Below are 72,089 nucleotides of genomic sequence, written 5' to 3'. Positions count from 1 at the left end.
CCCCATTGATGACTCTGAGTTTAAATTATTTTCTAGTAGGATCAGTAATGTTCAATCTGACTGAAATTTATCAAATAGCCCATACCTCATTTTGTCTATTACATTTTTATCTCTTGCCTGCAGAGAGAGAGAGATAGATGTGAGAATGGCAAAATGAAGTGGGGCATGACAGCCTTGGCCCATATTGCACATATTAAGGCTAAGTGTGGAGTGGGGAAATGGGTGATAAAAATGCCAATGTGTAAATAAGAAAAAGATGCCCCACAGAATCATCTGCCCACCGATATACCCAGCAAGGAGTACAGTACAGCCCATATGAAATGCAGTTGCACGGTCATTTATGGCATGCATTACTGTAGAGCAGTAATTGGTTAAATGGGCAAGAAAACAAAACCAATTAAAGGTAACTGCAATGAAGAAGAATTAGAGAGATTAATCTCTTTAAAGCTGTTGTCAGCTTAAAATAAGTGTTGAACTTCCACTTCAGCAAAATTGGTGTGTTTTAGTAAAGAATCACAGAGAAAGTGGGTTGTGTGAGAGAGAAAACATTTATTGTAATCCCAAACCTACCGTACATGCATAGAAATGAGCGCACAGACTCAATGGGACTTAATTCTGAATAGATGTGTCCAGTGCTTTTTTTCTGGGGGTACGCAGGGGTAAGCATACCCCTAAACATTTTGTGAATCTAAGTTTGGCATCATTGAGGGGTAGTATTTCAATATGAGTAGGAAAATGAGAGTACTCCTAAACATTCTTTTTAATAGAAAATATTTACTGGATGTGTCTAAGGTTGCAGTGTTTATCATTTTTATCTCAAAACCAAATATAACAAAAAGAAACTGAGCTAAGGAAATCTCTCTCTCTCTCCCTCTCCCACCTCTGTGTTGTGTTGTGTTGCAACACAGTGTTCTCTATGATAATTAAATAAATATGACTATAATTTCTTTAAAGGTAATTCTGTCATGCTGTGTTACAGTTTTAGCCAAGCACATTTCTTCAGCAATGACCTAGCATATTGTGGAAAATATAGCAGTTCTGCAAGAATAAACCATTTAAAGATGAGCACTTCTGAAATGGAAAACAACTGATTTCAAAGACAATGAAGTCATCCTAACCTACTGGCTTTGACTCCCTATATAGACCCTTAAAGAAGGAGAACAAAGCAGTACACGTCAAGCCTCCATTATAGACAGAGGTTCTTAATAATCTAACAATATTAAAGTTACCCAGTCTAGTATCTGAGACAGCTGACATACAAGATTTGACATTTGATGCTTGGCAGCCTTTGTTATCCAATGTTTCATAGCTGATCATTGACACCTGACATTTGTCAGCTGAACTTATTTGACAATACCTGACCTTTGATGTCGAGATTTATTTCATATTTTTGACTTTCAGTATTTAATTGTTTCCATGATCAGGAGTATTTGTGAAGTTCTATACAAAATGTGTTAAATAAAAAGCTCAAGACTATTGTGCTCGAATGAAGTAAGGGCCATAGTTCGTCACGCAACCTGAGCTCCTTGTCCCACCTGCTGTCTTTATGTCATCTTACCCTACACCAGGCCCCAATAAAGAAAAATAATCTTTAAATAAAAAAAATGATCTAGGACTGCTTACACCACATTCAGTTAAAATAACATCCTAAGAATACACCCCACCTTACAATAAAAAATAAAATAGCAGACAATCCAAACTATACCCCACATTTCTTCTGAGAAACTCCAGCTGGCTTTCCCCATTCTGTGGAACAGCATTCCTGCTGAAATATGACAAGTACCCATGAACGCTACTTTCCAGTAAAAGTCTCAGACTGAGATATTTATTCTTTATATTTATTTTTAAAACTATTTTCAGCTTGTACTGTTTTGGAAACTATTTTAGCTGTTTTAATGGTATGCCTGTATATCTTGAGACATATATTTCTTTGTCCCAACCAGTTTTTACTGATGGTTTTATAATTTTGTTTGCTGTATGCCACATTGCTGCACTTTTTGAAAGTGCAATCTAAAAATATTTAAAGAAACAATTTTTTAAAAAACTTGTTGGCACCTGTCTATCTTGAGAGACAACGGAGGGTGCTTCTGGGGGTGAAGCTGAACAGCTGCTTTAGCAGCACCAAAGTGACCTCCTCAGGTGCAAGTCTAGGCAGTGTGTATGGAGGTCTTGGGCTGCCCAGACAACAAGACCTCCATCTCAGCCTCACTGATGTGGCCCAAAGGAAAACAGAGCAATACATTTAGCACCAGCTTGGCTACAGGAGTTTCCAGAAGGAGGCATACAAGGTGCCCTCCGATCATCTTAGGAACTGCATTCTGGATTCGTGTAGGCTTTGTAGCCCACAAGGCAGTGGAGGTTTAGGATCAGAGTTTTCCTTCTCCTAGGTAGGCTACTATAATGATTTCTGGCAGTCTGCTCCCATTAACCTTAGTTGCTCAGTCTGACTCATCATCCTTCCTCCAACAGGAAGGACACCAAAATCCTGCCTTTCTTCTCCTTCTCTTCCGTTGCTCTCTGAGCTTCTCTAACCTCCTCGTCCGGAGACTGCACTGCTGGCCTGTCTCTTCCCCAGAAGACACAGCCTCCAATTCTGGCTTATCTGCTGGTTGTCTGGCAACACTTTGGCCAACTTCCAGTTCTTCCTCTCCTTGGGAGCTAACAGTGTCTTGCCTGGGAAGGAGGGGGGTTCTAAACTCAGACAGACAGCTCCCAGCTACAGAATCGGCTTCTTGCTTGCTTAGCTCAATTTCTGAGGCAAGTTCTTCTGCTGTGATGGGGGGGGGGGCACGTTCCTGATAGCTACCTTCCCCGGTAGATGAGCCCCATCTTCCTGTCACTTCTCTCTGCCAGCATGTGCTGAAACCACATTCTTGACCGCTGGACTCACTATGGGCCTTGTCTGCTCAATCTGCCAGAGCCTGTATTTGCATGCAGGGGAAGTCCCTAATTCACTGAGGGTTTCTTACCCATTGGGTACCCTCACTTAGTTCAGCTGGCCAGTTTAAGCCATTTCTGGGGTGTGGGCGCTATCGCATGCTGGCAGCTTCTATGAGCCACAAGTGAGAGCTGAGTGCATAGTGGGGACCAAGGGTAGACAAACTATCCCAGAAGGAGCACAATGTGTCCCCCACCAGAGGTACTACCCCTCCTCTAATACCCCATATGTAAAAGGTGATTCATAAATATAACTACAGTAACTACAATAATAATAGGTTGCTCCTATTTTTATCTTCACAATGACCCTAGCCCAAGGTCACCTAATAAGCTTCATAGCTGAACTGGGATTTCAGTTGTGTTTTCCCAAGTCCTAGCCCATCATTTTAGCCAGCCCACTGCACTAGCTCTCCCCCAAGGCTCCTTTCCCTTCTTTGACATTTTCTGCCTCCAATTATACTTGCATATTTCTTCCTGAAATTTGCTTTCAGTTTTCCCTTTTCTCTCAGGACACCATGAGTAACACTCGTAAGCTGTGTTTGCAAAAAGCTTGTACAAGCAAGAGGGATGATTAATGCCCTTAAATTTGCATTGAAATCAGGGCCTTCTCTCTTTTCCTGTTGTCGCCTTCCACCCCCAGATTTGTCAGGATCTCAGATGTGAACAGCTGCAACGAAACATTGATTCCTTACTATATTACATTTACATTAAAACAATGCTGTAAAAAAAAAATGAAATGAAAGTATATAATTCTGCTGTTTACAGTACACTCACCCTTAGTGGCTTACAGGCCTAAGATAAATCCTTTTAGGAATCAAAATCATGTGCTGATGGACTGGGTTGGGCATTGGGGCAATCCTTTGTCTTGGATGGAGGGGAGGTTGTAGTCTCTGCCTGTCCCTCCAAACACTGGGGTATCCTCTTAAATGGATCTAGGGGGAGTGGTCATGTCCGGGGCCCCAGGCTGGGCCAAGACCGAGGACTCTCCCCCAGATGGCGGTCCCTGGGGGGGGGTTACCCTATTTGCTGTAAGTCTTAGGAACACCCCTGTCTGGTGGGCCAGCCAGAAGTATTTTGATTGCTCCGTGCCCAAGCCAAACATCTTTCATATCTATTCAATAAAGTTGTGACCTATTTCGATCTAAATCAGTCTATGTGGTCCTTTATTTGTCTGTAGGTTGGGGTCTGGGGAGCACGATGCCTGGACCCGCAAGTAGGATTTATGCATTGGTAAAACAAGCAATAATCAGACTAGATTAAGACTGGTGCTGCGCTACGTTTCAGGGTTGGCATACCAAGAAAAACATAGACATACAGAGATGCATCAATCTGGTGAAGCTATTTTTGTTTGCTGGTTTAATGAGGTAGCTTGTTTTAATTTTGCCAAGAGTTATTAAACTGCACATGCTCACCGTATTCTTTGTAGTCAATGAAAGTTTATGTATCCATACATGTGCCAGTCTTGAAGATACCTCCAGGCATATTTTCTGATAGCTTATTTTACGCATTCCTTTTTGGCAAAAAAGGGGGGGGCTATTTTGAGGAATGTACCAGGGCCCCCAGCCACTTTGATCTGCCTTTGCTGATGTCATACCTACAGAAGGAAACCTAGTTATGTCTTCTATTAGAACAGTTAGGACCCCTCCCATCATTCCCAGTTTTAAGTTCACTGGCATCTTAAATTAAGGAGTCTTTCATTCTGTATTTTAAGAGGGTTTTATCAATGTGGTGAAAGTAAAGATTGCTTGGTGAGACACCTGAGATACCTTTATTTAGCATTCTTAAATTTTAAAGTGGGCATCTCATTGTCCACCTTGGCCTCTGAAGATGGTTCATCTCCCTCACTGATCCCCTGCCAGCCACAAGTTTAACTAGCACCTGTAACCTCCAGGCAAGTGAAGGCACAAACCAGCTGGCAGGCTTATTTGCACAGTAATGAGTCCTGTCTACTTGCCTGCAGTGGACTGATAGAGGGAAAGAGATTTCCTTCCAGTACTGCTGGTTAAATGTGATTGACAAAGCAGTGTGATACATGCTTCAGTTTCCAAGCCTCTCCACCACTCCCATATCTCCAGAAGATATATATTCTAAAAAAAGAAGGGGGGAAGATATTTTTCTGAGAATAGGTGAAATTTATAGAACAAGTGGGAAATCAGCTGTTGTGCATGGTTTTTGCATGACTTCTACTGCAAAATATAAAAGATTGATGTCAGGCAATTGCCTTCACTGTAGGGTTTTCAATACCTGCCAAAAACTGTTTTTGTTTAAGCAAGTCTATCCAAACATGCACATTTGACATACATTTTAATATGCTATTTTATTTTGTAATGTATATCTGTAGAAAGGCTGTTTTATTTTGAAAAAAGAATTAAGCTAACTTGTTCTTAATATTGAATCTTATTAATGATTTTCCTGCATACATTTTATGTAAATCACATTGAAGTTTTGATGATTAAGCCAGTCTATCACTTGGTATCCAGAGGTAGAAAGAGTCTTTTTTTCAGCACGAGAGACAGTGGTGAAAAGGATACCACATCTGACTTTAGACTGGCTGGCTTGAGCCTTTAGCTGCTCTATTTTTCTCTGATTCAAGGCTTCACAGCCACCTATGAGTCTACATCTCAACTTGGAAAGGGGACAGAAAAAGTCAGAATGCTGACCCTGGTGTGATTTGAACACACAACCTTCTGATCTGGAGTCAGACGCGCTGCCATTGCGCCACAAGGTCATTGACAGTTTTAGACTGGTGGAAGGTTTGTGTTATATTTTTTTTCAAAAGGATCTGCATGAAGACCCATATAATTTTTGAGAATCATTTTTCTATGCCATTTTACCTAAAAGATGTATCTTTGCAAGCATGTTTCCATAATACTATGCATTCTTACAAACTTAAAAAACAAATAAACTTGGAGAGTTGCATCACAACATTCAGAGAAGTGCAAGTTTCAAATGATAGCTTTGTTATGGTTTTCATTCTCAATTGGAAATTGCTAATTTTAAAAATGTGAATGGAATTATTATTTTTATCCCACCCCTATTTGCAAGTTTTGGTCCTACCTGGCCTGTAAGATGTGTTGCTGTCCTTTGCAATATGCTAAAGTGCCCTTACCTGCATCTCACCTGAGACCTCACAGTGGGTGGGCAGAAAAAATAAAAGTTCTGACCCTGGTGTGATTCAAACACACAACCTTCTGATCTGGAGTCAGACACGCTACCACTGTGCCACAAGGTCAGTTGCCCCAGTTTTAGACTTTTCCTTCAAGGCACCGGGTGCCTCCAGTCAGAGGAAGGAAAAGCTATCACACCCGGCTTTAGATCAGAAGTTTGTGGGTAAGGATAAACATATTTTTCAATCTCAGTGCCCTTGTTTTCTCATTTTAAGTTCAGCCGACCCCCTTTCTGCAACAGATTGTGTATTCTCTCCATCATCTGCATTTCAACTGGCCCTGGATGGGTGGAGGAAGAAAAAGTAAGAATGCTGACCCTGGTGTGATTCAAACACGCAGCCTTCTGATCTGGAGTCAGACACACTATTGTTGTGCCACAAGGTCACTGCTAATGCAACTAATGACAGTTGTAGACTGAATGCATGACCAAAGATAGTTGGGGGGCTGTCTTCTTGCAGGCGAGAAAAGACAGTGTTGTGGCAAGTTTGAGGCAGGGATCTGTAACACAATCAAAAGCACTTTAGATCAATAGCTGGCAGCAGACAGAGTGGTAGAGTGGCTAAAAACAGCAAAAATAATATTAATTAAAAAGGCAGAAGCACAATTATACTCCATCCACTCATGAACAAACAAGCCCTAGCTCAGCAAATGGAGTCAAACACACATAGCCACAAAAGGGTCCCTTTTTTCTGAAACAGGCAACAAATATCTGCTGAATTCTGCACCAATTGACTAGTCTTTGCTGTGCTTGAGCATACAGTGCAAGGCTCATTTCCACTGTGCTGACGTCACGGCAGAGGGATGACTCCTCTTGCAAGAGAGGCCATAGTACAAAGGATCCTGCATCAGGAGGCTGTGGGTTTGAGTCCTGCTCTGCCTTGAGTTGTGGGCTGTTGTCTTTATGCACTGAGCCAAGAAATGGTGTGAGATAAATTTATTAAGTTTTCATTTTAATGAGAACCTGTTTAATTTGGGCACCTCAGACTAGTACATGAAGTGAAACACAGCTATCATTGAAAATGCAGACTTTGAATTTTGTGACGCAGTTCTTTAACCTAAACACGTATACAAAAAAAGCTTGTATTAGGGGAAAGTGTACACAAAAATATTGATGAAACTAATGAACATAAGAGCATTAAATAAGGGAAGATTGCTAGCAAAAATGCAAATCTGAGGGGAAATGCACAAACAAAAATTGATACAGATTTTCACATTATTATTTTTTAAGTTCCCAAACCAATGGGGAAATGGAGTGACTTGAACTTAAGGTTGAGGCACTAAAGCCCAAAGAGAAACCAAAATGGACAGATTCATCCTTTCCTAGAGCTGAGGCCACATGACTATTCCCTTAACTGGCAATAGGGGAAGACAAGAACAAAAGTCAGAATCCTGACCCTGGTGTGATTTGAACACACAGCCTTCTGATCTGGAGTCAGACGCGCTACCATTGCGCCACAAGGTCGGAGACAGTTTTAGGCTGTACCCTTAGTGGAAGGCACTTATGGGGATGTCCACAACCATTAATCGTTGTTAATGAGGCACTGGTTTGAGGGAATTAACAGCAGGGAAGGGTAGTGAACTATTTAAATAATACAGGTTTGCATTGTGCTGCAGCTATTCCCCCCACCCCCATATTCCTTTTTGGTCTCTTGCAGGGCTGCCAACTTCAATAAAATATGGGGGGGCAGGTAAGCCCCACCCTGCAAAATTGATCTCATGACATAGTGCATGCACACCATTTGAATGGCAATGGCCATTAACTTGGGGGGAGCCCAGCCTCCTCAAATATTTTATTGGGTTGGCTCCTATGGTCTCTTGAGACTGAAAAAATGCCAAACCAGCAAAAATTCCCAAAGGGTATATCTCTGCATCATAAGAAGAACCCTACTTGGCCTACTAGGTCAAGACCACATTCAGACCAGCATCTTGTTTTTACAGATGCTTATGGCAGGAGTTTTCTGATATCAAGGGTGGCGCTGTGGGTTAAAACACAGAGCCTAGGACTTGCTGATCAGAAGGTCGGCGGTTCGAATCCACGCGACGGGGTGAGCTCCCATTGCTTGGTCCCTGCTCCTGCCAACCTAGCAGTTCAAAAGCACGTCAAAGTGCAAGTAGATAAATAGGTACTGTTCTGGCAGGAAGGTAAACGGCATTTCCGTGCGCTGCTCTGGTTCGCCAGAAGCGGCTTAGTCATGCTGGCCACATGACCCGGAAGCTGTACGCCGGCTCCCTCGGCCAATAAAGTAAGATGAGTGCCGCAACCCCAGAGTTAGCCACGACTGGACCTAATGGTCAGGGGTCCCTTTACCTTTACCTATGGCAGGAGTAAGAACTGTTTCAACCCAGGTACTCCAAAAAAGGATTACTTGTTACTTGCTAGGCAACTGTCTTCTTCCTGGCCAGCTATATTTGCTCATCAGTTTAAATGCCTTGTGAACACTATAAATACTTTAGGAAAATTTCCCAATTCCTATTGGAGATGTCACAATATCTTTCCTAAGTCCAATTAATCACTTCACGCTTAACAGTGCCTCATTATTTAGATGACTGTATCTGACTGGCTGCTGCATGCCTAGTGGAGCACAACTTGTCAGATAGGGATTGGTTCAGTTCTGGCAGGGAACATTGTCCAAATCTTCTTCCTACCAGACTGCCTGGCTTGATTAAAGGGCAGAACCTGGGGAATCTGAAGGAGATTCCTGAGGGAGATTTTTGCAATAAAAAATAAGCCCTGTCATAGTGGCAGACATTCAGGCAAATTATGGGCAGCGCTCACTGATGTTCCCTCTTGATATCAGAAAATGAACCAGAGATGGTGTCCTGCGCCAAAGAGCATCTGTAAGCAGTGTGACAAAAAACAGAAACAACCAAGCAATCCTGGTCAGTGATACTCGGCTTTAGGAAAAACTGTCCTCCTCAGGCTCCTTGAAGGTGGTCAGTTTCTACAGAGCTTATTAACGCTGTCCTTCTGTGACCGTCAGATCATATGCCAGTTTTAACTGGGGTGGTGACAATGTCAGGTTTAAGGAGTTCATGTGTGAGAAATTCGATTTGCAAGATAAAATCTACAGTTCTAATTGAAATTCTATTTTCAGTGAAGTGTGACACACTTTTTTATATATATAAAAAAGCTGGATGATTCAGTGACATTCCTGTTTTTAATGACTGGAGATACCAGCATGGCAAAGACAGATAACCTCTGAATTTTCATCCAATGTTTAAGGACAATTCGTGGATTGCATAAGTAATAGGATTACCAAAAGAATAGCAATTAAAAAATGACTTACTGTGGAACTATTGCCACCCAGGGATACCTAAAGTTGTGCCCTCCAGATTTTTTGAACTACAACTCCCACCAGGCCAAGACTGCATAGTCTGTGGTAGAAATTACTATAGATACTCCTAACTAGTTTTTTAGAACATTTTTTCCTGCCATGAATAGAGTCTCTCAGTGTCCTTTGTAGCTCAACTTCCTCCAAGGAGCTAAAGGCAGCATATATTATCTCTGCTCCCAGTTTTATCCTGAGAACAGATAAACAGTACAGGAACATAGGAAATTACCTTATACTGAACCAGACCATTAGTTCTACTCAGTATTGTCTGCACTGATGGGCAGTGGATGTCCAGGGTTTCAGGCAGGACTCTCAGTCCTACAAGGAGGCCCTGCACTGAACCTGGGACCTTTGGCATAGAAGGCTGATGGTCTGAGCCACAGCCCTTCCGTAAATCTGCGAGATAGTTTCAGCTCAGATATTAGTAGCCAAAAATTGTAAACACCAACAAGGAAGAATGAACATTTTATAGAAAATGGGAAGGTATGAGTCGGCATAGAATGCTAAAACATAAGCCATCATATTTATTTCCAACCAAGTGTTTTATAAGTTTTGTTAAATAAAACTAAATATTACACACACAAATGGGGGGCTTGAATGATAAAAAGAAAGAAAAAGAAAGACTCATTAGAAGAGTGAAATAAGTTTATTCAGTACTGGAATCAAATTATATAAATAGGTACAAGGATGAATTAAAAGAGACGTAAGAAGTTGTACAACAAAAATGGATAGAAAAACTATGTTCTTCACAAAATGCAGCAGTTATTATTTGTTGTTGATTCATTTGTGACTGAGAATTCCAGATTAACCATTATTCGTTGTTTAGTCCTGTGGAACTAGATATCATTCTTTTTTATTTTAATGGGAATATATTGTAGCAATAAAACATTAAAAATAAAACATTAAAAATCTGTGATAGGTTGTGAGACAATGACCAGCCCAAATTTGCTCAGGACCAAAGAACACATGATGATAATCATGCAAGTGGCAGTTGATTTTCAGATTAAAGCTGCAGACACGTACAGTGGTACCTCGGGTTACAGACGCTTCAGGTTACAGACTCTGCTAACCCACAAATATTACCTCAGGTTAAGAACTTTGCTTCAGGATGAGAACAGAAATTGCACAGTGGCAGCAGCGGGAGGCACCATTAGCTAAAGTGGTACCTCAGGTTAAGAACGGACCTCCAGAACGAATTAAGTTCTTAACCCGAGGTACCACTGTATATAAAAAGCAATAATGTAGCAAAGGAAATAGTGTAATAAAAGAAGTTCTCCTACAGTTAAACATCTGCTAAGAAGGAATATACAATTACCGTAGTTTTGCTCTATAAGACTTACCTTTTCCCTCCTAAAAGTTAAGGGGAAATGTGTGTGCGTCTTATGGAGCGAATGCAGGCCGCACAGCTATCCCAGAAGCCAGAACAGCAAGAGGGATTGCTGCTTTCACTGCGCAGCGATCCCTCTTGCTGTTCTGGCTTCTGAGATTCAGAATATTTTTTTTCTTGTTTTCCTCCTCCAAAAACTAGGTGCGTCTTGTGGTCTGGTGCGTCTTATAGACCCAAAAATATGGTAAATAAGTAGTCAGCGTTCAAGACTTCCATTGTGTTCTAATGAAAATATGTTGGCCTTTGTAATAATCTGGTACATGTAACTCTATGAATGTCACACACACACACACACACACACACATTACAATATCTTTATTGTCATTGTCCCATACAGAACAATGAAATTGAAAGCGAACATATGAAATTCAAGTGATTATCTCGCATTAAAAATCCTGGTTTTACTCTTTATTAAGATCCGTTATTATTTAAACCAAGATTTCCCTACTTTTCGGTCTCCTTAAATATCTGCTCACAAAAGTGAATATTTCCCATGAAATTAAAAAGATAAAGGACCCCTAACAGTTAAGTCCAGCCACGAACAACTCTGGGGTTGCGACTCTCATCTTGCTTTACTGGCCGAGGCAGCCGATGTTTGTCCACAGACAGTTTTTCCAGGTCATGTGGCCAGCATGACTAAGCCGCTTCTGGAGAACCAGAGCAGCGCAAGGAAACGCCATTTACCTTCCCGCCAGAGCGGTACCTATTTATCTACTTGCACTTTGACGTGCTTTTGAACTGCTAGGTTGGCAGGATCTGGGACCCAGCAACAGGAGCTCACCCCATCGCGGGGATTCGAACCGCCGACCTTCCGATCAAACCCCTTCCCCCAAGATTAGAGAAATAGGCTTGTACTGGAAAAAGGCCAGCCTTGCCATCAGGCACACTCAGCCTCTTGCCCATAGGTGCCGAGTCCCCATGGCAATGGGTGCCCTGGCTCCCACAGCATTTTAAATGAGGGGGCGAGACACCCGCGAAGTGTGGTGTGGCCATGAGTACAAACTGTGGGGTGCACATGTGGTATGCCATCATGCCCCTGGCAAACACATGTTTTTTCTGTCCGTCACACTACATGTGAGAGTGATATCAGCATGCCAGGGGGCCTGATAATGTAGCACATGCACACGGGGGTCTGTGTGGTTACATAGTGCACATGCCACATGGCATACACATGTGCCCCAGTGATGGCATGTGACCCTGGGCACCAACGGTCACAGAGGTAAGCTGGTTCCACTGCTCTTGCCTCAGGTGGTGGATTGGGAGGGCAGTGAATTCATCAATCATTGCCAGCTTGGACCTCCACTATCACAATGCTGAAATCTCCACTACATTGACAACCACTCATATCTCTGCCACCAACAGCTATATCTGGCTAGGCACTCCATGGCCAGAACGGCTCCCTGTTGGGCCATGGGGTACCACTGGTGTGTCCTTTTCATTTTTATTGGAAGTGTAGCAGGCACCACACTTGAAGCAAAAGAGAAAGATGAATGACAGCAGTTGTCCAAACACGCTCTCCATGCCCACATTTCCTGAAAAACCCATGATGTCCTCAACTGGGCATTGCCATAAGCATGTGACTGCTTACTGTGTGACTGATAGCTATTTAAAGGTAAAGGTAAAGGTACCCCTGCCTGTACGGGCCAGTCGTGACTGACTCGGCTTGCGTGCTCATCTCGCTTAAGAGGCCAGGAGCCAGCGCTGTCCGAAGACACTTCCGGGTCACATGGCCAGCGTGATGAAGCTGCTCTGGTGAGCCAGCACCAGCACAGTGCACAGAAACTCCGTTTACCTTTCCACTATAAAGCAGTACCTATTTATCTACTTGCACTTAGGGGTGCTTTTGAACTGCTAGGTGGGCAGGAGCTGGAACCGAATGATGGGAGCTCACCCCGCCGTGGGGATTTGAACCGCCGACCATATGATTGGAAGTCCTAGGCACTGAGGTTTTACCCACAGCGCCACCTGCGTCCCCCGATAGCTATTTACTGTTATTTATTTATTCTAAATACTGATTTCTTTAAAAAGTAAAATAATTGGCACATATCTCCTTCAAAGATAAATGAGAAAAGGAAGAACTTTTCTTAAAACTAAATCAGAAAGCACATCCATCTCAGGCACTTGGCACCTGTCACCTTAACCTCCAATGCCCCAGTTCAAGCACAAGGAAAGAGATCATGCGATAACTCCACCCTTGGAGCTTTTTCAGATCTGGAAGTGCAGGGAGGCTGCAGAGCACTGCAGAAATATGTAGAGGGAAGAAGAACAATGATAAGGATAATCCAACCCCGTACCCACTGAAATTCTTAGGAAATTCTAAACTGTCTTGCAAATGAGGCAGAAAAATGGGATCATCTTTTGTAGAGGAAGAAAATGTTTAAGAAACTGGAGGACAGGTTTTAGCACATTGCTAGCATAAGGTGCATGAAGAGCAAGCATAGACATATATGCTACCCTTACATGTTTTATGCTTTTTATGCTGTCATCATAACCCAGGGTTCTGACTCCCCCATCCTCAGTGGAAGAGACTGTGGATTCAGAGGATATCTTGAAATAGGAGAAGAATTTATCTTCAGAACCAGCCTTTTGATATCTCTAATTCCTTGGGAGTTTCAGCATCAGAGGGGCCCATGATGTCAGCACCTCTGCAGTTTGAGAAATTTGCATTTCCTTCTTCCACATCTGAGGACTCCAGCTTTGAAGTAGACCCCAGCCTTGTTGGTACTGCTAAAGTCAATGTCTCCTAAAATTGGTTGGATCCCTTCAAGAGTAAAGTCTTCACTCATCGAGGACAAGATTAGCTGCAGAGGAAGCTGCAATCTGATGCTCACTCCAGGTATTCTAATTATACTGAAGTCTGCCTTATCTGATTCTTGCCTAGAGACTGCAGGAGCTGTCCAGGGTGCCACACATGTTGCTTGTTGGCCCTTTGGACCTTGAACTCTGCTTTGCCTGACTTTGTTTATCTGGACTTCCTTCTGCTTTGTCTTACTTTCCCTACTGATATCCTTGAACTGACTTTGGCTATTGGATGCTGAAGAGAAGCTAGTGGTTTGTGACCTTGTGTTCCGGGAATCTATGAAGAGAGCATGACTGTCCTAGAGCTAGAACCATATTCTCCTGTTGGGACCACTCCTTGGGACCAAAATGGTTGTTTTATGCTCTTTGTATGCTGTTCCAGCTGTTAATGCTCTTATGCTGCCATTCTTTAGTGAGAGCTAGGATGAAAGCATTTCATTGTGATTTAAGCAGAACTTTCCTACCTGTACTAGGAATTCAAGTCATTTAATTATGAAGTGGGGGTGTTCAATTTCCCATTATCAAAGTACTTATTGAAAACTGACATCAGATGTCCTCTGTAAGAATATATATACATGCACATCTCATAGACTAAATATGTTTGTTTCCAAATGCTCTGTCTGGTGTTTGGCTAATAATAAGATTCACATCTAATTGGTGAGTCGTAATATCTTTGAAGATTTTTATACCTGAATAAGTAATTGCCATTTGAACTTCTTTTGAAACAGCGCTCATAACAATCCTAATACAGTTGCATGAACTTCTACACACTGTGTTTAGATTAAGGCTTCCAGATCGCTGATTCTCTGTGTCCATCTTTTGTGTTTAGCAATACAGCTGACTTTGACCGAAAACGTTTCAGATGTTTGTTGATGAATGTTGCCAATCACAAAGTTATATTAATAGCTCTTATTAACGAATTGGGAACTTTGCAAGGTTGACTGCTTTGCTGATTAAATCAGAGGAGCTTTTCCTCTTTTGAAATCTAGCATTCCTAGCAAAGAGCCAAAAAGGTAATGAGAGTTCTGAAGTCCAACATCTGTTTTGTTGAAAGAGATGTGTCACGTGTTTCTCCAGTTTAGTTGCCAAGGTGTTGATATTATTACTGACATCATACACTGCAGCGGTGTTCATGCTTCCCATCTCTCTGTCTCTCATCATTATCTGATAGTGCCGTTGGAAGGACAGCCAATTAATCCCAGACATAGTGAAAACAGGAAACAGAAAGATGTCAGATTTGCCTTTTTGATGTATTTGATGCAAAGGTGAATGGCGGGAATGTACACTAGCCAGAGCTTGAATTGTTGTGTGTGTATGTGTGTGTTGGGAAAGTAGGGTGACCTTTTAATGAAACTCACCAGTTGCACCCCTGGCTATTCATGATTTTAAACAAATCACGCTGCTGTAGTCTTTACAAGATCCTTTTATGGGGACTCCCACCAAGGGTAAGTGGACCAGCCTCCTCCTTTCCTCCCTTGAATTCACAGATTAGACATGAGTGGATCTGGATCAACATCCATAATAAACAAAGCAGTGTAAAACTTGAGACCAGAGTGCCTTCTGTAGCCAGGCACACAGCTACAGAGCGACCTTGGTTAGAGATCCAGGCAGGAGGGCCATGTAGAGACTCTTGAATAGAAAGGTGAACAAATCATTCTGAAAAGGAGCTCAGGAGGTCATCCAAAAAGATGGGGAGCATAACCTGCCCCTTCTGCAAACAGAGCACTGGGCACTATGGTGAGATCAGTAACATCTTCCTTTAATTAATAAAATGATCATTGCTTCTTTTTTGTTTGAAGTCAAGCAGCATATAAAGACCCATTCATGTGTATGGAACTCATGAATTCAAGCCAGAGTGGATTCACGCTCCTCTCCTCATGATTATTAAATTTTATATCCTTCCCTTCCTCCCAAAGGAGCTATGGGCAGCAAACATACACCTGATGAAACAATGTAAACATCTAAAAACATGCAAAAACAACCCCAATACAGGGAAATACCACTACTTAAAAGGGTTATTGGAAGAGGAAGGTCTATTTGGCATATCTCTGCATTGCAACAATAGATATGCCCACTGACAGCTACACAGTGAGTGTGGTTGTGGTTGCCTGCAAGGAAACTTCTAGGAGGCAACTGCTGCTCATGAGCAAGATTTGTTTTGCATACAACCACACTCAGTCATCAAAGGGTGGAGCTAGCACAGTGACATAGCATAGCTGGACTTGAGTTTCAAGCCATGAATAATGCTGCACGCTTGAGTGAGACATGAACAGGGCTTAAGTGTGTGCTGCATTTGATGCTTTTGTCTCCTAGTATGAACCACACTTGTTTTTGAATTATGGTGCTGGAGGAGACTCTTGAGAGTCCCATGGACTGCAAGAAGATCAAACCTCTCCATTCTTAAGGAAATCAGCCCTGAGTGCTCACTGGAAGGACAGATTCTGAAGCTGAGGCTCCAATACTTTGGCCATCTCATGAGAAGAGAAGACTCCCTGGAAGACCTCCCAATCTTTCTTGGGAAAGATTGAGGGCACAAGGAGAAGGGGACGACAGAGGACGAGATGGTTGGATAGTGGTCAGCATGAGTCTGACCAAACTGCGGGAGGCAGTGGAAGACAGAAGTGCCTGGCGTGCTCTGGTCCATGGGGTCACGAAGAGTCAGACAAGACTAAACGACTAAACAACAACAACATGAACCACACTTTAATCGGTATGTCATTTAGCTGTATGTAACATAGCCTAAAATTCAAAGGTAACTTTTGGGTAGGGTACATAATGGATGGAACACATATTCAGCAGGCTCATGCCATTCGTCTGCTGCTGGATTGTATCACCAAATGTGCTACGGCAGGTGGGATGCTGGATGTTTGTGCTTCCCTACATAAAAAGCTGCATGTGCATACCAAACTAGGGTGTTGGGGAGCAGCCTCTAGCCTTGGTTTACCGTTCACTTGCTAACTAGGAAAGACAACTTTACAGATTACTCAGTCCCTCCACACATAGTCTGAAGTGGCACAGTCCAACAACACCTGCACTGCCTGAGACTATTTATCATGTGAGCACTGGGAAGAGATAGAATGTGACACTCAGCCAAAATTTGATGGATGGCGCGAGTCACTCTACTCAGTACTGCCTTGTTTCCAGTCACAATGTATAAATGGAGAGTGAAAGGAGAGAGAATGATTGAGAGAATGATCAGCTGAGTGAATAAGAGAGGCTAGTTTGCTTCATGACTTCCAAGCCACCAAGCCCTGGGTTAGAATCCACCCCCCAGTACTGTTGGCATCTGTCTGTCTCAAGAGGTAATGGAGTGCACCTCCAGGGGTGAAGTCAAAATGCTGGAGAATCACAGAGCCTGCTGGTGTTGTAAAAACCTGTAACTCGTAACTGCTGCCTACCGCATTGTTTTTGCTGCGTTAGCAGCACCAATTTGATCTCCCCAGGGGGCAAGCCTGGGCAGTGTGTATGGAGGTCCTGAGCTGCCCAGATGGCATGACCCCTCTCTTGTCCTTGCTGATGTGGTCTAAAGGAAAGCAGAGAAATACATTTTGGACCAGATGGGCTGCAGGAGTTGCTGGAAGGAGGCATATAAGATGCCATCCAACTATTTTAGGGACTCCACTCTGGATTTGTGTAAGCTTTACTCCATAGCCTTTTCTTTTCTCAAAGATGTCCTGGGTATGGATATTTTTTCTCAGGGTTTATTCTTGAAGCCTTTCTTATGCAGTGGAGGTTTAGGATCTGAGTTTTCCTTCTCCTAGATTGGCTACCTTCCCAGTATTAGCTCATTTAATATAATGTTATATGCTTAGCAACATTGTGTGTGTGTATGTGTGTGGAGAGAGAGAGAGACAGAGAGAGACAGACACAGACAGAGAGATCTGAAGCTGCCTTAAACGGAGGCCATCAGTAGCTCTCCAGGGTTTCAGATAGGCATGTTTCTCATCTAGACTAGAAATGTTGCCAATATAATTCATAGGTCCTTCCTGAGACTTCTAAGGCTGTGATTTTATGCACACTGGCAACAAGGTTCATTGAACCTGGTGAGACCTATTTCAGAGTGGAAATGGTCAAAATGGTCTTCTTTCTTTCTTTCTTTCTTTCTTTCTTTCTTTCTGCCTTAAGTTCAGTTTCCTCCACTTCTGCATCAGTTCACTTAAAACACAACAAAGATTTTGCACGAAAAATTGTATGCCTTTTCAAGTGCTTTTCTTCTAATATATACATTTTGATGCATTTGTTTGCCTAATATACAAGCAATTTCCCCTAATATAATGCATTTTATGCATTATTTTCATATATATATTTGTGTGCACCTTTCCCTAGTGGAACATTTTGGTATGCATCTTTGGATTGAATTCTGCATTACAAAATGTAAGTAAATGCAGGTTTTGAAGGACAACTACCTTCATAGGAAGTGTGAATTGGGGGTCTTCGCTTTAAAATGAAAATCACCAATTCCCCCTCCTCAATTGCTACTTCTGAGTAAAGTGCATTAGATTACTGTAAAGATCTTTTTAATACACACAAAACTAGTTTGGCTCTGGTTACTGAGTTGCATTATAATGAATTCAGCTCAATATCTGAAAAATACATTTGTTATTATTGTTATTTATTGTTGCTTTGGATGATCCTATATCCACAAAGCTGACAGCTTCCAGGTTCCTTTCAAATTTCAGTAGAAGAGTGTTTGTTTAGCAGTTGATAATAGTAATAATTTTTTTTTTTAGCAAGCAGATGCTATGGGAAAATTACAGAGAAACAATAAACATGGCACCCCTTGATGCCTTTTAAACATATAAAGTTACTATGCAGAAAAGATCCATGCTTTGAAGGCTTTTTATCATCATATTTGAACTTACCCTACTGACCCCACACAAGCAAATAAAACCCCCATAAAATAGACTTTGGACTTCCAAGGAAAATAAAAGTCCTTTCAAGTACACATCAAATAATACTTCAAAACTGGAAGTTGACTCTTTCTTTACCCCTTTCACAGTGTATTTTTGGAGCTAAGCTCGTGATTTTTAAAGTTGTAGGCAGGGCTAAAAAAATAAAAATAGAAAAAGGTGTTGCTACTCACCAATATTTTATTACAGTAAGTTCCACATTTTTAATATGGGGAGGGGGGGCAGAAAAGGTGCCGGTACTGTGTACCCTTGAGTAACCCCAGGGAAAAAAGCACTGGTCGTAGGTTTCTCTAAAGTGGGATCAGTTACATGTGGAATTCCAGTTCTACAGAGAGTGGGTTGTGCAGTACGATGAGGCAGAGAATTGCTGAGTGCCAGTGACACCCTGGGATGTGATGAAAGGATAAGTTTGCTATCCTCTGTAAACTTTAGATCATGACTGCACACTGCAGTGTAGCTAATGTTCAGCCAGCCATAATGTACCCATCTTACCACCCATCACTATTATTGTACACAGCCACATTCATATGTTTAATTAGTCCTAATTAACCAGACCTTTTAAATATAACAGTTGAGCTGGTTCCTCTCTGATAATAATTTAAAAGTCTGAGGTTGTGGGAGCATTCCTTCATATGTGGTGGACTTGTAAAAGGGTAAAAGAGTATTGGGAAATGATCCATAATGAATTGAAAAAAAATGTTTAAAAATACTTTCCAAACAAACCTAGAGTCCTTTCCATTGGGCATAATTCAGACTGAAATTCCCAGGTGTCAAAAAAGGTTATTTATGCATGCCAATACTGTGGCCCGTGTTTTGTTAGCCCCAAAATGGAAAACAAGCAAGGTCCCAGCCAAAGAAGAGTGGCAACTTCAGTTGACAGAATATGCACAGCTTGCAGAGTTATCATATAGAATAAGAGAACAAGAAGGACATATGTTTAGAGAAGATTGGAAAACATTTATTGAATATATGGGAAATAACTGTGTACAACTGAAAATGCTGGCAGCATTAAACAGTGTAAATAAGTTATGATGGATGTAATAATGGAATACTGAACGGTATAGTTTCTGTAAACTTTGCAGGGATTTATGATATGTAAAATGAACCATGGAAAGAGAAGAATGGAAGTCATTGATGCCTTAAGGATGTATAATGAGTACTTTAAATTGCAAAACAGAAAATTTAATAAAAAATAAAGGTACCCCTGCCCGTACGGGCCAGTTGTGTCCGACTCTAGGGTTGTGCGCTCATCTCACTTAAGAGGCCGGGAGCCAGCGCTGTCCGAAGACACTTCCGGGTCACGTGGCCAGCGTGACGAAGCTGCTCTGGTGAGCCAGCACCAGCGCAGCACACGGAAATGCCGTTTACCTTCCCGCTATAAAGTGGTACCTATTTATCTACTTGCACATAGGGGTGCTTTTGAACTGCTAGGTGGGCAGGAGCTGGGACCGAAAGACGGGAGCCCACCCTGCCGCGGGGATTCGAACCACCGACCATACGATCGGCAAGTCCTAGGCACTGAGGTTTTACCCACAGCGCCACCCACGTCCCGTCAATAAAAATTATATACAGATAATAATTTAAAAAGCTATTTTGTGTGCTGGATATGGTGACTAGATGTTATTACTACCATCGTGACATTGCTACTTTAGTTATGTGTTATGCACTGAGAAACATTTCTAGCATCACTTTAAAAGACCTAATGTATTTTTAAAATAAAAAAAATAACTTACATATTTTAAATATTGATAAATCAACTTTCCACCAACAAGGGTTCCCAAGTGATTTATAAATGATAATTCAAAACATTGGGTTGTATCCAATGCTATGCTATTGGGGTTCTGCTGGTGCTACAAGACTCCATTCTCAAACTATTCACTGTGTAGCAGTTCCTTTGATGTTACTAAAGCTTCTCTGGAGCTCATGGTTTGGGAATGGGGCTGTGATGCATTTTGCAGTAGTTATTTGAATGAATTTTTATTGTTGATTTCAATTTTATTTATTTTTAATGAAAATATTTATATATATTTTTGGGGCGGAAACCCAATTGCAACAATTATACATGCAACAATAATAATGTAAAAATGTAAAAATCAGAAATCAGCAAACTATCATGAAAAAATCTCTTCTTAATTGCATGTATATGACTGAAACAGAAGGCTTTTCTCTAACATGGTAGCTTTCCACTTAATTTTTGTGTGTGTGTGTGTTTGTGTGTGTGTATGAAAATACAAAAAATATATATATGTAAGTATATAAAATAGTTACCTGTTGTTAAATATGGGATTTGGTGTTTTAACGATCACCGGACTCCTGCTTCAATCTCCGACTGAAATAAATGGGAATGAAAGGGTTGCATCCAAGTCAGTTATACTTTGAGTAGATTCAATGAAATTAATGGTCCTTAGTTAACTTATATCCAATGGGTCCACCCTGAGGCAAGCTAACATGCAACCCAAACTCTGCCTGAGAATGTCATGTCTTGTCTTGTAATTAGCTCCTCTTTACAATTGGCTTTGTATGCTATAAACATGATTTCAGTATAGTCCAACACAGCTGAATATACTGCAGTGAAATGCCATAAAGTATGAGATGGATATCTATGGAACATGCCAATTGCTTTGTGCAGATGCTGACACTCTGCCAACATACTGAATATGGAAGCCTGTTTTATCGAACAAAGAGGTCTTAAAAGGGGTCACTCTGCTTATCACATTACAATAATATGCTAAGTGGGGTTGTTAAAGCATTTGTGTTACATAAACAAACATTGCATATAAGCTGTTTATGGCCTAATGCAGTCTTTAATGGACTCCACTCAATAGGGGGAATATGTTTCACAACAAAACATATTCAGTGGTGAGCTTTCGCTTTTGGCTTCAAGGCACGGTGCAGTTTTACTTGGTGCTGTAATTCAGGATTGCGTTTTGGCATTTTGCTCCCCAGCATCTGAAAAAGATCGAATTTAACCCTTGTCTCAAAGCCTAACATGTTGCTGGAAGTCTGCAGCTACCGGTATGTGTTTTGAGTAGTCGCCTGCTTAGAGCCAGGAGACATGGCTGATAATATGGCACATATTAAGTAATAGATGGTAATAGTAATACTGCACCAAAACCTGAGTGCTATTTTTGCAAAAAACACTTTCTCTGGGGTGTCTGGGGTGCCATAGGAACCAATGAAGCTGCATTATACCAAGACAGACCATGGTCCATCTAGCTCAATAAAGGCAGCAGGTCTCCAGGGTTTCAGACAAGAATCTCTTCCAGCTCTGTGAAGATGCTGCAGATTTAACCAGATTCTCTACAACTGAGCACTCCCTGCATTGACTATATGAGAAGTATAATGCAAATTCTGCATTCCAGACAAAACAATACTACTATTGCTAATAAGAAGAATTCGAGAGGCTTGACAACCATATGTCAGGAGTGCTCTGATGGTGTTTCCTGCTTGGCAGGGGGTTGGACTCGATGGCCCTTGTGAGCTCTTCCAACTCTATGATTCTATGATTCTATACTTTTAAATGAACATAACTAAATAAAAAACTCTAAACAATACACATAAGTAAGATAACTAAGAACCGCAGTAACTAAATGCGTGTAAAACCTCAAAACAGATCAAGATAAACCAAAATGCAATATACAGTGGTACCTCGGGTTACATACGCTTCAGATTACATACGCTTCAGGTTACAGACTCTGCTAACCCAGAAATAGTGCTTCAGCTGAAGAACTTTGCTTCAGGATGAGAACAGAATTCGTGCTCCAGTGGCGCGGCAGCAGCAGGAAGCTCCATTAGCTAAAGTGATGCTTCAGGTTAAGAATAGTTTCAGGTTAAGTACGGACCTCCGGAACGAATTAAATACTTAACCCGAGGTACCACTGTAAATGGCAATATATTTAAAATGTATAAATATTATTAAAACACACACAAACCACAATACAGGCACCAAAACCATCTACTCACACATTTGTACTTTGTGAAACTATTCTAAACACACAACCCCCACATACACAATCATATACAAGATGAACAGTAAAATTTCAGTCACGGTAGACTGTTTCCATCATACTTTGGCTCTGTAAATATTCCTTCATGAAACAGCTCCAAATAAAGTTTACTCTGATTCAGACAGTGATATAGCAATGTAGCTGAGGTGCTGAGATGATCTTTTTTCCTAAGGGCACTGTGGAGCCATGTTGGCGGGATAGAAATCTCCAAATAAATTAAAAAATAAATAAAATCTGTTTCTTCCCTTGGCACAAAACTTCTGGTTGTAATACAGCCATTGGGAATATACACCTATGATTAACCCAGACCACACTGCCCTAAGTTCATATTACCCCAGCTGTAAAACATTTACTTGGCAAATCAAACTGAATACTGCAGGAGGGTCTTTATGTGAATCAATGTACTATATGTATTTCTTGACATTTCTTATTGGTATTGCTATCCATCTTTGCCAAAATCGCTCAGTGTGTATACTTTTGGAATCCTGAATGACCAATAAAATCAAAGCAATAGGCACACAAATAATATTTTTTAGAAGGAAGCAAAGCAATGAAAAGTATATTCAAAGATGGAAGTGCTCCTATTTCCTCTCGAAGACTTGGCAATATTTTGCCAGCCTAGCTAGCATTACATTTCCTGACACTTTTCTGTTGCTGAAAAATTAGTATGGTTTCATACAATTTCTACTACACAGTCACTTGCAGGGTTCTTTCTTATGGCTCTGTAGACACCATACATTTAACCCCTCCCCAAAAAAACAACAACCTCAAGGAACTGTAGTTTACTCACCACAGAGCTACAGTTCCCAGCACCCTTAAAAATGACAGTTCCCAGTATTCTTTGGGAGGGACCTGTAATTTTAATGTATGGTGTACACACAGCTTTCAGATTGATTCTCTGAGGATTGCTAATGGGAGGGGGGGGGAAGCCCTATTAATAAGGAAGCAAATTGCAAAAATTCCTCCACATGACAAGTGAATTAATATCTTGATGGACACATTCCTGTAGCCACAATAATGAACAAGGTCACAGCTTATCAACCCCAAACAAAAGAAATGCCACAAAGCCTTCTTGAAGAAAGCCAGAAGAACCATTTGAAAGGGGGAAAAAATCTCATATAATTGAAAACATATGAGACATACATTTCTGAAACTTTTCAGTACCTAATCTTTTGTGAATTACACCCCCCTCCCTCCCCTCACAAATATTTCTTTAGCCACACTGTTGCATTGGGCAAGACACAAATAATCCTGCTGGAAGTCGTTAGCATTCAGGACAAAATGCAACTCCCTAAATGTTGCAAAGAGGAGTGTTGCTTGAGAAAAACTTGGAAGAGATGATGTTGATACTGAACTCAACTGATTATTTTTTTTTGCTCTTGATTGCTGTTGCAGGAGAATTGCACCTATGTTTAAAAAAGAAAAGCGTGAGGAATGGGTTATTTGCAAATTCCAGTGTGAACTGACCCGGATCCTAACCTCCCAGACTGGAATGCAAGCATCCCTTGGATTTCACATTTTTCTCCAAATTTTGTGATATGATTCTCTGATCAACAAAATGTATTTATTTAGGGAGGGAAATGTGTTTATAAATGCATATTTTTTAAAAAAAGAATTACATCAACAGAGCAATACAGTACAGTGGTACCTTGGGTTACATATGCTTCAGGTTACATACGCTTCAGGTTACAGACTCCGCTAACCCAGAAACAGAACCTCGGGTTAAGAACTTTGCTTCAGGATGAGAACAGAAATCGGCAGCTGGAGGCCCCATTAGCTAAAGTGGTGCTTCAGGTTAAGAATGGACCTCCGGAACGAATTAAGTACTTAACCCGAGGTACCACTGTATATGGAGGCTGGAAGGGTGTGTGTGAAAGGAGAACCCTAGAGGGAAGAAGCACCAAATGCAAAACTTTCCATCCGGTTCCTGCATTGTTTCTGTTGCGTTAGCAGCGCTGAAGTGACCTCTCTGGGGCGCAGGCCTGGCAGTGTGTGCGGCAGTCTTGGGCTGCCCAGATGACAAGACCCCACCTAAGAAAAGCAGAGCAATGCATTTGGCACCAGCTTGGCTGCAGGAGTTGTCAGAAGGAAGCATACAAAACACCACCCAACTGTCTTAGGGACTCCACTCTGGATTTGTGTAGGGTTTACTCCTTAGCCTTTTCTTCTCCTGAAGATGTCCTGCAAGGCAGTGGGTATGGGCTTTTCCTTGGGGTTTACTCCCAAAGCTACAGGGCCTGGAGCTTCTATTTGATGCCATCACTACCAAACTCAACTGCTCAACTGTTGGTGTTGGCAGCTGGGTCTCCACAGCCCTGGATTTGGCCCTGGATTTGGCCTGACTGGCACTGGCAGTCACCTAGAAATAAGAATAGCTTTCCCTGGTCATCCGAAAAGGCCCTGAAATCAATCAGTTTGTGACTCAATCTGTTTCCTTTGGTCATTTATTCACACAGGCCTGCTCTATTCACTCATATTGTTGGTTATAATTAGTTTAGTACATGAACCCTCCTTTACTGCTGTTCTCAAGTCCTGGTTTTCCCTATTATATTTGAATGAAAGTGTTTTCCTCAGGATGGATCTATCTCTGGTGAATCATTGGGAGCATTTTGCAAGGGAGCCATTTTAAATGTGAGGCAATCTGTGTAGCTTTGGGAATCTTAATTGGGCTGCATCACCAGTGTAATGCCCTCACATCACGGTGGAGTAACAACTTTCAATTAGAAATTCCTGAATAAATTCTGGTCTTTGTAAACTCAGTGTACGGGTGGAATAATCCTACTTGATTCAGGGGAATTGATTCTCATTTGCATTCCAGCCGGAGGATCAGCAGCTTGTCTCCTTTTAGCATGTGCAAATGTAAATGGACAAAATGCCTAATGAGACAAATCACACAAGCCTAACACCACTTGAAAAGATGTACAGCATAGGAATACTCATGAGCAGGTGGTTCCTCAGTCCCTTTGCACCTTGCTGAAGAATTGTTAGGGCTTAATGTTGGGGAACAGCTGTATCCCAGTGATAGAACATCTACTTTGCATGCAATTCTGGGCATCTACAGGTATGAGCATTTATTATTATTATTATTATTATTGTTACTACTACTACTACTACTACTACACCCATCTGGCTGGGTTTCCCCAGCCACCCTGGGCGGCTCCCAACAGAATATTAACATCAAACATTAAAAACTTCCCTAAACAGGGCTGCCTTCAGATGTTTTCTAAAAGTCAGATAATTGTTTATTTCCTTGGTTGCCACTACCAAGAAGGCCCTCTGCCTGGTTCCCTATAACTTCGCTTCTTGTAGTGAGGGGACTGCCAGAAGGCCCTCGGAGCTGGACCTCAGTGTCCCGGCTGAATGATGGGGTTGGAGATGCTCCTTCAGGTATACTGGGCTGAGGCCATTTAGGGCTTTAAAGGTCAGCACCAACACTTTGAATTTTGCTTGGAAATGTACTAGGAGTCAATGTAGGTCTTTCAGGATCGGTGTTATATGGTCTTGGCGGCCACTCCCAGTCACCAGTCTAGTTGCTGCATTCTGGTAGGTAGCCCCATGTAGAGTGCATGGCAGTAGTCCAAGCGGGAGATAACTATCCCCTTTCTGCCCCATAGCATGGACATCTATTGATTTAGAACCCCAGAGTTCTATTATTTGAATGATCTCCAGTAATTAGCACTGAAACCGCCTTAGCTTATTTTCTTAGTAATGAAATAAGTTTTTTTTTTAAATTTACCCTAAATAGATACATGGCCAAAATGGAGGAGTGCCACAGAGTTACTGAACTATGCATATGGTTGTCATGTTTTGATATAATTAAAACAAAGTGCACCTCAGTTTGGTCCAGGGTGAGGCCTTGCTTGAGGTCTGGCAATTGAGGTTTGCAGGAGCAATTCCAGGGAAAGAGCCCAAGAGTTTTTGATAGGTCTTGTGCAGAGCAAAAGCTTTCATTCACCTAAGAGGTACCATTCCAATGCACACACAACAGATGGGGAGGGGGGGAATTGCTTAACCCAAGTCTAGTCAACATGATATCTTCTGCATGTTTCTGGACAAAATATTCCCTGAGTATTTTACATGCTGCCCACTATTCTTCTGACAATTGTCAAAAATTGGAAACACACACCGAATTCTTCCTGGCTTCCTCACGAAAAGAAGTCTAACCAAGCTATTGTTGCCCTCATTGGTTGGCAACACTATCTATCTATATATATTACTTTGTGTTCATTTTGTACACTTACTTATTTTTTTGTATTGATATTCATTTGGATCATCTTGTCTATTTCCATAAGATGCAAGTTGAAAGAGTGACATATGGTGAAAAGCTTTTTTTTTTTAAAAAAAAGTATTCTTTCAGGAAAATCTATATCTATATCTATAGGTGAGTGGCCTGCCTAAAGGCATAGAATATTATCTTCTCACTGAATCTTAGCTGCATCCTAACCAATTTTTTTAAAAGTTGACCTTCCTTTTAAAAGACTGAGTTAGATTCATTTGCCATATCCAATTTCTCCTGTATGCTGTGAAAAGAGAGATAAGATGGCTTTGTGCTTATAAATATATATATATCCCAGGGCACTGAAAAGACTGATTGGTCTCTTTACTGAATGGGGAAAAATCCTTATTAGTAATGGGTATGTCACACATGAGCAAGGGTTTGACTACAAGTTTAAGAATGAAATATATTGCACTGCAGTAATATATTAAATGTTTCTTTTTTCCACAGCACAACTCAAGAATTTATGCCGTAGGATATGAAGAGTAAAGAGAAGAAGATTTAATACTTAGGTGGTGCTGAAGGCCAGTTTACGCAATTACAAATTGCCTGGATTTTTGTTCATTTTTTAGTCTATGTTGACTTTTGGATCAGCCTAAATGAAATGTAGGCTGGCTGAAATGTTCATGCAAATCAGCTTTTATTCAGAGAGAAGACACTGGCATGTTCCACACACAATGCTAAACCATAGTTGAGCGTAACAAAAGTAAGCAGCAACAAGACTTGGTCAGAATCAGCTATGAGGACACTAGCTGCCCATTATGCAGCCAGGTCAGTTTAAACTATGATCCATTGCTAAAAAACTGACAGAAAAGAAGATGTCTGGCAAGTGGAGGAAAGACAAAGGGTGCATTTTCTCTTGTTTGGCTTGATTTTATGATGTTCACTAATCAAATTAATAGCATCCTTTAACCACTTTCAATTTATGCTCAGATAGCATGGATAAACATTTTCTCATGCAGTTCTTTTTATGTGTCCTAGCATCTTTTACTCGTAGAAGCTGAGTCGCATGAGGAATTCACCATGCAGGAAGAGAAAAGCATCTGCTTGTATTCTTAAAACAAAGAAAAGCAGCTGCAGTTACACAAATTGGCCACAAATTACCTTCGGCAGCATGGGAACTGCAGTGGAACCTTGGTTATCAAATGGCTTAGTTGATGAACAAATCAGTTCCCGAACGCCGAAAACCTGGAAGTAAGTGTTCCAGGTTTCAAACATTTTTTTGGAAGCCAAATGTCAGACGCTACTTCCGCTTGAGTGCAGGAAGCTGCTGCAGCCAATCGGAAGCGGCATCTTGGTTTTCGAATGGTTTTGGAAGTTGAACAGTCTTCTGGAATGGATTATGTTCAAGAACCAAGGTACCACTGTATTGTGATATGGCCATTCCCATGCCACCTTGTGAACAAATAGGATTTCAATATAATAAAGTCTGTCTTTGCATATAATTGCAATACTCCATCTAAATTTGGTTTTTAATATCAGATTTAGGTATCAAATCTAGAATGGCTTTTCCCATTACATAAAGTTTATGGCCTACCTATTTGTGCATGATTGACAGTGTGTTATGCACAAGAAAGGAAACATGTAGAGGTCTTCCCACACCTTTCTTTTGCCTTGAGTTCATGCACATCATTTTGAAGAAAGCTTCTTCTTCTACATTTCAAGTCTTGCTTCATCCCTTACTGTCATCATCCACTAATGTTTCCCTCACTGAGAAACACTTTGGTTGCCTGGAGGTAATGGGGAGGGGAAGGGGATTAAGTGTGCCTGGAATCTGGACCTAGGGAATTGGAACCACAAAATTCTACCCAGCTGACATTAAGAAGAGCCACACTATTTCCAAAAGGACTGCAGAAAATAAAAACGATAGTTCATGTCAGACGGTGATAAAATTTGCTCTTTGTTTTTAATTTAATATTTTGATCTTCCCCTCAGACATTTGTGTCTGCATGCAATTTGAAGCCCATCCAAAATATTGTAAAATATTTATTTTATTTTAAATCTTCCTCTTCTGACATGCTGTGCTGCATTGGAATACAAAATAAATCCCCAGAAACTAGGAGGCTAGTATATGATTTAAAAAGACTGAAAATAGAAGCATTTCAGAAACTCCATCTAGCTTATGATTTCCATCATGTCGAATGCATACAGAAATAAAATGCAGCCATCAGTTACGAAAACTGTTCAGAAATCAAAAGATGGTGTGGAACAGCAACGTTGTTTTATAAATACATACTGGAGCTGTACATAGCCCCACACCTGCCCCATGGACTCAATCTGGGGACATCTGAAGGCAGCCCTGTTTAGGGAAGTTTTTAATGTTTTAAGTTTTATTCTGTTTATAATGTTCTGTTGAAAGCTGCCCAGAGTGGCTGGGGAAACCCAGCCAGATGGGTGGGGTAGAAATAATAATAATAATAATAATAATAATAATAATAATAATAATAATAATAATAACAACAACAACAACAACAACAACAACAACAACAACAACAACAACAATTCCAAATCAGCCTGAGCCACTCTGGGTTAGTTTGGGAACCACCTGCCCCACCCAGGATTTGGTCCTGAAGTAGTTTGGAGGTAGGGTTTACATTTAATTAGATTTAAAACACACACCCTCTAATTAAACATACAGTTTGGGGGGAGGGGCAGGAGAAGGAAGTATCGCTCTCTTCTCCACCCACACTAAGAGCAGCAAGGTCAATTCTGCAGATGTTCTTTTACAGGCAGCTTCTCTGAGGGATGTATGTATTACATACTGTTGTACCATTTTCTATACTTTTATTTAATACGTTCTAAGTTTGATTTTAGGTACTGTTTAAGGATATAGTATGATTTGAGGGGAAACGACTGAGCTCGTGTCAGGCAGGGCCATTTATTTGATTTATGCTTTGTCCATTTCCTTTGGAAAAGGAGATGGTGGAGTAATAATGGGATAAAGTCCTGCCATTGTTCTCTTGAAAGCTTCCTTCTTTTCTTCAATAGTCAAGTGTAGAGTATCTGGAAAGCTCCTGCCTTCTCATTTTCCTTCTGTCTTCAATTCTGCTCAGACTTTATACATAGGAGACTTCTGTCAGGAAACCCCAAATGTCCCACATATAATAAGAATCAGTGACTATTCTTTTTTTTGGGGGGGTGGGGAACAGATTGTGTATAATGGTTTTTCGTACGTTCCGTAACCTTTCTATAAAAGCTATGAACATTAAATTGAATCAGTTCAATAAATTGTACTGAATGTGATGTAGCTACAGGCACACAAACCCAACTACCTCTCCAAAAGAGTGAACAAAGTTGGCCACTCCACCGTTATCCTATTCTGAAGTCCAACTTAGTCTGAGAATTGTTCAGTTCCTGAGTTATTTAGGTGCTCCTTGGAGAGGAAAATGGGCCTGTACTAGAAAGCTTATGCCAAAAAAACACAAGAGAGACTTCATTGCTGCTTGGAAAAGCAGAGGCTCAAATGCCACGACAAATTGCTTTCTTGTCTTCAAGCCCAATGCAGCACTGAAAAGAACAGGAGACACAATTTTCAGAACAATAGCATGGATTTCTCACTGCCCCCCAGTTCTTACATTAGAAAGACTTTCTTTTCCCACTCTGACTTTTTAGCATTTGTCATCTGGTGGAGTTTTCTGATGTTAGCGCTATTGTTACTAGTTGGTGTATCAAACTGAGGTATGAAGTCTCCAGAAAAATACCTTATTTCCAGTTTTCTGATCTTTCACAGGCTGGAAATCAATTAAATTGTTCTGAGGATGAGACCAGTATACATGATCTCCAGTTATACATAATCCAAAAGCCTCATCTGGGAACAGCCTGTTTCATTGGGTGTGTGCATGTGCACATATAAGTTCCCTTTGTAATTTGAAATTTCTCTCTCAGCCAGTCACTTTCCAAGTCCTTCTCCATTTACATTCTCTTGGTTACATGATATTAACAAGTGTAAATGGTTTAAGGAATGTCTGACATGCTGGTAGGCTACACTGAGACTGGGTGTGAATTCATCAGTGCTTTAAAAATGCCTAAAAATGCAGTTTCCTGCAAAATCAAACTTTGATCTTTTTTGTGCAGGTATGCCTTCCTAGACATGCAATATTATTGTAGACACTTCTGTTTAAAACTGATGTTTTAATTTCTGTTTTGATAATTTGATTGCATTTTTTTTTGTTTTTAAAGTCTGTTTATTGTTTTGCTACACTCTGCCCTATATCCTATGGTAGGTCTGACTAGTGTTGTGAGCTGGAGCCAAAACCACTGGGGCTGCATGTCCCAGTGAAGTAAATGGCCCAATGCAGTCCTTGGACAGAGGTTCTCATATCACATACCTCAGCCAAACCATACATGAACATCTGGTATATATTATATCTTTGTATTTCTTTCCTGCCTGGTCTAGGTCAATGATTCCTAGATCAGGAGCATAATGGCAAGGTACAATATCCCCAACTAATTATAGTCCCAACAGCCTGAGACTGAATGCACTGGGCCCATGCCTATTTGAGTGGCACCACCCATGTTGTTTAATTGATTAGTCATGTCCGACTATTCGTGACCCCATGGACACCAGGCACTCCTGTCTTCCACTGCTTCCCGCAGTTTGGTCAGATTCATGTTGGCTGCTTCTATAACACTATCCAACCATCTCGTCCTCTGTCGTCCCCTTCTCCTTGTGCCCTCAATCTTTCCCAACATCAGAGTTTTTTCCAGTGAGTCTTCTCTTCTCATGAGGTGGCCATAGTATTGGAGCCTCAGCTTCAGGATCTGTCCTTCCAGTGAGCACTCAGGGCTGATTTCCTTAAGAATGGATAGGTTTGATCTTCTTGCAGTCCATGGGACTCTCAAGAGTCTCCTCCAGCACCACAATTCAAAAGCATCAATTCTCCTGTGAACAGCCTTCCTTGTGGTCCAGCTCTCACTTCCATACATCACTACTTGTCGTGGCAAAGGGGCTTGAATAACTCAGAGAAGCTATGAGCTATGCCCGGCAGGGCCACCAAGACAGACAGGTCATAGCCAAGAATTTAGACTAAATGTGATCTGCCTGGAGAAGGAACCGGCAAGCCACTCCCATATCCCTGCCAAGAAAACTCCATGGACAATAACAACAGGCACCACCTATAGACACTGAAATATAATAACTACTATCTACCCAATCCTGTACAATAAATCTGACTGGTGCCATTCACGGCAGCTGAAGCCACTGGTCCAAGCACTGTGAATGGTTCAATGCAGCTCTTTTGCAGAAGGTCTCATTATATCTCATCCTAGCAAAGTACATGGATGTGCGGTGTACAATATATAGTATTTATAATTCACCAGTTGTGGAGGTGCTACTTGGGCAGACATGCAACACCCACAATGTATGATAAAACTAGGCAATCCAGTAGGCTTAATGTCTACCCATTTGGTGGGTTTTTTAAAGCCTCTTCCTTCTTCTTCACCGGTGGTTCATACAACAGCAGGGCAAATAGATCTACCAGCTCTCTCCTTCCTTCTCAGAGCACTCTCCAGGATCAAAAGAGAGTAGAGTGGTACAATATCAGCTCAGTTTAGTGAGCTGGATGAAGTTTTTAGATTGGTGAGGCCTGAAATAAGCATCAGAAGCATAACCTTCTGCCTTTCCAACACAGTAAATTGCACCATAGGCTCCTGCCTTCCAGATCTACATTCCACTACAGCAGGTTCTAGCCTGACTCCCAATATATTTGCTACATTTGGCAAGCATTGTTTTCACTCATGTTAAACAAATTTAGGAGGAAGTTGTGTAAAATGCAACTTGAATTTTGGACATAACAAACCTACCAATGAGTGCATGTGTTTTTGGATAAAGGTCTTCTAAGTACATAAAGCCAACATTAAACCACATGCTTGGTCGATGATTACCCCAGGTTAAATCTGCTTTGGTAAAAAATTCCACAGTAACATGTAATTTTGCAAAATGCAACATAGTTTTCATTAAATGTCATAGTGATGGACATTTTTTATGATAGCAATTTCTTCAAGGACCACACATACACTGCCACCAGAGTTTGATTGGAGACAAAAGTGACCACATTATTTGTGCCTTGTGTTCTTTGGAAGCTGCACAGCAATATTTCTTTAGGGGAAAATGCTTGTTTGTCCTTTGCCAGTACAACCAGCAGAATATCATTGTCTATGCATTTACTCCTTGGGGTCACCATGGTCAGATTCTACACATCTGAACTTTGGAAGACATAATGAATTCTTGTTTTGGATTTGTGTCATGTGCTTCCTATAATTATAAGCATCTCTTCAAATAAAGTATAAACATTTAACTTAGCAAATTTCTACATGACTGAGAGAATAGATTTGGAAAATATTAAAAGATTATTAATACACTAGAGGGCACTAGAACCCTCAAGATCCAAGTTTTCCAAAACTTTGAGAAACTTTCAATTCTCTAATAACATTTCCCTTTTGTTTTTAACTGTTTAAATATGACAATCAAATAAACACACAGGGTGATAAATCCAGACCTAATTCAAATACGAATTATAAAAGCTGTGTGCATATGTGTAAAAAAACACATGGCTAAAATAAAAAATATACAATGTGGACCACAATAAAAGAACCAAGACAGCATCAATCAAAGTGAAACCTCTGCAACTTTCCCATTTTTAAAAATGAACTCTCATTCAAAACTCAGTTCAGTGCGTGCAATTATCACACGGTCTCCATGTAAGCTTTATTCTGTTACAAGTCCATGGCATAATTGTTCAAAGCAATTAGGAGAAAGCCAAACCCCCCCCCTGCTTCTTATGATGCAAATGGTGTGAAGATCTTCGTCAAATACACTTGTTCCTCATTAGTCTTACAGACAAAGCCGTAAGTGGAATTATACTATGCAGGACTCAAAAGTGGCATATATTTGGTGTTTAGACTGCCCTTTAACACACTTCAAGACATATGGGTCCTTTTGGTCTGATTCTGTCTAGTCCAATTACCTATTTGCTGTCCTGAAGCCTGAGTGCTAGAGAGTGCAAGAGAGGAAGCAATAGAGGTTGGTCCATTAGATAGTCTGCTTTCAGCCACTCCCCACCTTCTTACTTACAACCAGTGTCAGTGTTGCATTTGTAGAACTCAGGAGGAAGAAGGATGGGGATACAAGATGAATGAGTTGCCTCTGGCAGTCATTGGCTCTGGCTGTACCTACTGTTGGCTTCATGCCTTCTACCCTACCAGTGCAAATGAACACTAGCCATGGCGGAGAAGAAATGTAAGACAGTTTCCGAAGTGCTGGATCAGTTTTGCATGTTGTCTCGAACCTGTGAGAGACTAGGCATTCAAAAGGACATGTGAATGCGAAGGCACCAACTGTCTCTGTAGGAAAATGCATCTGCTCCAGAAATGCACACATATGAAGGGGAAAGGCACAGCTTCTTCTTCCTCATCTTATAAGGCTGGTGATGATAAATCAGCACCTGTGCTTTTGAGTTTTCAAATGGCTGAGCATATCCTGCTATATCCTTACAAAAATCTTGTAAGAGTTCATGACAGAGATGAGATCTGTAATTCAGGCAAAATACTGCACCAGAAAGGGACGCAGGTGGCGCTGTGGGTTAAACCACAGAGCCTAGGACTTGTCGACCAGAAGGTCGGCGGTTCGAATCCCCGCGACAGGATGAGCTCCCATTGCTTGGTCCCTGCTCCTGTCAACCTAGCAGTTCGAAAGCATGTCAAAGTGCAAGTAGATAAATAGGTACTGCTCTGGCGGGAAGGTAAACGGCGTTTCCGTGTGCTGTTCTGGTTCACCAGAAGCGGCTTAGTCATGCTGTACACCGGCTCCCTCGTCCAATAAAGTGAGATGAGCACCGCAACCCCAGAGTCGGTCACGACTGGACCTAATGGGGTCCCTTTACCTATTGCAGCAGGAAGTGTTGCTGCACTGGAACTGTGGAAAGAGGACAATAACAACCAAAAAAACCATCTTTGTACACATGTGCAAGTGTTTTTTGGGTGAAAGGGTGTACAGTGGTTGATTTGTACAACTCAGTTACCTTATACCTAGGTACACAGACTGTACACTCATTGAACATTAGATGTACATAACTGGATGAATGTACAGGTCAACAGCTTGTTACACTGAACAGCATTGAGTTATTCCCTGTTGAAGTGTACATGTGGAAATTCTGGCCTCTGTTATCGAATCATGTATGCCCAATCACCAGGACAAGACAGTTTGTTCATATATGACCAATGATTGATTATGCATTGATTTCCAAATAGTTTCTGGGCCCAATTCAAAGTGCTGTTTTCAACCTATAAAGCCTTAAATGCTTATTTCCCCCTTAACTCAAGGGCTGCCTCTCCCCATATGAACTGACCCAGACCCTGCAATCATAATCAGAAGTCTTTCTTTGTGTGCCCCCTCCACAAGAGGTTCAGAGGGTGGCAATGAAAGAACAGGACTTTTCTGTAGTGGTTCCCCATTTGTGGAATGGTCTTTGCCTGGTGCTTTCATGACATATTTTTAGGCACCAGGAAAAAACATCCCTCTTCACCCTGGCTAATTAAACAATCTATGGCCTTTTGGTCTGGGGGGGGGTATTGTTTTCTGGTGTGTGTATTGTGTATTTTTGTGTTTTTGTACTGTTAACTACTCTGTGAATCTCAGATGAAGGGCAGTAAATAAATTATTATCATTATTATTATTTTCTCAGGCTATCATCAGGCCATCCAAACTTCTGTCCTACTTTTTTGAGCATCTTGTTAAGAGGTTGGCACTATACTTAATGAAGATGGGATGCTTTGAGATACCATAGATAATATCTTCTTTGCGCTCCATTCACTCCCTAAAGCAAGTTATCCTCCCCAACTGGGTTGGGTTTATATTTCCACACACATTCCCTAATACATTCTATTAAAATGCCATTCATAAATAACCTGTGACACTCATTGAGGAAACATATATAAGTAACAAAGACAGGATGGAAGTGACAGTGCATAGCATTAGCATCAATTCTCATAAGATCAATTTAATTTTGGAAGGACTGGAAGCTAATATTAATGACAGACAGAAATGTGTTGGAATGCAGAAGGTGCTGCCAAGAAATCCGTATTTGCGATAATCATGCTCAGCAACATGAATGATTTACGATGGGAAGTAAACAGTATTAAATTTGCAAACGATAATATATTGGAAATGGTACAGAAACCAGAGAGCGAGCAGATAAATAATACAAAGGTGCACTGAGGGATGCGGGGGCAAGGTAGAAGATTCATCTATGAACAAGGAAAGGAAATAAATATTTTGAGGCGGGGAGGAGAATTGATAATATGGATTCTCAGTGGGAGAAATAGAGAGAAAGAGAGATCCAGAAAACAGCAATTGAAGGACCATTAAAGTGACATCACTCATGGATAACTATTTTGAGAACTATTACTTCATATTCAAACCATGTGGTACTGAAAAAGCAGCTCATAGAGCAGCCAGGCAAACACTGTTTGTCACAGACACAAATCTGCCAAACACTTAACCTCATGTGCCACTCAAGAACACGGACGTGACCCTTACTAAATCAGGTCATTAGCCCATTTAGTTTGGAATGTGCTTTCTGGAAATGACTGGTCATGAAGACTAATGAGAAATCAAACATCAGGGATGTATCTGATAACACCTGAGGCACCTTGCTAAGGAATCCTACCTTAGCTGCAGTTCTCTGCCTAGGAAGAATTGGACCATATCTTTTTCATCTACAGAATAACAGAATAGCTTTCTCACAACACCCTTGAAATTCTCACATAATTATCCTTGAATGCATTAAAAAATAATAATCATGGAAAACCCTGATAACAGCCCCAAACAGCAGGAGGACTCTGGATAAATCCAGCTGTGTAGTGTCTTCCACCCTTCACAATGTTCACTATCCTCTGCAATCGCTGCTGATCCTAATAAACCTTCTGTGGCCAAACCCCAAATGCCTTCTCTTTTTTCTTCTTCTGTTCCAGGGTTCACAAAGTTTCCTGTATTAAATGAATGGCACAACATCACTGGAGAAATCTCAGACTGGTCATTATTCAGCTTCTAAGGCAGTAGTCACCAATTTGGTGCCCACCAGATGTTGTGCAGTGCCAATCCCGCCAGCCCCAGCCAGCATGGCCAATAACCAGGGCTGGTGGGAGCTATAGTCCAAAACAGCTGGAGGGCACCACATTAGCTCTTTTTGTGCTAAGGAAACACCACAATAAAGAGCCCAGTATTTTGCATTTAGCTAGGCTTTCTTGGCTGAGAATAAACCATAACACAAGCATCGGAAATTATCTGTGTGCTGATTTTGTACTTTGGCTTTTGGGGGCTGGAAAGTAAGCAGCAAGTCTGTGTGTTCAGTGGCTCATGAAAAGCAGTTGTTTTGAACAGCAGTAGGAAGTAGGCCTCACCATGCAAAGGTAAATGTATCTACAAGAGTCCTATTACAGGGCTCAGAGGACCACGGCTGCCCCCGCCCTGGGAAGTTCTCCTCACAGCTAATCAGCTGTTGTGTCCTTGGCAGGAGTTGTGTATTAACTGTTCCTGCCAGAACTGTTTATATTGCAATGCCTGCTAACAAGTCGGCTCTCCTGGCTAGTTTGGGAATGCCATTAGCACCATTTAGCTATTCCATCTGCCTCGACAATTGATGCATTTCGCTGCTGCTTTTGAATTTCTGCAACCCTTCGAGCTCAGTGTATAGCTGGAGTGAAGTGAGTGTTAAAAAAAAAAATCTGACCACATCAGAATGGAAATGTTAACACACAGCTTACACACAGCTTGGAAATGATTGTGCAAGGTGCAAGGCAAGGATGAATCATCCCACCTGAGTCCAATTAAAACTCCAGGTAGGAAAGTGGGTGTCAGAAACTGCACACAAAATAAATAAAAATAAATGGTAACCAAGTGTTTCTGAACGTTTTTTAAGCAACTTCCTCTATTTTCAGCAGAGATATATGTTGGGTGAAGGCGTTTGAACCTGTTTTCTATATCCCTCAGTGAGGTAAACTATCTGGTTAGACTAGGTACTCCCCCCCCCTCACACCTTTCTGGCTAAGGGGGACTCATGCGGTTTGCCTCCCCCCCGCAATCCTGGTTGGAGAAACATCTGCACAATTCATGTCAAGCAATCACACACAAATATGTTAACCATCTGAAATAAATAGAATAAGAAGTAATTTCTAAGAAAATCCATAGTCAATTTGTGAGAGCAAACTTGTTGCCAAGGTAGTGTCAGCTGCAGCCAAGTTTCCACTACAGAGTACATTAATTTACCTTCTAATTAAATCAAAAGCCTACCCCTTCTAGTGTAACAGACATTCATCTTGGTTCCCCAGTGGAATCTAAATTTTCTACAGTTGTTGGTTAACTTGCAGTTTATTCCTTGGAGACACAGATGATTCTCAGTTGCAAGTGAAGGGAAGACTCCATGCTGGCTCACTGGTCTGTTAAACATGGACTTGCTAAGAATGCTTTCAGCTGAAGCAAATTTAGAATCAGTATGTCCATAGTGTCCATGATAGTCCATCCTGATTACCAGGATTAGCATGGGTGGCATGGCAGGTCTATTGCTTAACCATCCACCAACATCCCAAACTTATGCAGTCTTTGAAGTAACACTTTCCAAGAAAAGAGTGAAATACTTAAAAAAGAACCCCACCCAAATTAGAGATTCACACAGTTAGAGGAGAACAGGACTGCAGTGATCTGCTTGTGTTATTCATCATGTAAATAAAACAAGTAGAATCAACACTATTGTAATATGCACACAGACTTCCTGCATTGCTTCACATTTACCTCCCTTAGCCTTTCTTTGTCTTACTATCTCATCTCCTCCATGAAGAAAAATAATACTCCAATTTTTTACATCAGAAGGTGAACCATTTTAAAGGGCTTATTGTACAAATGAGTCTTGAATGTCCTTGGTTAAAGGGCACTATTCATGGAAAGTCAATGGCTGTTCCCTACAGGAGAATTTAGTTACAGATAGTGGGATAATAGTCTTAGCTAAAACCACTTTATCACCCAGGAATTCTTATCTTGCTTCTTTTGCTGTCTGAAAAAAGGATTGAGTTAGTGGAGGATGGATCTGGGCATAAATGTGAACTTTATTACTTATCTTAGACCCTAAGCAGAAAAAGAAGACTGCCAGTTTGCCCTGCAATTTAAATTGTTATCTAGTATAGATTTATAATGTGAGCTTACTTTACATCATAATAGCATCATTTAATTGCTGTTCACTCATTATATAATTTATTAGTTGCACATGAACTGCAAAATTGGTGGGATGGCTCAGGAGCCTTTGGTATTGTAGTTTTGTTGAAGTCTGTGGCTAGAAGGCAGGTTTCCAAGAGTCTCATATTGGTCTGTTTAAGGCTGGGGGCAGATCCAGGCAACTGCTGGTTTTTATGTATTCAAGACTTAGGGGCCAACCATTGTTTCTCCCTTTACTCTCTTTCAGAGAAAGATGCTACAAAGACTTTCTCCCTCCCTATTTTCTTTTTTGTCCCTCAGGCAACTGGCTCTTTCAATCAATCTCTCCCGCTTTCAGCTTCACATTTTACCTGAGACAGCTCCTCTTCCATGGTTTATTACCCTAGGCTGAATTTTCAGATGGATGGGGAAAACTATGAGGAAATCGAGGCACATAACTGTACTCAGAAGCTGACAACTGGAGATTCTCTTCCTTGATCATTTTGCACTCATGTTAGATAGCTTTCTAATGTTTGTATTTACAAACAGTATTGGAGATGCAATAGATGTGGTATGATCCTATGCATGTTTACTCAGAACTAGCTTTACTATATGTCGTGGGGAAGGGCTGTAGTTTAGTGGCTTCTCATGTAGAGAGTCCCAGGTTCATTCCACAGCATCTCTGGATTGATATGGGAATATTCCCAGTCTGAAACTCAAGGAAATCATTGCCACTCTGTGTAGACAATGCTGTACTAGACCAGGCATAGCCTAACAGGACCAATGGGAAGGGGTGATGGGAATTGTAGTCCCAAACATCTGGAGGGCCGGAGTTTGCCTGTGCCTGTACTAGACAGACCAATGAGATGATTAATTCTAAGGCAGTTCACGAAGTGCCATGTTCGTGTCTCCTACAGAACTTACAGCTAACTTTTAACTATTCAGATGATTGCAACTGGCTTAAGTCTTGAGAGCATATGCTAGGGCCAAGTTTAAGCTTTTGAAATTGACTGGAAGCAAAAGCTCCCCTCTCCCCAAGTTGCTTAAATCAGTAAATAAAACTAAGATTGAATGGGATTCATGTTGTGGTCAAAGTGTATCCTTCACAAAGCTTTGTGACCAAAAATTTCCATGAACTAAATTAAGGAAGCTTAAACATGTCTTTTGGATTTTGTGGCTGAGTAAATATATTAATCCACAATGGTAAACAGAGCAAAGTGTAGCTATTCATTTAAATATAGTTTACAGTCTACAAGTGAAGCAGAAATAATACTGTTAAGACTTGCCTCAAGGAAAGTGGTATTAAACACTGTAATAAAAACAACACATCCTACCAAATAAGCAATTATATTATCCTTATCTATAGAAATAATAATTCCCTGTTTACCTATACAAATAGAGCACAATATGCAATTTTTCTGATAATTGTATCTGATACTTGGATCTCATTTTGTGGTTTAATCAAACTATTTTGTGTTTTATAAGCTGCAACTTTCTGTGGGAATAAATCTGCTGTTCAAATCCTGGATGATAATAATTATAAGTCAATTTTTACTGTATTGTGTGTAACAATGATTAAATTTTTCTTTGCCTTTGCTGACACCTTCATCTCTTTGCTAGTTTCAACTATTGCATCATTCTACTCACTTTGTGAACGAAGATACACAATTCTTTCCCCAGAAAAGAATAGCTCAGTATTCAACATTCTCCCATTGACCATTAACAAATATCTTTTTTTGCATCTTAATTTGTTGCTGTTGTTGTTAATTAAAAATACATAATAAGAACAAAAACAAACCACTAACCCCCCCTCCCACAACACATTTTAAAAGGCATTGGATATCAATCAGCCAAAGGCCTGGTTGAAGAAGAACCTTTTCACCTGGCTCTTAAAGGTGTATAATGAAGTCAATAGTGGAACCTGCCTGGAGAGAGTATTCCAGAAATGGGGAACCACTGCAGAAAAGGCCCATTCTCATGTTGCCACCCTCTGAACCTCTCGTGAAGGAGGCACACAAAGAAGGGCTTCTGAGGATGATCTCAGGGTCCACATAGGTTCATATGGAGAGAATCAGTCCTTGAGGCAGTTAGGGACTGGGCAGAGGAGGAATGGTGGAGACCGCCTCTCCATGGAGGAAGAGGAAGACAGTATAGATTTACAACAGTTGCTTGTGGAGGGTCACAGCTCAGAGGAAGATGAGGGGGGAAAGTTGGGAAATAATGGGAGAGGAGGAGGAGGGGCAGAAGCAGAACAGCAGCTGAATGATACGGTGTCACTAGAAAGCAATCCAGACCCTCCATCTCCCAGAACTCAGCGAGCCTTGAAAGTAAGAGAACAAAGAGCTCAAAGACAGAGGGCATGTAGCAGCACCTATAGAAGTGATGAATGAGGAAGTGGGAGAGATGGGTGCGTGTGGAGATTCACTCGGGAGAGCGGCATTATCCAAGAGGCTGGGTTCTACAGCCTCTCTCTGTAAATATTGAAATTAAAAAAGGATCTCTACTGATTCCAGTGCATATGTGAGAATACAGCAGTTCCATGTATACACAGGGTGGTAACCATGTAGGTCTGCAACTATTCTGTCCCTTATAGGTTTGGAGCTCCCAGGATAGTGAGCTGTGATTATGATGCTTCATATCTGGGTGGTGTAGCTTCAGACATGGTAGAGTCTTGACCATAAAAGGTAGATTGTGGTAAGCAAAGTTTCAACAAAGTAAATTGGTCAGCAAGCATGGACCTGGTTCATAGAGTAGAATCAGGCTAAAACTAGAAACAGCCAATCAGAACCTTGGACAGAGCACTCATCTATAATATGGGGAGTTGCTTCAGAGGGTGCAAAGATTTCCTCATATCTTATAAAGCAGGGATGTGGAACTTGTGTCCTTCAACATGTTGTACTCCATGACCAACCTGGTAGGCCTCACTTCCTGATGGGAAGGTACGTAGTATCTTAAAGAGCCATTGCTTTATTTAATAGTCTTTGGCACTCCTCTGAATCTGATACCCTCTGAATCTGATACCCTCTGAATATGATACCCTCCCAGCAGCCACAGGATCAAACTGTTAGACTGCAAAGCTATACACATTTACTTGAGAATAGGCTCTGCTGTACTCTGTGGGATAATAGCCGTAAAAGAGCACATGTATGGGTTTTGTGCCATTAATGCCAATGTAGAAATGTCTCTCCTGGGAGGTTGCCCAAAAAGAAATACAGCCCTTGTGCTAAGATAGATTCTGTAGCCGGATAGAGAGGCTATGTCCCCATCTTCAAAGGAGAACTAAAGCAGTGATTCGGTATTGCAGGTTGTTGGGATAGATGACACTTTGAATTCCTTCCAACTCGATAATATTATGATTCTATCTGAGCCCTTATGTAGTTCCTAAGTGCCTAAGCAGTCTTCACAGTTTGTCTCCTTCTATATGCTTCCTCCCCACCTTCCTCAAGCTGTCAGACTCTGTTAAATATTTTCATTCCATTAATATTTAGATTTTGCTTGTATATGCTTGTTTGACAAAATCCAAACATCTTGTGGAATAAATAACTGCAATAGCATTTATCTATCAAAGCAAAGCACATAAGTAATGCACTTGAAGATTAGGTATATTTCACAGTTAAATCAAACAGTGACACAAATCTCACTTTGCCTTTAAAAAAAAAAAAAATTATTTCCATTAAAGGAGATGTGGGATGTTGAGTTTACACAGAGAGGCTGCAAGCAGGATTTTGAGTCTCATCCACAAGTGTTCTTGCCCATATACAAACACTATTAAATACAAAGGAAGGGTGAGTCACTGCACAAGGAAAAAAAAATCCAATTAAATAATCACATGGCCAATTAAGATAAAAGGGCTCAATGCATCGAAAATGAGTCATTACTAACATGGTCTTCATAAACTTTTAAATCAAAAGTATTTCTCAATAATTCAGTGATGATTAGCATCGAGTATGAGTGCGAAGGATTGAAGAATATCCTGTCAAAATAATGGGATTTTTTTTTTAAAAAAAACCTGTCCACCCAGTGCATTAGACCCAGCTCCATAGTCCCTACCTGTCACATGTGACTTAGGGTGTAAAATACATCTTTCTGGATGTGTGGGGAATTGTGGAGGTAGGGCAGTGTGCTGAGTGGAGAGAAATGGCAGGCACTTATAACAGTAATAAAGGGAAGGGGTGCACATTGTCCAGTCCAACCCACAGTTGTATGCAGTACATTCAACAGAACAGCAGCATACACATAGTCCTGCACATGACAATTCCTGCATTTTGTAGATTGAGCAGATTTAAAATCCCTAATCTTTTCTAAGCACTAGCAACAACATTAACATACCTTCTAGTTCATCCTATTCCTTTTGTTTAGAGTAAAAATAAAACACATATATACATGCATGCACAACCTACAAAATCTGCACAAAGATAACTTGTGCAAAAAATTGGAAAGAAAAGATTGCTCCGACAAAGGAACAATGGTTGCAGGTTAATAGAGTTTGTTGAGTTAGCGAACTTGATGTACAAAATAAGAAATTACAAGGAAAAGAAAACAAGAGGCTTGTGGGAACTTTCTGAAGAATGCTGTAAAAAGAGTGGCATGGTAGGATAAGCTTATGAGCAGCAGTAGACAAGACAAAGGAAAAGAAAAGGGAGAAAATAAAGGGAGAAAAGAGATAATATAAGGAGTTGTAGCAAACCAAGGATTTGAAGTAGGATGTCAACGGAAGATAAGTCAGGAAGTCTATGTAAGATTCAGGTAAGAGTTGTATAGATGTAATGTGTAAATTGGAAAATAAATAAACAAATAAAAATCTGCACATCTTTTTAAGCTTTTAAAAAATACAATGCATGAGGTGGCCCATGGCCTAAATGCTTAGAAATTGACCTGAGGGTTGTCTCTCTGTCTTTACTTAGTGCTTTTCAGAAAGCAATTTCAGTCCCTCATGAGCCTTCTGCTATGCATTGAAAACAACGTAGTCACAGCAATATCTCCTGGGAATGACTGGTCTTGATGATATTCCTTTGGGGAAGTTGTCTCCTTTGATGATGAACCTACAAATAAAAGCACTAAGGTCATTGCAAGTGACCGTTAACTGACAGCTGTGAGTCTTTGCTTCACCTTCTCCCTCAGAGGCAGTCTCCTGTTATTTTATAAGTGAGCACGCAGGGAAAGTTGAGCCAGTGTAGAGCAGTTGGGAGAGGCAAATTTCTTTCCACCAGACAATTTTGTCCTTCCCCTGGGGGCTTTTCTGAATCTGGCCTGATAACCAGCCAGAGCTGTTCTCTCTGAGCTGAAGCTCTCATTTTGATCTCAACACTCTGGTAGTTTGGACAGTGGAGAGAGAGAAGTTCCTCGGACTTGTCAGATTGTCTGATTGGAGCTGTGAGGCAGGGAGTGGTGAAGTGACAATGACAAAGACGCCCTTCAGGCGGGCTTAAAGATCTGCTAACTACTGTTCAGTTCTTTGCATGGAGGAATAGTGCATGAGTTGACGCTAGTGGCCACGGTAAGAGAGAAATCTGCCTCAAAGGAGGGAATGGTGGTTCTGGGAATTGGCCTAAATAGGCATAGTGAAAGGATAACTGTGCAAAAGTCTGCAGTAAAGAACATTCCCCCTCTCTCTTTTTCCAAGACCTGTCATTTTTATTTCCTTTTTTTTAAAAAAAAGATATTTATTGAAGTTTTACAAATTATATCAAACAAAACAATACACAAACACAAACAAAAAAAGAACAAGTATAATTTCAGAACCTTATTTTCTTAAAACTTACTTCACCAACCTCCTCATACCTCCCCTTTCTGCATTCCCATTTTAAATATTTAGTTCAGCAAATCCTCACATCATTTTTATTTTCTTCATCATGGCAGAACAATCCCAGTACACTGTCTCCATGGTCAGAAGCAGCAATGTTTCTCAGTACCAGTTGCTGGAAACCACAGGAGGCGAGACTGCTCTTGTGCTCAGAAATCTTGCTTGCTTGCTGGTTTCCCACAGGCATCTGGTTGGCCACTGTGAGAACTGGATAGTGGACTTGAGATGCCATTGGCCTTGTGTTCTAACACTGACCAACAAACTGCACCCCCAGAGTTTTGCTCTTTTGGGATATCTAGCAGCAGGAAAAACCTTTTCCTATTGTTGGCTGTGTTCTCTTGGAGGCAGTTTGCCAGGAGCTGCATGCCGCAGTGCGGTCAGGTTGGGCCCAAGCAAAAAAGCACCCAGGTCCCAACTTCTCTCTTTCACATACCCCTCTTTCTGCCACCTCCCTGCATTTTCTTCCACCCCCTTTAACCCCACATTATTTTTTAAAATTAATTTGAACTATTACTGCTGTTGGATCACATCGTGTGTGTGTGTGTGATATCCCAATTGTGGTCTCAGGTTTTAGGCGGCAGGTGGCACTGGATTGAGCCAAAATAGAGCAAAACAGAGGTATCTGAGGGTGTCCTCCAGATGCTATTAGACGATATTTCCCAATATCCCCGACTACTGGCTATGCTGACTGGGATTGATGGGAGCTGGCATTTAGCAACTTCTGGTGGTGACCATGTTGGCTCCCCCTGCTGATACCCCCCTCCCCACTTCAGCACAGGTTTTGCCATTTGGGTTGGACTTAGGAAATGGGTTAAAGAAGCAAAGGATGTCCTGGAACCCTTGTTATTGAGTCCAAGGTTACATAAATATGCTGGATTCCCTTCTCTTCCACAGGATTCCAGACTTAGTATTAGCAATACATTACTGCTACTGCCAAGGTTCAGGGCCAAACCACACATGATGCAATCTCCAAGAGATTAATGATAATTTCCTGGCTTTTCACCATCACCTTTCCCCCCTTTTTATTATTACTCTAAATGGCTCATAGAGGATCCAATTTCAATCTGACCCATGATGGCACTCTGAAGAGGAGTGCTTAACCCCCTTTCTGACACCGTTGATCTCCCTGATCTAAGTCTTCCTTTAAGTTCCTGTTGGCCACCCCAGCAACAGAGTGAAAATCAGGCATGATGCAGGCAGGCACAATTATAAATTTGACAATCTTCAGGGGGGGGGGGAAATCCAGTTATAGCACTACAGCTAATTACTGTTCCATTTCAAGGTGTTAAATTGAGGGTCAAAGACCATGTTAAGTAAGACCACCCAATGAGGGAATCCATGTCTGACCTCTGATTTGAATCCACGTGTTTCAGGTAAAGCCAACCCCTCTATCTGCTGAAACATCTGCACTGAAGTTAAATATTTTAAAGCAAAAGCCAAGACGTTTGGCTCCAACAGTTCTTTTATCGCCTACCATTCAATGAATCAAATTCCCAAGTTTTATTAAACTTTGTTGGAAAGATAAATAGTAGATGTAAAAAAAAGTCAGAAATTAGCCCAAAAAGATGACTTCATGCTATCAAAGGTTTGAAATGAGCTACCATACGGTTGCTTGATATGATATATGTACGGTATATATTTATTCCTAATAAACATGGCAATTTAATATATACTCACACCTGAGCTAAATAATTTATTCAGCCCCTTGTGGCTGATGACCTTTTTGTGTGATTTTATTTCTTTTAATACAAGGGTGTGGATCCAGTAATAGCCAAATTCCCAGAGAAACAAGGTTCTGCTTAAAGATCTCCCCTACATGGCAATCCTACACATGTCTAATCAGAAGTAGGTTCCATTATTTTCTGTGAATATTACTCACAGGTATGTGTGTAGAAGATTGCGGCCGTCACCTGGTTTGTGGTGGGCAAGTTTGTCTGACATGGGTATTTATTTACTTAGTCATTTATCCATCTATTTTAGAATATCTTTCAGGTGCCATTGTAAAAGCCTGATTCACAGGGAAAACATGATTGGAGGAGTAATGATGGTTGTGCAAACCTAAAGTTCTAGAATGCACTTGAATCCCTCCCCACAAATCCTAACAGTCTGGAGGTGTCCTTAATGTTTTCACTGTTTTGAACAGGCAGCCGCCCTTTATACACATGCGCATCATGCTGAAAACATCACAAAGATGTCACAAAAAGGGGTGGAACGGGGCAGGGGCTGGAGACACCATGGGGTGTTTTGCACTCTTGCAGTTCTCTTGGTATGAAAAGTTGGACCACTCTGATTTTTAAATGCTCCTAAGAGCTTCATCTAATATATCTCTATGTTTTCATGTAGGCCATCCATTTGGTAGACTAGCTAGCTCATTCATCATTGTTCAGGATTGATTGATTTATACATTTACATTCTATCTTTCCATGGAAGCTCAGACACCTGAGTTCCCTTCCTATGTTCTTTGCGCCTTCTGTGCAGATGTATCAGGGGCAGAAATAATGCATGAAGTTGGCTGATACAGGTCATAAAAATTATACATGCACACAGGTATAAACAAATATGCAACAGCATCAGGTTTTGTGTGGGTGCACAGAGAAATTTATTGAAATCATCTAAATACTTGTTTGGTCATGAATAGATTCCTGTAGCCTAACTTCTTCTTTTTCGGAAAGAAAATAGCTGTCAATAAAATGTTAAAATGTGATGTCTTGGACAGAAAGAAAATGAAAACGGGGTAGGAGAATACACTGGGGGCTAAAAAAAGGTTAGTGGCAAACGGGCATTCACCTAGCATTGCATAACGCTTTGAAAATGAGTTTTGCCTTTTACAAGAGCTGGTCTCCTAATACACATTGTTCAGCAGAGACTACAATGCATGGCTCCTAATGAGCTTTTAATGTTATCTCTGTCAGCTGAAGCCTTTCCTGTTTTATTCTGAAGGTACGGCAAAGCAATTTGCTTTGTGGAATAAAAAGGAATCAGGACGACCCAGACACAGAAATCCAATTTCTTCTGCAGACAGCCCCAGTGCTATATGCCTTCCATTTTAATGACTGACAGATTCCATTTCTACTACCCTGGCATCATAGAGGAAACTAACTTCCTTGTTTCAGAGTGACTGTTAAAACATTTCCAAAGATCTGTACCGACTCTCTCCCCCCCCCCCCCAATTGCACCATGCTGATAATGGAGAAGCGTTCTTAATCATTTACACCTGTTAATTTAGATCAAATGTGGTTACCAACACAATTGATTTGATGGTGATGGAAGTTAGCATTAGTATAAATTCTGTCTGCTGATCCAACATCCTCTGCTGGAACACTACAATTGATCAGTCAAGCGTATGTTTATTGTACACCATAGGAAAGTAAAAATGCCCTTTATTTTAAAACAAATGCTATAGTTCTGCCTTCCAATTTTCCACACACTTCTGGCTCAACAACTAAAATATTATGGTTTCCTCCCTTCCTCCTTCCCTCCCTCCCTCCCTCCCTCCCTTAAAATGTATATATTTTCTAGCTCCCTGAGTCTTGCTCCACTTCAGGCACTGCTAATTTCTTTATCATTTATTAGTGAGATGAGGTGAGATTGGGAGATGAGGTGATGAAAAAGAGAAGTTGCAGGATGCAGGGCAAGGTGCGATGAATAATAGTTATTAAGCCCATCTCTCAGATCACATGCAGGGGGAGGGTGCTCCTGGCCAGTGGAACAGGAAGTTACACTGACTGGATTTCCCCTTGCCTGTACCCACTCCAGCGAAATAAGGAATGTTGCATTTGACTGTACCAATAGATTACATCCCACAAAATCAAGGTTGCGTACACCATACCTTTAAAGCGTACATATATTTTCTGTACATAAACGTTCCTTCCTTCATGCTCACATATGTTCTTCCATGGTATTCATTCAGGGTGGGGGGAAGAAATTGCTAAGTTGCAATCAATTTGAGACATAAATATCTATTTGCATGTGAATGCCATCCCCACCTCCAAGGGGAGCGTATTTGCAATGCCCTCCTCCCCTAGAAAAAGAGGATGATTGGTTTCCTCCAGGGGAAGAAATGTAGTTTGGCATGTGGGGCACTTTACCCAATAAGGAAGAGGTGGAGACCAGACTATTTATGCCGACTCCCCCCCCCCACTTTCCCCACTTTTGACACCCACCCTCCCACCAGGGTGGGCGCTACTAGTTGTCTTTTGTCAGGTACTGAGCATCAATTTTAGGAGGAGCTCCTAACAGTCCTTGAGTCTCCTCTTTTTTGCCTATGTCACTCTGTTGAGTGTTGTCTGCATGGCTGGAATGGTGTTTTAGAATTTGGTTTAACTGGCATTTAATCCGGGTAGGGTTTAAGGAATGCTTGTGTTCATATCTCAGCATGTTTGTGAGGTTTGGTCTGGCAGGCACATTGGGGTGAACATTGGCCAGTGGAGCAGTGGTGCACATGTCAGGTTCATGCACCCAGGGTGCACTCAGCAGCAGGGAGGAATCTTAAGAAAACTTGCTGTATGATCACAGTATGCAGCTGCAGTATTGCAGCTGCAGGCTTGCTCAAGAAATAAGAGGGACTGTGTCCTCCCATTTATTACAAATCCTCTGCACAGACATATTTGATTGGATTAATTCCTCCCATCTGGTTCATTTCCAGATTCTCTGTTTTGTTATATTTTAATAAATATAACACGTTTACCCATAATGCCGTTTGCCTCAAGTCTTTTTTCCAATGTGATGGCAATATGCTTTTGTATTCAGACCTGCCGTTGAATGTGTTGCTGTAAAGTGATATAACCCTTGATTTCCGTGGTCACATATAAGTGGCCTTTTTAATTAAATTTGCCTGAGAAATTTAACATAACTTATTTAAGATGCATGCAGCAATAGCAAAACAGCAACCTTGACTTTTACTATAAAGCTAAGATGCAGTTAATTAGGCAACATGACAATGTGTAGAAAATGTAGTTCTGACAATAAGCCAATGCAGCCCTGTTCTATGTTCTTGCTCATTATTTTATTTTTTGGTCTTTCCCTTGGTCTCCAGAACTGACAATTTCCTAGGTTCCCACTTTAGCTGTAACAAATATTCTCCGTGGGTCGCAGGCAGCCTCCATTTGATATCTCAGCATGGTTTCTCTCTGGTTTTGTTCCTTCTGTTGGCTTCACAGTTTGGGATATTGGAGTCTCTGCTTTTTCCTTTCTTTTAGCTGATTGCTACTGATTTGCCCAGATAAGCTCTTGTGAGGTGTGTGTGTGTGCATTCATTCTCAGCCTTGACAACATCTTAAGCTTTTGTGCCAGTTCTTACTTTATTTTTCACTTTACGATTAAAATAGTCACTCCTAGGTATGTCATAAAATTACCCACTCATACAACATTTCATTGGTAGAGTATAAAGGGACCTAATTTGGAAGCCATTGAAAGTGCTATGTATATACAGGGCAAGCATTTAGTCATGTAGTCTGAGCTCATCTCTTGCTGTGACACAGTAGGCAATTCCTCAATGTGGTGTATGGGCTCCTTGCATTTTCTTTGTGTCACAAAATTCTTTTAGTAATTCTGTGTAGTGTAGGACTCATGCAGGTTTTAATCTTCCTTTCTTATTCAAAGAATACTGCATGATTATTGCTCTTCAAGTGTGTGTGTGTGTGTGTGTGTGTGTGTGTGTGTATAATGTGACTTAGACAACATTTTGTAAACATGTAAAAAGCCTGGCAGCTAAATATTCTGATGGCTATTTTGAAACAGTATGCAAATTAAGCATTTCCTATTTCTGTACACACACACACACACACACACACACACACACACACCACATTCTTCCTGCCAGGATACAGCCTGTCCAGCAGGCCACAACCACATTGAAGAAGATGCCGTCCCCCCCCCCACAGCCCCTGCCTTTCTCCATTTCCTAGATGTTGAGTACACCCGGGTTCATTTAGGCAGAGGCACAGAAACTGCTGAAATATAGGGTCATAAAGTAAATTGGGGATTGCACACAAGTAATATGACAGTTTTCCCATTAGTGATGTATGGAAGTGAGAGCTGGACCATAAAGGCTGATCGCTGAAGAATTGATGCTTTTGAATTATGGTGCTGGAGGAGACTCTTGAAAGTCCCATGGACTGCAAGAAGATCAAACCTATCCATTCTGAAGGAAATCAGCCCTGAGTGCTCACTGGAAGGACAGATCGTGAAGCTGAGACTCCAATACTTTGGCCACCTCATGAGAAGAGAAGACTCCCTGGAAAAGACCCTGATGTTGGGAAAGATGGAGGGCACAAGGAGAAGGGGACTGCAGAGGACGAGATGGTTGGACAGTGTTCTCGAAGCTACAAACATGAGTCTGACCAAACTGCGGGAGGCAGTGGAAGACAGAAGTGCCTGGCGTGCTCTGGTCCATGGGGTCACGAAGAGTCGGACACGACTAAACGACTAAACAACAACAATATGACATACAGAAGGTCAACAGATGAAGTTTTCCCCAGAAGTGTATTTCCATACTAGAAAAGGCTTACCCTGTTTAATTTGTGCTAGTTACACAACAGTTAAAGGCAGAAGTCATCATTTGCTTTATCTTGTACCTTTACTTCTTGCTGCAAACTGATCCTGTTGAAACAGAGTGATTCTTTCAGCAGGTAGGAATCAATAAGGTATGTCTCACATTCCTTCCTTCTGATTGCTTAAGCAACAGTGATTAAGTGACTAAGGCTTTATCTACACACATATTAAAAAAAAACCCTGTGAAAATGCTTTTTTAAAAAAAACGTTTTAAAATATATATGAAATTTGCCATTAGCTCACCAGTGCCATATTTTGTCACATTTGTGTAATGCACTTAAAACACACTTAAAATGTTATATTTGCAGCTGTATATCTGAGTCCTAAGTGCTTCAGCAACAGTCGTAGTTTCGTATTTGCCTAATAAGTCTTACAATATTGCCTTTGCATTTTGCTTGTTAACTTGCTTTAAAAAAAAGAAACCTACGAGTCCAGCCCTCCTGCTGCAGAGAGGAAGGAATGAACATGAAGATGACCTAGAAATTGTTAGAAGGTCTTCCCCAAAATTAATTTAATCACTTAATTCACATTTAGTTCACCGAGCAGTTATGGGAACACTTTCAGATGTTCAGAGGCTTGTGAACACGTTCAGTGAACTTTATTCAACTAAAATAGTTCATTTCCCACATTGAATGATATTGGAGAATGGAGAATAGTGGGCAGAAATATGTATTGGTATCAGGGATGAAATTGCTGTGAGAATATATATTGTGGAACTGGGTTGAAGGCAGCTTGCATGGTACACAAATGAAGGCAAGAGTTGTATCTTACCTTTTTTTGCCTTTGGCACATAAATGAATTTATAAGGTTCCTTTGTTGAAGGGTTTGATTGTTTTTTGATCCTAGAATTTCCATGTGTTTTTAGATTAAAAAAGGGAAATGCACAAATTATACCTGCTGTAATTCAACCTTCTTGTAATTTGAAAACCTCAAGCTGCTTTCCTTTCATCTAACATTTCATCATTCCCATATTTAATTTCCTTTTTATATCCTAGAACCAACTCTTCAATTTTCAAAAGACATAAAAAATGCCGCAGAAAAATATATATTACTCCACAGATCGCTTCTTGCCAAATATTTCTTTATCAGCTTACAAACTCGGGCTGTGTACACACCATACTTTTAAAGCACATTTCCCCCCCTCAAAGAATCATGGGAACTGTATACACACACACACACACACACACACACACACACACACACACCCAAGCTACAATTCCTAGCATCCTTAACAAACTATGGATTCCATGATTCTTTGGGAGAAAGAATGTACTTACACAATGTATGGTCACCTTGGAGAGGTGGTTGCATCTAATTCAGGTTGAAGTTCATAGTCAAGGTAATACAGTGGTACCTTGGTTCTTGAACAGCTTGGCTCCTGAACAAATCGGCTTCCAAACATCACAAACCTGGAAGTAAGTGTTCCGGTTTGTGAACGTTTTTCGGAGGCACATTCAATTAGCACTTTTGCAAAATAAAATTACTGGCCTCTGGGGTTTGGAAGGGTAACATTAATTACGATCACAGCAGGCACAGAGGGGCAGTATAAACCTTTTCCCCATGTTATGGTCTTGGTGTTTGTTTGTTTTTTAAAGCCTTCCTTTGAGGCAGCAAAATCAAAGCCGGAAGAGGCAAAAAGTTTAAAGGTTAGGGGTCTTCAAAACTCCCAGATTCATACCTGCAAAATAACTTCATCCCATGTCTTCCTCCAGTGCCATAGTATACAACACATCTTCCTCCCAAATTCCACATTTGAAGCTATGGAAATATTGAAGTCTTGCTGTCATGCATTAAATGACCCAAGTGATGAGACACTGCATAAAACCAAAACACAACTGAGTGGAGGGATGTAAAATGGCCCACGGCACGTGGTGTAAGATGACTTCACTGCAGACAATGTATGCTTCTTAGCATTTGGTATAAAAAGGTAAAGGACCCCTGAACAGTTAAGTCCAGGCAAAGACGGCTCTGGGGTTGCGGCGCTCATCTCGCTTTCAGGCTGAGGGAGCCGGTGTTTGTCCACAGGCAGCTTTCCGGGTCATGTGGCCAGCATGACTAAACTGCTTCTGGCACAACGGAACAGGGTGATGGAAACCAGAGTGCACGGAAACGCCATTTGCCTTCCCACCGCAGTGGTATCTATTTATCTACTTGCACTGGCGTGCTTTCGAACTTCTAGGTAGGCAGGAGCTGGGACAGAGCAACAGGCGCTCACCCCATTGTGTGGATTTGAACCGCCAACCTTCTGATTGGTAAGCCCAAGAGGCTCAGTGGTTTAGACCACAGTGCCACCCGCATCCCTTAGCATTTGGTCTATTGTTATAATATCCTGAGAAGACAAATATGTGATTTCTATTGATTATAAACTTCTTTGAACTCCTATATGCCTTCCAAATCTATATATATGAAGAACTAATTATGCACAAAACAATTAACTCCATATATATATGGTGTTGGTATTCACAATAGAGTTGTTACAGTAAATGCTAGACTTTTAACATTTGGAAGAAAAGGGTGCCAGGGCTGCATACTCTTGAGTACCCCCAGAAAAAAGCACTGTCTGTATGGAACAGCTTTACGACACCAGATGTGTGCATATTTAACCTCCCCAGGTGAAAACCTGTTCATTTCCTTTTGCCACACCAAAGAAGGAAGTGAATGTCTACAAGCTATATGAGAACTCTGCACTGTTTTCTTCTTCTTCAGAGAACTATCTTAAATTAAAGTCAGCCAACCTTTTCCCTTTTCCCTGAACTAGGTTTAATTACTGAAAATCTTTTTACATGTGTAGCCTTCAGCTATTAATACTATAGAACAGGTTTTGGCTAAGTAAATACAGGATAGGAAGAATGGCTAATTATCCACAACGCTGCAATTTCACGCTATAATTGTCAGTGGTATTAATTCCAACTCAGCATATCTGAAACCTAATATGGATTCCATAGCCTGGCCAGAGGAATCTATGTACACGATGGGTAACGCTCTTTAGAGAGGGGATTTTTTTAAAAAAGAAAGAACAAAATAGAAAAAGAAAGCAAGAAAAGCAAAGAAAGAAGGCAAGAAAGAAAGGAGAAAGAAAGAAAGAAGCAAAGGCTATGTCAATTACCCTTACTGAACAGAAAACACAGCTGCTGTTTGTAAAGGCAAAGAAGAAAATGTCACAGGCAATGGGGAAATAGCAAACTGAAACATATTGTTCATCTGTGAATTGTGACATTGGTCTACCATGTCTGATGCCTATCCTTGGCCAGTAGTGTAAGTGGGCAGGAATGGAGTTTGGGGAGTGAGCGATCATTCAAGTCACAACCACACCATACATTTAAAGGGTTCTTCCTGTACTGCAGGAGGTGGGACGAGGACCCCTTGGGGTCCCTCCCAGCACTGAGATTCTATGATTCCACTTTAAACACTCATGGCTTCCCCCAAATAATTTTTGGGAACTGTAGTTGGTTAAGGGTTCTGCGAATTGTTAGGAGGCCCCTATTCCCCTCACAGAGCTACAATTCCCAGAATGGTTTAATAGCCAATCCCTCTTCTCTGAGAAACTCTGGGCTGCTTAGCTTCAGCAAGGTAGCTGACTCATGTGCCTTCGGAGCATTTATTTTAAATTACAGATATACAATTCAACATTGTTGTAGTGCTTTTCTCCTTATTCTACCAATGGGGCAAATGGAGGTCACAGGTGTGCCAACGGCGTTGCAGTGAGTTCCAAACTGAGTAGGATTTTAATACAGGTCAACATCTAACACTCTTGCCTACTATATTGCTTGAGTGGCCTCAAGCTCCTTCTTAGTAGAGTGAATCCTGAATAATGACACATCATGTTGTCATTTCTTCATGACTGGTTTATGGTATGGAGATAGTTGAATCAGAGAGTGATTTTCTACCCACTGGGTGGCAGAAGAACACAATACCTTGTGTTTACTAATGTCTGTGGTAGCAAGAAAGGAAATTGTCTATGAAGGATGGATATACTCGTGTGTGTGTGTGTGTGTGTGTGTGTGTGTGTGTGTGTGTGTTAGTGAGCATTGTTTTTCAGGCTATGCTTGTTGCAAACTATTTGGAATCCTTACAGTTCCACATCTGTGCAGGACACATTATTTGATGACTCAGAAGATGAAGTACATGTGAACACGTCCTGAAGAAACCACTAAGGAACTGCTGTGGGGAACAGCAATGCAAGATTAACCACTACAATCAAACTGTTGGGAGTGGATGAATGTGAAGGAGAGGGAATTAGGGAAGTATAATGTGATTAGGTGAGGGGAAGGGAGGAAAGTTAGAGGCCCAAATTTACTTTTTTAAGGGCAGGTCACTTTCAGTTTAATTTTATTCATGTCAGCATAAGAGAGAGAGCAGTCCTGTGAATCTAGTGTATCATACTCTGAGAGAGATTTGTAGTAACATTTTAAAGCTCTAGTATGGCTCTGCTCATAAGAAGCTGAATTGTTACTTAGCAACAAGCCCAAGTGGGGCTTTCAGGAAAGCAATATAATCTTACTATGTCTGATACAACTTCATTGTCCAAGCTGACACCAGAGAACTTCAGATTGAAATCAGTCTGTGCAGCAGGAAAATGGGAGGAGAAGCCAAGGCAATTTAAAATGGAAATAAAGAGAAGTATATTCAAGTCTTTTAGAAAAGATAAGGTAAAAAGGGGGATTTTGAGAAGATGTATGAGAGAACTTAAGCCAAGTAACAAGCAACAAACCACACGTTTTCTCATGCCTACAAGGTTTCTGGAAGACCCACATTATGGTTTGTTACATAGATGGCCTTTGAATTACTTCGAAGAGAAAAGTCATAACATTTGTAACTGATCCCACACATTATTGATTCTATATTTGAAAAAAAAAACAAATGACACCAAACATCTAAACCAACCAAGGTCTTTAAAAAAATTAAATGTCACATTCATTCTCCTAACCTAGAGCCTCAAGTAATTTTTAGAACAGTAGGCAAAACATTCCATTATGTAAACTGAAAATAATGGCTCATTTCATTCGCCCACTTGCAGCTACAAAATGCAATAATTGAAGCTTACTTTTTAATCATCAAGATGCTGTCTGAATCCATTCACATTTGTGCAGAAATGGACTTTAAGAGATTCCTAGGGAAATGCATCTGCAACTTTCAGATGTGAAATTTAAGAAGCGGTTTGCTCCAATCTTCCTGACCATTTGTAAAAATAATATGAAGAATATTTGAGAGAGGAAAACTGCAATTGTGTGTTTTTGATGAACATATTACTTAAAGATCCACAGGAACCAAAACCACACAACAAAGATGTGAGCTATTATTTAAGTGACTAAAAAGTTTCTTGCTGTTTCTTCATTAATGCTTTATGGTATTTGAAGCCAATATGTGATTAACCTTGCGTAGAAATTATGGGGGCGGAGGGAAGGAGGAAGACATTAGAGATTGTGTCTTCCTGAGAACCAGAATATAATGCAAGGGAAATAGAAGTAGATACAAATCTGGAAATATACCTGTCTAATAGAAAAGTATCATAGTAGCTGGTAGAATTTCTTCTGCCTAGCAATGTGGGAATTATAGATAAAGATGAAATATGCTCCTGTGGATTTAAGTAAACTTCAACAGATGAGGAAACATAGCAAGCTGAGGGACATCAGAAATAACTTGCTGGGTTGATGCTAGACAATATGCATTTGGTGTAAGTCAGAAAACAATTCCTAAAGGTTTTACAGTGCCACCCTATACCTGTTTATGCCAAAGTAAGCCCCACTGAGTTCAATGGAACATTCCTCAGTAGGGTTGGGGGACAAATTCAGTTTGCTTGACTTTTTAATACAAAACTTCCTAATTCACACCCCCTGGAACAGGACAGTTATATTTGGAAATTCACACTTCTCCAAGTTTTGTGTTGCAGTCCTCCTGCTAAATAATGTGTACAAAAATGTCCCTATCAGGGGAAATTGGGCATTCAGATACACATATTAGTGCAAATAACATGTAAGAAGATTGCTTGCAAAATATATATGTTGGAAAATGTTTATATCCGGGGGGAAATACACTAAACTCTTGGTGGATTTTTTTATGATCACACACAAAATGATGTTTAAATTCAGAACTGAATTTAAGACTGGAAAACTGAAAAGAACTGAAAAATGCAGATTCATCCATTCCTACTCATATGCAATGCAGCCTTATCCCCAGCTTTCATGTTCCAATTGAAATAAATATGAAGTTTTCATCCAAGACGATTGTGAGAGTTGCTTTTTGATTATTGTATTTTAATTTCAATACAAATCAGCAGGAGTCTCCATGGTGGGATGAAGCCATCTCCCTGATACTGGCATCACTGATGCCTATCTGGTTGAGGCTGGGGCACTGTGAGGTTGGACAGTGCAACTGGACCAATGGGAGTGCCAGGTTTATCATGCAGCATGCTTTTGCATTTGCTCTTATGACCAGCATGAAAGCATAGTATATGATGATGATAAAAGAAAGTGGAATGAAACATGGAAGACTCTCCATCTGTCTTTCAAAGACAACTCTGTAAAGGTGGTGTAAGACATAATGTATCATTAAAAAACCCCAAAAAACTCCATGGGAGTGGAATCTGGAATCTGACGACATTTGTGATGGTCAAAAGCAAGTGTAACCCTATTCTTCTCCACTAGCCTCTTCTGTGGAGGAACTAGTGGCCCACCAAGGAAACTATATATATAAAGAGGAGGAAGCTAGTCACTCAAACTTAATGTATAGTGCCTCCAGCCCACTAACTTCCACATCCTCAAAATTGTGTGAACTGATAAACAGATTTTATTTTATTTTTTAAAAAATATAATCAAACCCAAATACAGATACAGTGGTACCTTGGGTTACAGACACTTCGGGTTACAGACGCTTCAGGTTACAGACTCTGCTAACCCAGAAATAGTACCTCAGGTTAAGAACTTTGCTTCAGGATAAGAACAGAAATCATGCTCCGGTGGTGTGGCAGCAGCGGGAGGCCCCATTAGCTAAAGTGGTACCTCAGGTTAAGAACAGTTTCAGGTTAAGAAAGGACCTCCAGAATGAATTAAATTCTTAACCTGAGGTACCATTGTACAGTAGTTCCTCTTTGACTTGTTTTTTTAGATCTGGTATAATTCCACACACACACCCGTTCCAAGTTTTTGCTCTCAAAAATTCTCCTCAGTCTCTTTCCTTCTTTCTCATCTCTAGCCCTTTGGGACAAAGAAAGATCATCAGGGGGCAACATTTTCAGGTTATGCTGGTGACTTTCAAAAATGCAAAATACTCTGTCTAGAGGGATTCCAGGGCTCATTACTCCCAGCGTGTCTAAGTAATGAAGCCATAGAAGTTCACCCTGTGACCTTCAGATACAACATTAGCAAAAATGTTAGTCCATTGTTCGTGTGACATTAGAGACTAGCAACTGTTTCCAGAGAAACAGCAAGGGTGTTCAGAAGCAGAAGCAGAAGTCCTGTTGATCAAGCCACAGACTTGTGTCTTTAGTGTTGAGGAAAACCTTGCTGTTTGTGTTTTTAAAACCCTGCCAGTGCCACCTCCTTCTTTCGACAGAAAGCATTAAATCTCACCTGTTTTGTAGGCTACCTGATATTACTGCTAATGCTTGACTACAGCATGCAGAGACTCTCTAATTTTTAATGTGATTTAATGATCCAGTTACACATGTTAGAAAGGGCTCCAATAATGAAGTATGGAACTGTGTGCCCCGTTTCCATGGGGAAACTCACAGAGCTGAAAAACGCATCGCCAACTCAGAGGGAGGAATACTTCACTCTGCAATAATAATGACACTATAATGGTTGAGGAGCCATGGAACTGCTGAAAGAGCAGTTGTTTAGTTAAAACATGACTGCACATCAGGTGCATTCTGGAAATGAGAGAACCTTTCAGGCAGCAATAACTAGACAGATTTATTATACCATTGGGATCCAACCTTATAAAATCACAGGTTACCTACATAAGAGAGCTACAATCCATGTGAACAACTACGATTGCTCCAATTTCTCAGAGTTTGGCTGTTTGGCAGCCCCCAGAAACCCCCATTCTCTTTCACGTCTCTCTGAATCTATGCATGTATCTGCTCTTAAAGCAGTATTTCACCACTTTAAATAGTCACTGCTTCCTCCAAAGAATCCTGGGAACTGTTGTTTGTTAAGAGTGCTGAGAGCTATTAAGAGACCCCTATTTCCCTCACAGAGCTACATTTCCCAGAGTTCCTGTTAAACCACTTTGAGAACTGTAGCTCTGCGAGGCGAACTGGTTTCACAACAACTCTCAGTACTCTTAACAAACAAAAGTTCTAGGATTCTTTGTGGGAAGCCATGATTGCTTAAAGTGGTATGATACTGTGATACAGAGCTGTTGGGGCCTATGTGTATAGTTCATAGTTATATAAACGGCATTTCTGTGTGCTCTGGTTTCCGTCATGGTGTTCCGTTGCACCAGAAGCGGTTTAGTCAGGCTGGCCACATGACCCAGAAAGCTGTCTGTGGACAAACGTAGACTCCCTCCACCTGAAAGCAAGATGAGTGCCACAACCCCATATTCACCTTTGACTGGACTTAACTGTCCAGGGGTCCTTTACCTTTAGTTATGTAATAATACTAGATTTTGAGACAAGTAAAACAAACTTCCAACCTGCACACTGCAGGTATGGCAACCTCATATTTAATAAACAATGGATGGTAATAAGATTTATAGTGGTTCAAAAGTTTTGGTGTTTGTGTTATTTTTTAAAGAGAAAAACATGCATTTGTGTGGGTGTGCATGACAAAGCTTCCTTTGGGTTGTACCAAAGTAGAGACACTTTTCTGAGAAGAATTTAAACAAGCATAGAGTTGGTGTGAGGGCATGCTGACTGGATCATCACTCTTGCTGGTTGAGGGATATTCCATGTTGACTGAGTAATTCCAGCCACAATGGTCACCTACCGGCTCATATTGCTTGGGATTGACATGGACAGTGGAGTTTACCAGTGGACTTGTTGTTATTGGTATTCTATCTGTGGGAAAAGACACCTACTTCCAGTGTGAAGTAGAACTGAACCGTGAGCACTTTGGGATCTTCTGTGGGTGTCCTCACAGGACTCGAGGACACTTTAAAATTATGTAGCAAGATCTTTCACAGTCAGACCCTTCACAGCCAAATAATTATATCACATTAGCCAACATCATTTAAAAAAACCACACAGTGTAAAATCATACAAATTATAGAGTGTCACAATCAGAAAGCTACAGGGGCTGTTGTTTGACATTTCATTCATCTCCGTGGTGCCTGAAGGGAAAGGAACATTTACTAAGGAACTGCAAGTGAACTGTGCCACCCACATCTTCAGTTTTCGCATGAGACATTTGTCCTGTATACCTGTAGCTATATAACTGTCTCTGATGCCTTAATCGTATGAAAACAGCATCAAAGTGTTAGTGAAAAACTGCTTCCTGCCCTTTATATATTATTCCTTAAAAATAAAACTCCAACCCAGATTAAAATTAATCACACAATAAACCGCTCAAATGTTGAGCACTGTTTAAAGACTAATGAGGTTATGTTTGCTCCCTGAACTGCTGTAAAGAGGCCACTTCAAAATTTCACTTCTGTGAACCTGTGCCCTGGTCATTTTCCAATGTAGGAAAACTAATTGGTTTCCATTGCCAAAAACTTCTGTTTTAGTTTCAACTGAGTGCAATGGTTATTTCCATCAGAAGTATTATGGCTTTGACAGAGATTGTCATAATTGCTGTTTGGACAAAGACCTCCTTCTCCCACCTCCTGGTCCCCCAAGCTCTGTGGTTTCTCTTCCTCCAATCCCAGCTGTGTCCATTTCAAGGGCCTCTGTACGCATTTCCCAGACAATCTGCAGTAAAAGGAATACATAAACTAATAAACGGGAGAAGAACCTGCAGCTCTGGGACCACATGCGACCCTCTGCAAGTGATCACTTAAGGAGGGGAGAAAGGTGAAACAGATGGAGAGATGGGGAACTACAGACTGAGCATGAGAGAGAAAGTATGTGAGTTTGTGGGTGGGTGAGTGGGGGGGGGGGAGGAAAGGGGTGGCAAGAGAGGGAGGGCTGCAAACTTTGTCCACTTTGGGCTCTGTCTAAACCTATCATCAGATCTGGTTCTGCCATCATCAGATATGACCCCTAACTGACTTTATGGGGAAACAGTTCCCCACTGGTCTGAATAGCAATGACTATCTTCTTCTGTCCTCTTCCTTCCTCAGAACCAGTTTGCATTGCCTTTGTTGTTTTCTTGGAAGGTGTTAGGGAGATAAGTCATCATTTTTGAAGTCTGAATGTTTTTTCTTCCATATGGAACCAGGGTCCAGCTGACCAGTAGCACAACCTGATATGCTCAGAGAAGCTACTAAGATTTTCCAAAGTATCTTAGAGTTGGATGGGACCCAAGACTCATCTAGTCCAACCCCCCGCAATGCAGGAATCTCAGCTAAAGCATCCATGAGAGATGGTCATCCAACCTCTGCTTTAAAACCTCCAATGAAGGAGAGTCCACTACCTCTCATGGGAGTCTGTTCCACTGTCGAATGACTCTTACTGTTCTACTAGCTCAGGCCAATTGTCCACTTAGACAACCACCACTTTGCTTCTGCTCTGTTCCTGATGAGGTCACAAACAAAACAAAACATGATGGATGATTTGGTCACCCCCTGTGGCTTCTACTTAAAGGTCAGGGTGAAAGCAGCATATTCAGGGGACCACAGTGGTCAGTGAGATAGGGCAAGTTGGGGTTATACTGCTCACCTGGTTTCCCATGCTGGGGTCACTACTGGTTACCAAGAGAGAGGGGGGAAGGGATGAGGTGGTGGAAAGGTTGTCACTGTGTGGGCGCTGTGGCAGGGGCATTGAATTGGCTCTGCTGTTGCACTTGCATTACCCCAACCTCTCCTTCACCTGACCACTCCCCCTCTTGGTAACCAGTGGTGATCCCTGCATTAGGAAGCCTAGTAAGCAGCCCCCCAAATTCCTAATGGCAGGGATATTGGAGGCAGGCCAGAATGCACAGCCCCACTCCCCCTTATGTTGGTTCTTGCAATGATGCCTAAACTGCACCACTGTACCTGAACACTGTTGAGATGTCTGGGAGCTTTCTCTTGCATCCTGAAGCAACACTCATGAGCCATTTGAGCATTCTGCAGTTTTAGATGCTCCCATGGCCTTTGCAAATCAAAAGTAATGTAGGACATTTTAAACTCTCATTTGCACATTATACACTAGCTTGCACACAGAGAAAATGTTGGCTGTCAATTTCAAAGCTTTTTTTGCTTCACAAAACAATACTACAGGGTATGCAGCAACAAATCTTTACAATTAAGTAAATGAGCATTTTCAATGAAATATCAAGTATGGTTATATGGCTCCCCAGATCCACATTCCATTTCGAGCAAATAAAACATGACATTAAAGCTAATCTAATTTTCACCACATTAAAAAAATTAAAACGTTGCCATTTTAAAATGTCATGCAATATACTGTATTATTTCACCAGCAAGAGCAATGTTTCATAAAGCATCCAGTACAGTTCAGTTTACTTTTCACCATAAAGCTTTCCTTCTTAAGAACCAGGTTTTATTCCTGTTGTTTTAAACAAAGCCTTTCTCAAACCATTCTATCATTACCTTATGATCTAAGGTGTGCATGTGTATGTGTGTGTAGTTTATTTGCCAAAATACCATAGGTCCTATTTCTGATCAATATGACAGTTTATTACATTGCATGGTTTTTTGTATTTGAATTTGTGGCAATTAGCTACTTATTTATATTGACAGGGGAATGTGCACTATTCCTTCTTCATGGAAAGATTACATGTACATTTTCCCAGAGCCCTACGAAGTGGTTGCTTGTTATGCATACAGTATTAACCATGCAACTTACATTCCCCTTAATATTCAACAGTAATTCATATTTTAACAGAAAGTACATTCAAATATACTACATGTACTCAAGTGTGAATTTGTGTGTGTGTGTGTGTGTATTATATTATATATATAATATTTCACAAGTGAATGTGGAAGCAGAATGAAAGGGACCGATGAATGAACACATGTGACAGTAACCTGGACCAGAAATAGACTGAACTGCCCATATCTACCACATAACTGTTATTTCTGGCAATTTAGCGTCTCCTCTCTGCCTCTCTGTTATTGCTCTTCTGTGCCTGTCTTTGTCTATTTCATCCCCTCTGCTGATTGCCAGTTCCTGGCTTCTCCACATCTTCCATTCTGATAATGTCTGTCTGTTGCAATCTAATTTTCACTACATTAAAATGATTAAAACGTTGCCCTTGGGGCACAGCTAGTCCAGTCCAGTGCCTGGCACACAGGTGGCACTATATAATAGGAACAAGAGCCATTGCTATTCTAATTGCACCTGGGGACGAAGTAATACATGAACCAAACGGAAATGATTAAGGCAAGAACTTGTTTCTTTCCACTTAGATATGGCAGGCAAAATAGAAAGGATCCCCCTGTTGGCAAGGATTGTGAAATAGTTTAATAGTGATACGTTTTCTGAAGTCTGTCTTAAAGAGGAAGCATTCTTGAAAGTAGAAGCATCTTCTGCCCCTTTAATATAGGGGGCAGGTACCTCAGGCCTCACTACCTAGCCCTCAGGACCCTCCCCAGGCCATACCTCCTCCCTAGCCATCCTGGCTCTGCTTTGTGCTCTCTTTGAGTACTTTTGCCTGCCTTGAATCTGTCCTTGAACCAGAATTCAAGATAATTGAACTATTCCTTCTTGCTTCCATGGGTGGAGGACAGAGAGGTGTGCATGAGTGGGTGCAGAAACTGGCCTACCCTACCAAGGTAATTTTTGCATTCATTGCTCTGCCTAATTTTGCCTCTGTTCTTGCTCACTGCTGGCATGCGCACACCAGAAGCCTGCCCAGAAAGGAATGTGGTCCTCAGCCTGAAAAATATTACTTGCTTTTAAAAAGTCTAAAACTGGCCAACTATCACAGGGCACCTTTAGAAGCCCAGTCTCCCTCAGACTTCTGAAACAGGCAAAAGTAAAATCATGTTTCTTTGGGGAAATGATCACGTTGGTCAAAGCCTATGCTTTTTGAACTATGGCCATTTTATGCTGAATGAAGCAACCACAGAGACGTTCTTTCCCGCCCACCCAAATTAGGGCTTAGAGCAAGCCTTGTCAATGTGGTAGCCGGCAGTTCTTGCTGGCCTCCAGCTCCCAACAGCCCCAGCCGGCCTGGCCAATGTCAAAAGGTGATACAGTTGCAGTCCAGCAACATCTTCAGGAAACCATGTTGGCTACTCCAATTTGTTGTTGTTGTTGTTGTTGTTGTTGTTGTTGTTGTTGTTGTTGTTATTTAGTCGTTTAGTCATGTCTGACTCTTTGTGACCCCATGGACCAGAGCACACCAGGCACTCCTGTCTTCCACTGCCTCCCGCAGTTTGGTCAAACTCATGCTGGTAGCTTTGAGAACACTGTCCAACCATCTCGTCCTCTGTCATCACCTTCTCCTTGTGCCCTCCATCTTTCCCAACATCAGGGTCTTTTCCAGGGAGTCTTTTCATGAGGTGGCCAAAGTATTGGAGTCTCAGCTTCAGGATCTGTCCTTCCAGTTTAGATTCAGGCAATTTCCTTTTAGCCACACCTGAACAGTTTCAGCATGCTTCTTGTTAGAATAACAAAGGGAGCCTGTGAGTGAAAGGAAGAGAACTTAGGGTATTGAAAGAAGTAAAATGTGTATAAAACCATAGGGGCAATATAATATTAATAAACAGTGGTGAAGAGTTAGCTGTTTTAATGTTTTCATAATTAACAATACCACCTTATCTTACAGCCAATATTATGGAGGAAGGTGAAACAAATTTTTTTTGTTGGATGTAAAAATTACAGTTATGGCATTAAAGAAAAGAGAAACGAATACAAGTTCTTTTCATGGTGGAATGAATTATTTTTGAAGCAGGTAGTGTCTGGCAAGTGTGGAATCCCACAATATGAATTTCAGAACTTAGTTTCATTTGCCAATGTACCTTTATTATATTTTCTCACAGTGGTAGTTTTACCACTCCTATATACAAATGTGGAAGAATGTTATAAGAACTCCTGGCAGTCGCTCCAAGCAGAATTATATTAATGAACCCATAAGCAAGGAGATCCAAGTCCAGATAGTTGTCCAAAAGGTTTGGATTTCATTCTATGACTTAATCTAAGTCAGCCTTTCCATGTTTTAAATATTATGTTTGAATGTGTTAGCAATACGTCTGAAATTGATGTGTGTCTCAGTGTTAAGCGAAGGACTTTCTAGCTACAAAATAAATAACTATCAGTTAAGGACTGTAAGAATGGTTACAATTTCAGAGCCATTTGTACCAGAATCAGTAATGACAATGGGATTATATGAAAGTGAGTGATTTGAGGATTATTTGTACTAGCCACTTCCAATTAATCTGACACTTGTCCTTTGTTCTCCATTTCCCATGATCTTGAAGTATGGAACTTTGCAGTCTTTTGCTCTTCTCTTTCCTTTTCTCCAAGTTACTACGATACTGTGCCATTTTAAACACTGCAAAAATGTTCTTTTTTGTTCCCTTCTATCTATTTGAAAGAGGCTGGTTTCATATCCTACTCTTTCCTGTCTTGGCTAATGACTTCATTTTGGTTTTGCATGCTTCTCAGTTTCATCCACTCCTCCATTCATAACTCTGCAATTCATTTCATTCTTACCCCCACCTGTAACTTGTTTCCTCCACCATTCTCCTTCGTTCTTTTTCTTTCATTGACTTCTGTCCTAATTCATTATTGCGAAGATGGGGAAGCAGTGGCTTTCCAGTTGTTGTTGGACCAGCTCCCATCATCCTTAACAACTGATTATGCTGGCTGGGGAATTCAACAATAGCCACAGGTTCCCTACCTGTACCGTATGTTCCAGTTTATGTGCCTAGTTTTGCCCTTATCTCTTAATTATGCTCTCTCTCCTCTTACCTGTCTTACCTTCTTTCTTCTCTGCTTGGTCTCTTGCTGCCTTATTTCTCCTGACATTTGACCTTTCAGATGTTGCTGAACTACAATTCCCATCAGGCCCAGCAAATATAACCATTGTCCAGGAATGATGGGACCTGTAGTTCAGCAGCAGCTGGAAGGTTAATGATCCCAAACACCTGGCATCTTAATCTAGCACTTAAAGGATTACCATTGGGAATAGCCCCTAAACACAAAATACCACTACAACAAAGACTCTGTTAATCTCAAGCACTTTCCTACTTTCTACTTTTCAAGTAGCGCAGGACTCTTCCATATGAGCGGCAACATACAATCTGTCAGAGTTCTCCTCTACAGCTCACTGATGCTTACTCCCATGTACTAGGTTACTCCTGTTTCCCACAGGTGAAAACTGAGGAAATATTACAGCATTTGGGGATTTCCTTGATAAGGAAACATACATGGAATTCAGGTAAGCAGAGTCTAAGAAGCAAGAAATGGGGAAAAGGAGCCAAAATTCTGACACATGAACAGTGCTATGAGTTTTCCAGAAAATCTTAAACCAACAAATGATCTGATGTCCACAATAAATTTGAATTCAGTTCAGTGTTTATGAGTGCTTTTGGTTTACAAGAAAACAAAACTGTTACCCTCCACAGTTCTCTGAATGTTTACATTGAGGTATGCCCCTGGAGATTCCTCCTGAGTATGTGTGCATAGAATTGCAACTTGTGGATGCATGAAAGATGTAAGCTTCTTTGGTTTTAGTCAACCTGCAAAAACTTAATTAACAACACCAGTCTGATGGCCATTGCTCATGATTAATATTATTAAACAAGTGCTTGTTATTTAGAAACGGAAAATAATCCACAGAAGAGTGGGACATTTTCTGAATAGAAGAGAAGAAGAAGAGTTTGATTTTTATATCCCGCTTTATCACTACCCGAAGGAGTCTCAAAGCGGCTAACATTCTCCTTTCCCTTCCTCCCCCACAACAAACACTCTGTGAGGTGAGTGGGGCTGAGAGACTTCAGAGAAGTGTGACTAGCCCAGGGTCACCCAGCAGCTGCATGTGGAGGAGTGGAGATGCGAACCCGGTTCACCAGATTACGAGTCTACCGCTCTTAACCACCAAAGCACATTGGCTCTAGTTTTCAGTCCCACATAACTACCAAGGAATTTAATACATTATAGGATATCCCAGCTGCTTGGGAGGGAACCTGAAACTAGCAGGTTTTTGAGACAAGCAGGAAGAAATGAAAGAGGCTGTGTGGTTCCACAATCCTCCCATATCCACATAGTTGCTGAGGGCTGTTTTTCTTTTTCTGGTGCCTACGGTTGTGATTCCATGGAGGCAAATGCCTAGCAGTTCGTATAACACCACTGGCAATGAAGACTTCCTATACAGAAAGCGCACAACTGCATTTGTTGTTTAAGATGCATGTTAACTGGCTGCAAAGTATTCTGGTCAGGAGGATTTTTTAATGGCTTATTTTTGTCTGGCTATATGAGTCATGGCTCTAACCTAATCTAACCTCTTCTGGTTAGGAGTGCAGAACCTGAATTAATTATTCACCAACAACTAAGGCAAGATGACAGTTACAGAGAAATCTTTAAATTATGGAGGGGGAGAATGCAGGCTCTTGGAATTGGTCATGGAATAAATAAATTCAGCTCTGGGCCACTTGTTTAAATCTAATTGGGCTATTCCTTTTTTACGAGAGAGAGAGAGAGAGAGAGAGAGAGAGAGAGAGCACTTTTAAAGGAACATAGGGATTTTTATTACTCCTAAAATTCTGATATTAATTTACTTCTATCTTTGATTCTGCCCCCATGATAAAATCACCACTAATAACCAAATATGTTGTGGCACCTTAAAGACAACAGATTTATTATGGCACAAACTTTCATTGGCTTGAGTCCACTTCATTGATTACAGGAAATATCAGTGGTATTAGCCTAGGCATTGGCAAAAAACTATATCTGACTCCTGCCCCCCTTGCAGGAAGTCTGTAAGGGTAAACCACCCAAAGGGAAACTGCTTCGGGGGAACCCGCCTGCGTCTCCCCTGGTGTTCCCTCAAGCGGACTTCAGACAAGATCCAGGCCCTCAACACAACCTCGCCTGGGGTGGGGGTGTCTGCTCCCCCAGGTATCACGGAATAACCCCACCACTTGGCCTTCCATAATACATGTCATCTCTTTCATCTGTACCACACCGACTTGCATTTATTTGTGCAAGGTTCAATGTCCTTCCATCGAACCTGCTGAGCCACAGATTTTCCAGGGGTTTGGTGTCTCCGCTATGCTTGTGTGACGGGAAAACTGTTGAATCTCTTCCACATATAATGTTCAACTGTCCCCTACACAGCATAGCCAGGACTAAATTCCTGGGTCCTGTTCTATTGCGCTTGGTTGGCAGGCCTGTTGAGTCATACAGCGCACTACTTTTGCAGGATACAGATCCTTCTGTAACTCTGCAGGTGGCGAGATTCCTGAACACGGTTATCTCACACACAAAAATCACTAAAAAACAACAACAACATCAAAAACTAATCGGACAGTTATGATGAGAGTGCATGTCGGATCTCGTCTTCAGTTTTCCTTTCTCTGTGATCCGTCCCTTGGAGCTCTTCGGGCCCCAAGCTGTTATTGGCTCTGCTCAATGACCCACCCTTGCATCGTGGTGTTCTCCTTCTTGTGCCGAATATATCGGTCTTTAAGCCTCTGTCCTTTTATGTTTGTACATATTTTATGGGCTAATAGCCGTAAATAAATAAATAAATAAAAATAAATGTATTGCTTTTTTAACCTAAATAAAGATCCAGGCCCTGGATTCCTTTAACGGAATACCCTTGAACAATGGAGGGGCAGGCAATGGCCGATCTCCCCTCCCCCACTCAACAATAAGCCAGTGCCTAACCGCCAAACCTTACTAAGTTGTTACGATTGCTAAGAGGTAGGCAAAAACAAAGTGGCCCATGCCAATTCGCCAAATGGAAAAATTCCTACCCGGTCCCCGACCCAAGATGGGCAACCAACTGAAGTCCAAAGCAAGGCCAGAGGACACTTAAATTAAAGGGAGGGAGGGTGGGTGTTCAGCAGCGCGAAGCAGGTGCCTGGCACACATCGCAGTGCCGCTTTTATACATTCCCCATGATCACCCATTCATTGATTGGGCAATAGCCCTTGGTGATCGTGGTGCCACCCTGGCATGGGAGTGATGGCTCCACCCACACCAGGGTGGGGGGGACCGGGTTGAGGGCCTGCGTCTTTGTAAGACGATCCCACTTAACAAGGCAATATATTCATATTTGAACACTTGTTCAAATATATTCATTTTCAGTGGCATTTTCTAGGTTCCCTGAGCTGAGGTAAAGATTGAAGAGGTTAATGTTCTAAGGTGCATTCAAGTTTTAAGGGGAGGCCTTCCTTCCCTATGAAATCTGACATGATCAGAATTCATAACTACATTTGCCTGCTGAGCTGGCTCTTAAAATGTTTGCTTTGGTGGAGCACTGCCTTGAGATAACATTGAGACAGCAAAGATGAGATCAACTGCTTCGAGGAATAAAAAATTTCTGTTCTTCTCCTAAACGAGTAATAAGAGCTCTTAAAGGGGGGGGGGAATGCTTTCAGATATTCACCAAAGAAGATGTAAACACTTTGATGGTGTCGTCTTGAGTTCACAAATGGGACAGACAGTTCATGACCGCATCCACTTTGGCCTTGGGGAACTTTTTTATTATTCATGGCACCTATATATAGGAACATTTTAGTGAGCAAAGGAAAACAAAAGATTTTGAACTGGTTTCTGAAATATCAGACCTAGTTCTGGGCTACACGGTCTTGCATTTGATGTACTTTTGCACATCCGGCTGTTATCAGGTACTGCGATCATATGCAACACATTTCAGTTTGTTCTTAACAGTTGGGGAGTAGTTAAATAAGAAATAACTATGCCAGGATTTATTCATTTAGTTTTCATAAAGATGATTCATTCAGACTATATTCAGAGAAAACCAAAAGCATGTCTATTTTAAAATTTATCTCTCAATACCATTTTGGAAGAACAGAAGGTATCCCCCTGAGTATGGCTCTTTATGACTTTATAATAAAACTTAAGACAGTGGGTGAATTCATACTTGTGTGCTGAGAGCACATTAACTTACAGTACTTTTTAGATCAGAGTATAAATCATTTTAAAGATACTCTTTGCAGCTGCAGTGCACAGTGCAACACTGCAGTGCATTGTCAACCTAGCATCTGAAGGAGTCACTTTTGTCCTGCACTACTGAGAGCTAATACTAATTTGGTTGCAATGGTTTACTGTTACCTATCAAGTGCATAGGACCTTTGTGGGTAGCCTGGATCTTTATTTCATCACCCCACACGCCCACTTCTCAATTGTGTGACATCACAATGACATCAGCTGATTTGCTTTTGCCCACCCGGACAATCAGTTGATTTTTGGGGACTTACAAAGCACTGCACATGCCCCGATAATCAGCTGGTTGTTGGGGCTTGCATATTTCCATGAGTGATGCTATGCTGATTGTCCATACTTTCACTGGAGAAGTGTGAATGTTGAAGGGTGACTGTGTTTCAGTGTCAGGATCCTGTTTGGGGCTCCTGGTTGGTTGCCCAGGAAAGTATAAAGACAAGGGAAGGTTTCTCACCATCCATTTTTTATTCAATATTTACAGAGAGAGGCTATAGAACCCAGCCTCTTGGATAATGGTGTTGTCCCAAGTGAATCTCCACTCACTGTCTCTCCCACTTCCTCATTTGTCACTTCTACGGGTGCTGCTACGTGCCCTCTGTCTTTGAGCTCTTTGTTCTCCTACTATCAAGGCTCACTGGTTTCTGGGTGGGGTGGGGTCTGGAAGGCTTTCCAATAACACTGTGTCCATCAGCTATTGCCCCGCTGTCTCCTCCTTGGTCAGGATGGGGAGGCAGCCTCCAACATTCCTCCTCTGCCCAGTCCCTGACAGTCAGTTCTCATGTTCAGAAAGTGCAAATGAGATAGGTTCACATTTAAATGCAATCCGGATCAAATTTCTCCCCAATCTTTACTCTGAATGCTGCTGTGGCAGTCAGGGCAGTTTGAGCTTTGAGCTTACCTTGCTTAGCACGCACTCCTTGACAGGCACCACAGATTCTAATCCCGTCAGCAGCCGCCAGCCAAAGTGCTAAGTGCTGACACCACTTTGCCAATCCCATGCAACCTGAGTTTAACCCAGATCCATTTACCTGGGAGGTAGCTGCTTATCATCCTCTTCATTGACAAAAATTATAGCAACTGAAAAACAATAAAAGCCAAGTCAGGTCTAGGGTCTCCAGACTGTGTTCTGCATGTGAAACTGTGTGTCTGGGTCATGTACTTCCATGTTTGAGAATGAGCCTGTGTGTACCTCTGTTTGTTTTTTGTGTCTGGATTCGAAGCTTCCTGAAGCCTGTCAGCAGCTGTTAGATGCTGATGCTCTTCAGAGAAAATGCCCCTTCTGTTAGTTTCCCCATGTAATTTGAATTTATCCAGACCAAGTTTGGAAACAGACTGCATTGCACCCAAATATATGAAATAATGATATCAATACGCAACTATGAACTTTAACAATATGAATCTGAGCATGCAGTGGGGTGGAGTGGGGACAATTTTTTCAAAGTGTTGCTAAAATAACCAATCAAATGTAGATTTAATAACATTTCGGCTCCAGCAGAAAACATAATCTCAGCATGATCTTTCTGTAATTCAAAGTTTGTACAACGAAAGTACA

At 41.2% G+C, this 72,089-nt stretch overlaps 1 long non-coding RNA gene across 1 annotated transcript; it reads right to left on the bottom strand.

The window, feature by feature from the left end:
* Nucleotides 1–43,965: 43,965 nt before the first annotated feature.
* LOC309542327 lies at nt 43,966–53,117 on the bottom strand. The gene is made up of 3 exons (XR_014224204.1): nt 53,030–53,117; nt 51,309–51,399; nt 43,966–44,038 (listed from the first exon to the last, which is right to left on the bottom strand). It is a non-coding gene; the product is annotated as an uncharacterized lncRNA (long non-coding RNA).
* Nucleotides 53,118–72,089: the final 18,972 nt, after the last annotated feature.

The sequence above is a fragment of the Podarcis vaucheri genome, assembly GCF_965113315.1.
Source record: "Podarcis vaucheri genome assembly, chromosome: 10".
In the NCBI taxonomy this organism is placed as follows: Eukaryota; Metazoa; Chordata; class Lepidosauria; order Squamata; family Lacertidae; genus Podarcis; species Podarcis vaucheri.
This window is presented reverse-complemented; position numbering and strand designations above follow the sequence as displayed.